The sequence below is a fragment of the Somniosus microcephalus genome, chromosome 9, assembly GCF_052327205.1.
Source record: "Somniosus microcephalus isolate GS21.2 chromosome 9, FLI_Smic_1.0, whole genome shotgun sequence".
Taxonomy (NCBI): Eukaryota; Metazoa; Chordata; class Chondrichthyes; order Squaliformes; family Somniosidae; genus Somniosus; species Somniosus microcephalus.
This window is the reverse complement of record NC_140995.1, coordinates 163,975,802-164,030,236: the sequence shown is the minus strand read 5'-3', so window position 1 is coordinate 164,030,236 and position 54,435 is coordinate 163,975,802. Positions and strand designations below refer to the sequence as shown.

The window sequence follows — 54,435 nt, the reverse complement described above, 5'->3', positions numbered from 1 at the left end:
TACTTTTTGCAGGACAAGTTTTTCCATGCAAATTTTATTTGATCACAATAATTAGCGCAGTATAATTTTTATTAAAGCAAATTTAGACTCTCTTCACGGCAAGTTCAGCTTTACTGCAAAACAATTTCCACTTACCAGCAAAACTAAGTTGTATTACAACTCTGAAAGAAGCAGTGTGAAACCACCTGGAAGACAAAGTCTTGCACCAGGGGTTTGTACTGTGTGGTGTACAACTTCAGTGCAATGTCAAATTTGGTTTTATAAGTGCTCAGAGGATCCTTTAGGCTTCTAGGCACTTAGCTACCTGGACGTGATTTAAATATTTAGACAGTGCACAGGCTGCTACCCACATTCTCATTTAAATTTTAAACATACATGCAGGAGAATATCGGATGGAGTCGAGCAGTATAAACAAGGCGCAAACTGATTGAAATTGGTATCCTGCAAGATAAATGCACTAAAAGAGGATGTTGAATGTTACTGAAATACATTTTAGTATGGTAATTTAACAATGTGAAAGTGAGACATAGGGAAGAAAAAGTATACATTTCTGGAATTTACTCATTGAAATACAATTAAATCATTTCAAATGCAGATAGGAACATCAGTATCTTTGGCCGCTGTATTAGTACACTGGAGGGAGGAGTGTTTCACAAATTGTTGAAACTGAACGAAGCATCAGTTTCAGCAAGATGTAAGGGTGAAAGATGAATTACCCATTGTCACCAGTTTCAGGCCACTCTTAATTTAACTACTTTATCTTGTCATGGAAGAAAACTACACCTCTGGAACTTTACCAATTAATTTTTCTAAAACTTTACTAATTTTGCCCTGCACATCTGCTTACCGCCTCAACTTTGCCATTATCTCCTGACGACAAGGCCATCTCTAATCACTTCCTCTTCTCCAATACTCAAACCTCCCTGCCTGACACCAGCCATCCCCCTCTTCTGCCCGAGGGAAAAAAAACTACCCTCTTGCTCTGCCGGGGGGGAGGGCGGGAAGAGAAATTACCCTCTTGCCCTTGGGGGTTAAAAGAAAATTCCCTCTTGCCCCTCTCTCCTCCCTCCCCCCCAGCACCTTTCCTAACTCAATTTCCTGTGTTACTCCACTCAACATCACAATCTCCTGCTCAACAGCTTCCTTGCTTCTGTTTCCAATATCCTCATCTCCACCAAATCTCTCATGGAGACCTCGGACCTGCCATTTTCCTGGTACAACACCCACCTCCACATCCTCAAATCCAAGGGCCTTTGACTTGGTGCACAACTGCCCTGATCATCATCTGACAATATTGCCTCTGCCAAAACAAAACAGTTAGGAATTGCAGATTGGTCAGTATCTGAAAGTGAAAGCTAGCTTAATGTTTCAGGTGGGACTGTTCCATCAGAACATTTTAAACATGGCACTTGCTGCAAATTGTGAATATAAATCTAACTCTGCACCTGGTACAATAATGAGAAATGATTGCTCCTTTAAAAGTAGACACTTCTCATCACCATGAAAACCCTGTCCATCAAAACTGTTTTCAAAAATACAAATTGAAAATCATTTACTTAAGATATATATCTTTTTTGGTGAATTATCCAGCCTGTTTACAAGGGGCATTGCAGGTAGGTGCTTCTAAGTTTATGTTTTTGAGAAAAAAGTTAAATTTTTCATACATTTATAGGGATAGTATCCAGATTTGTCTGAAAAGGGTAACATCTATCATCCCTGAAATTGTAAGCTTCAATCACATCTCATTTTCAAAACACTTCAAAATGCCATATTCCAAAATAGTGTATTCCACTATAAAGAGGGACGATCTCCCGTGACATTCCTCACGGTGAGTCGAAGGATAAACTGCTTTTTAATAATGTGTTATAAAGTTTTTAAAAAAAAAAGCAAAATAAGATTTGTTAATACAACCTTCCTGATGCTCATCAACTCAAATCTAAAACAGGTGTACTCTGACAAATGCTTTGAAATTAAATAGAAATTTGAAATTAAAATAGAAAATTGGAATTTAAATTGAGAATAACAGAACCGCTAGAGATCTGAATAAACATTTACTTTGTGCATAACATTTGTGTATATGCTAATTTAACCGGTCATACAGTATTACAAAGGCTATTGGTTTGCATTTTTGATGCATAAAAAGGACAGAATTGTAAATGCAATCCACAAAACGTGGAATTCGATACAATAAAAAATAATTTGATTTATTCAGTCATGGACGTGTAAGAATTAACCATTTAAAAGCGATAAGCATTTTCTGACAAATACATGCTGGAGGATCTGCAATTGATAAAAGGGTTTTATGAGTTTGTATTCTTTTCAGCAGATTACATAGAGATTCAACAGATGGCTAGGAGTGTTGCGAAGGTCTCATAGCATTGTAAACCATGAATATCGGTTGATGAGCATCATCCAAATTTACAAATTCTGATTTTGCTTTCATTACAGTTCACATTTTCCATTTTAATTTTTCCATGAATTTCCCCCTTAATTTGGTATTTTAGCTTCTGACTTTTTCCATCACACAAATGGGAGCTGTTTTTGCAAGGCTGCGATTAAAATACAATCAGTTAATGGGTTTTATTTTTGGACAAAAATACTCATGTATGTATTGGTTTATCTTGTATCTTTTATATATTGCAGCTTAAACTGTACAAAATCTTATTTAGTAGTAGAGGGGATAGAAAACTTGAATCTCCTGACTAGTTTACGTAGTATGAAATATACAGATGTGCTGCATGATTGCTTAATGCAAGAACACACTGAATAAAAGAAAGCCTCTCTTTAAAGAGAGTGTGTATAATGTCACTGCAGTCGATTACCAGAAGGCTTGTAAATGCTAATCAGGATCTCTCCCTCAAGCTTATCCTTTGCTTGAAGCCATGATGACCCTATGGGGGAGTGGCATGGTGCAGAGATGAGAACCTGACTCGCATGGAAGAAATCCAAGTTTCATCATATTACTTAATGCTGCTACTCTACCGTACCACCCTTGTGTGAAATCTATCTATAGTAACAATCTAGTCAAGTTCCAATAATAATTCAGACTTAACCTGCATTAAGTAACCACTTGAAGTTAATTTCAAAGGCAATCAAAGATAATTATAAATAGGTTTTCCTGCATTCAGTTAAATAAGTTCATCTGTCCCAACTGTAGTATGAAAATAAGAATCAGTTGCAATGATCTAGGAATTGCAAAAGTAATTATCCAATATCCAATCATTTTACATGCAAGGTTGTATATGTAGCATTAACAGTCCTGTATACGGTTATGGAAATGATGCACTATAACTAACCAAAATGGTGAAACTTCATGCGAAATTGACTGTTAGTAGACTTTATACACAAGACTAGTTTGATTAATCCATCTTACTTGCACCATATATGTGTATGTGCTGCACCCATTAAACGTATACACACTCTTGGGTGATTGCTTAAGTTTTCATCATGTGAGAAGTTGTCATTATTGCCTGCTAACAGCACTCATGATCCGAAACTAAAAATAATCAACTTTTTTGTACTTGCTTCAAGGGTTTAAATACAAACATTGTAGGTTTCAGACCATAACTGGTGAACTGTTTTTCTATGGATTACAAAGTAAAGGTAGTTTGGGCATATAAAGGCTTTCAATTGGGAACTGGGAAATGCAGTGGTCTTTATCTGGGTTTGAATCCAACTCCCCAAACTGATAATGAAAATTGTCTCTTGGTTAAAAGGCATGGACACTTTGGGAATAACGTGTCTGTAACTCTGAAATAGGTGTAACTAAAAAGAATGGCAAAGAGCAGTACTTACCTTGTAAAATGTTTGTGTTTTCAAATTAGTGCAAGATCTGGCTTTTTTTCTCTCAATTGGATTAATGCATTGAAATGTCAGAATTGCTGAGGCAAACTCGAGAGCTTAACTGTATACAGGAAACTTTGTGCTATCTGGCACTGACGGGAACGAGCTGTTGCCGTCCCATCAAAACAGCCGGACAAACCAGCGCTAATGTTGAAACATACGGAGATTTTGAGCTCCGTATCTGGCAACAAACCCTGTTGCTTAGCAACAGCTTCTAAACAGTCGGCCGCACCTTGCAAGCGTCTCTGTAGCTTAGCAACAGCTTCAGCGAGACCTTGCAGAACCTGACTGGTGGAAAAAAAAAGCAACGAAAAGAAAAAAAACCTAACAAAACAGCTCCTGATTTTTGCCGGTGGCTCGAGCATTCCGGACAGTTAACCTCCGGATAAACCAAAGTTTCCTGTATCTGGTTATAACGGGGAAAGGGCGGGGGAGTGGGACTAGCTGAAGTGCTCTTGCGGAGAGCCGGCACGGGCTCGACTGGTCGAATGCCCTCTTTCTGTGCTGTAACTATTCTATGATTCTATGAACATAACTGAGCTGGGAGTGTTTGACGGAGTGATTAAATTAGACTGTTCCCTGCACCTACATCTTGCCTCCCCTTGAGCTTCAAGAGTCATCAAAAACAACCACCATTCAGTTGCTTCTGTAGCTTTCATGTCAATTGATTACCATTCCAGCTCCCAATTGTAGTTATTATTTATATACTACACACAAAATGGAAAAGATCCAGAAGAATTGCCTGGAATGGAATTGAAACCATGCTCTAATAGATTTATCATAGCTATGAGAAAAGAATGGACAATGTCATATTACTCGACAGTAAAAGACTGGTCAAATAAAAACTGAAGCTCCAATTGATTATACTCCCAATTTGTTTTATCTTCTATTCCTAAAGATCAGTCCATGGGAGAGAATCACTGTGCACCTGAAGTGATTTTCATCTTTCTCCCATACTGCCACCTTGGTTTATTGTTTTGCTTGCAGTGAACACAAGATCATAAAGTTCAGAGATGAAGCTTTTTAGACCATTAAATCCACTTCAGACTTTGTGATGATTCTGTCCTGTACTTCCTGCCTGCCACACCACCACCTGTTGGTGTCTACTTTAAAGAACACTAATTTCCTATCTCCTAACTTGTGGAAATAAAAAAATAAAAAATGCTATTAATAGCTCTATATTCCTCAATTTTTTATCAACAAATTTCAATCCAGTTTCTTTCTAAAGGTACCAATTGAACCTACATCAACTGCCTTCCCTTTGAATTTGATTTATATATACAATTGTAGGGAAATTATAATCTCTCACTTTCCTGTAGACTTTTCAATTGTGGAAATTTTGCACCAGTCATAATTATAAAGTTTTTGCTGTTCTGAGATTTTTCCATGTTTTTCTAGATTGGAATCAGCTAGTTGCAATTTAAGCATTTGTACCATCCTTAACTGAAGAGGTGTTGGGGTGTCATGATATAGTCATGTATATTTTACGATTATGTCCAAAGGACTGGAAGAAAATGTGTGATCTACAAAGACCGCTATCTAAGCATTGTGCACCACATAAGAACTAGGAGCAGAGGTAGGCCATATGGTCCCTCAAGCCTGCTCTGCCATTCAATAAGATCATGGCTGACCTTCGACCTCGACTCCACTTTTCTGCTCGATCCCCATATCCCTTGATTCCAAAAATATCTCAGCCTTGAATATGCAACAATTCAGCAGCCACAGCCCTTTGCGGAAGCAAACTCCAAAGATTCACAACCCTCTCCGTGAAGAACTTCTTCCTCATCTCAGTCTTAATTAGCTGACCTCTTATCCTGAGACTATGCCCCTTAGTTCTAGACTGCAGCTAGGGGAAACAACCCCTCAGAATCTTGTATGTTTCAATGAGATCACCTCTCATCTCCAGAGACTATAGGCTCAATCTCACTTCAGGACAGCTCTCACATCCCAGGAATCAATCTAGTGAACCTTTGTTGCACTGCCTGTAAGACAAGTATATCCTTCCTCAGATAAGGAGATCAGAACTATGCACAGTACTCCAGGTATGGTCTCACCAAAGCCCTGTATAATTGTAGTAAGACTTCCTTACTCTTGTACTCCAAACTCCTTGCAATAAAGGCCAACATGCCATTTGCCTTCCTAATTGTTTGCTGAACACCAACATTTAATAGTTTCTCTCACCATTTAAAAAATATTCTGTTCTATTCTTCCAACCAAAGTGAATAACCTCACATTTTACGCACACTCCATCTGCCACCTTATTGCCCACTCAGTTAACCTGTCTATATCCCTTTGCAGGCTCTTTGTGTACCGTCAGCAAACTTGGATACTTTACCCTCAGTCCCTTCATCTAAGCCATTAATATAAATTGTAAATAGCGGAGGCCCAAGCACTGATCCTTGCGGCACCCCACTAGTTACAGCCTGCCAAGCTGTAAATGACCTATTTATCTCTATTTTCTGTCCATTAACCAGTCCTCTATCCATGCTAATATATTATCCCCAACCCCATGAGCCCTTATCTTGCATAACAACCTTTTACATGGCACCTTATGGAATGCCCTTTGGAAATCCAAATATACTACATCCACTGATTCCTTTATCTACCCTGCTAGTTACATCCTCAAAAAACACTTAATAAATTTGTTAAAACACAATTTCCCTTTCATAAAACCATGTTGACTGCCTAATCATATGATTTTCTAAGTGCTCGATTACCACTTCCTTAATAATGGATTCCAGCATTTTCCTGACCACGAATGTCAGGTTAACTGGCCTGTAGTTCCCTGTTCTCTCCTTTCTTGAATAACGGGGTTACATTTGCTACCTTACAATCCGCTGGGACCTTTCTAGAATCTAGGGAATTTTGGAAGATCACAACCAATGCATCCACTATCTGTAGCTACCTCTTTTAGAACCCTAGGATGTAGGGCATCGGGTCATGGGGATTTTTCAGCTTTTAGTCCCATTAATTTCTCACGTACTTTTTCTCTACTGATCTTAATTACTTTAAGTTCCCCACTCTCATTAGTCCCCTTGGTTCCCCACTATTTTTGGTATGCTTTTCGTGTCTTCTACTGTGAAGACGGAGACAAAATATTTGTTTAAAGTCTCTGCCATTTCCTTATTCCCCATTATAATTTCTCCTTTCTCAGCCTTGGAGGGACCAACGCTTACTTTTGCTCCTTTTTACATACTTGTAGAAGCTCTTACAATCTGTTTTTATATTTCTTGCTAATTTACTCTTGCATTCTATTTTCTCCCTTTTTATCAGTTTTTTGGTCATCCTTTGCTGGTTTCTAAAGCGCTCCCAATCTTCAGGCTTACTACTATTCTTCGCAACATTATAAGCCTCTTTTAATCTAATACTATCCCTAACTTCTTTAGTTAGCCATAATATATCAACTCCTTCCTCCAGTCATAGAAACTCCTAAGAAGCAGAGGTTTTTTTTAACAAAAACTGGTAAATTCCTGGTAGCTGAGAGCCCTAAGATTGGGTATCATTTTGGCCACAATCCTCAATATCTCCTGCCATATATGGGGACCAAAACTGGAAAAATACTCCATATGTGGCCTTGTACAGCCTTTAGTATCCTTAGTGTTATATTGTACTGATCTAGCAATACAGCCTGAAACCCTATTTGCCGTTCCAGTGGCCTTGTCATACTGGTAGTGAACATTGTCATTTATTAATTATGATCCCCAGGTCTCTGTCTGGCTCTATACCTTTAATAGGCATTCTTGTATTGTTTGCACGTGCCTGGAGTTTTGCAGATCCAAATGCATCATACTATTTTTTTTCTAAATTGAAGGATATCCATCACACAAGGAGCCATTCGCTAAACGTATCTAAATTGGCCTGTATCATGCTTATTTGATCTAAATTCCTAAGTATCATGTACATTTTTGTGTCACCTGCAGATTTGTGAATGGTTCCATTAATGGCCTCATCCAAATTGTTTATGAAGATGGTGAACAGCAATGATCCTAACATGGAACCTTAGGGGACTTCAGTTATAACCTTATCATGTCCACAGATCATGTCAGTTATAACCTGATCCCATGCAGATATACTCCCATTGAAGATTTCTTGCCTACAAAATTGCAAACAATTTCCTATCCAGCATAACATCCCATATAATGAAATCTTACCCAATAGTTTTTTTTTGCAGTACTTCATCAAAAGTTTTCTAGAAATAAGGATATACAATATCTATGAGGCTGCCATCATCCACTAATTTAATTACTTCATTAAAGAAACCAGTTTAGTAAAGCAGAACTCTGTTTTCTTATACATGTTGTGATTCAATCACATCCCTTATAATCCCTTGCAACATCCTCCCCAAAACCAATGTCAAATTAACAGGGTCCCATTTCTTCCCCTTAAATACTGGGGTCACATGAACTTCCCTTCAGTCCATTAGATCTAGCCTAGATCTCAAAGAGCTATTAAATCTGTGAGTTAACTGAGGTGTTTCATTCAAAATAAGAGTGCTATGGCCAAAATTCCTGTACCAAGAGTAGGTTGAAGAAATATCAATCACTCCTAATGGGCAGTCAACTCCAAAGGTAGCAAGCAATCGAAGTCCGCTAAGCACAACCATTTTTATTTACATATTGCTGAGTGGGTGTAAATAACCCAGAACAGTAAGCCAGCAAAGTAGCATGAAGAAATTTGTCCTCTGATGTAGTGCCACTGTAATGATTATTATGTATTGCTTTTCTCCATTTCTGATCTACACATCAATGAAATGACATTCCAACACCATCTGAAGTTGTGGACCTTCCGATTGTATAGTTGAGACATAATTGAGAATGATCAAAAGCCTCCTTAGTTCAGAAGAGTTGTTTCTCATCTTCCAGGTAGCTCCTGTTTTGAAGGTAAATAAATAATAATTGCATTTAAATTGTGCCTTATCGTGTTAAAACCACAAAGCACTTAATACCATTGCAGTGACTTGCTGTAAACATATACGTGGCAGATGTGTTGTGCCAGGAACTCTCACAAGTAGGAACGAGATGACTGAGCAGATCTTTTTGTGGTGTTTGTTGAGGGAGGAAAGTTGGCCAGGACATCAGAAGAACTCTCTTCCATTTTCAAATAGTGCCATGGGATTTTTAAGGTCAGCCCTGGTTGGCACTTTGGACAATGCAGCAATCCGCCGGTGCTACACTAGAGTCTTCGATGGAGCACACGGTGTCCGCCGGCACGCTCGAAGCCTGCGACCGGTGGGCGCCGCGGGCACTGGAGTGCATCATCACCCCGGCCAACGCAATTTTAATTAAATTTGTTAAGGTTCTTTTAAAGTTTTATTAATTTACAAACAATTTGTTTAATCCCAACAAAAGAGTACACTAGAGTCTTTGATGGAGCATGCGGTGTCCGCTGGCACGCTCGAGGCCTTCCGCTACCGGTGGGCACTGTGGGGACTGGAGTGCATCATCACCACTGGCAATGAAATTTTAATTTATTAAGTTTCCTTTAATGTTTTAAGTTACAGTTCATTTGTTTAGTGCTTCAACAAAAGAGTACACTAGAGTCATGGCCTAGATTATGAGCTAAAGCCCAGGCTGAGGGGAAGGAGCAAGGAAGAGGGCAATTGTGAGTTGCATGTATGATGGGATGGGGAGAAGAGAAGCGGAACATTTGGGGAAGGGGAGATGAATAGCGAAACTGAGGCAGGTAAGGTGAAGGGGGAGAAGAGCATTTACAGAATAAAATAATTTGTCATGTTCCTTTATATATTTAAAAACTCGTTGGGAATCAAAATGTTATTAATCGCCTACTTAATAGTCGCTGCATCTGAAGTAATTAATTGCAAGAAGAGTTTTGACAGTTTTAAAGTGATAAAGTGCTAGGCCAGCTATTCATGTGCAACAAGCGCGCACGTCTGTAAAAGAAACGGGATCGAGTTGTCAGTATGCATGTATTTCCGCCGGACGATAATCACGGAGGGACGAATGCTGCCCTGGGAGTGAGCAGCAGCAGCAATAGCAATGTCACGGGTGCTGCTGCAGGTCGCCTTGAGGAGGAGGTTGTCTGGCTCCAGGTGCGGGCCTGGGGTTCCGGAGCGCGGGCTCCGGGCTGCGTTCTGTGCCTGGAACCCGGTGCCGGTACTGCCCCGATTGCGAACGCCACCAGGGGCGGCCCCGAGCGACAGCGGCTGCAGCAGCGCGCACACACCGCAAAGCTGCAGGGGCGCCAGCCGGTGAGAAGTGGCGACGGAAAAATTTGTGATTTCGTTTTCTCGTGAAGGGCCTTCGCGATGCACTGCAGTTTCACAAGAGACATTTCTTAAATGTTGCTAAGTTTCGAAAGTGAACTTCAGTGGGAATGATAATTTATTCCTGGCCTCGCGCATTAAAGGATTCAGCAACTACTTGCATTTTATATAGTGCCCTTAAGATAATAAATAGTCCCAAAGCACTTGAAATAGGCAAAAACTACTAGTGGAGATATGGCGCAGGTGACTGAAGGCAATGTCAGAGGTGCAAGTTTTGAAGGAGTGGAAAAAGTTGGAAGGAAGAAGGGAGTTTAGAGAGTGTTCCAGAGTAAAGGGACTTTGTCACATAGGTAATCCATCAACCATAAAACAAAATAAAATAATTTAAAAGAAACTTAAAATAAAACTTTAATTTATATAGTGCATTTCACATCCACAGGACATTTCACATCGAATGAATTACTTTGGAAGTGCAGTTACTGTTTTATTAGGAAAGGTGGCAACCAGTTTCTGCAGAGCAAACTTCCATAAACAACAGAAAATGCTGGAAAAACTCAGCAGGCCAGGCAACATCCGTGGAGAGAGAAATAGAGTCAACGTTTCAGGTCGAAACCCTTCGTCAGGACTGAAAAAACACAGGAAATAAAACATTAAAAGGCCAGTTTGGGGGCTGGGAAATGGGGACGAAAGAACAAAAGAGAAGTGAAGAGACATTAAGAGGTATTCAAAACGAGACGAGATGGTGATAGGACTAGTGGAGACAAAAGACAGCTCAGATTAGGTGTGAAATGCGCTGGCAGAATGAGAGCTGCCATGTGGGAGAGACAAAAAGGGGGAAGGGCACAAAACAAAGGTGTAGATAAATTAAAAAAATATATATATAAATGTAATCGGGGCCGAGGTTATGATCTGAAATTGTTGAACTCGATATTGAGTCCGGAAGGCTGTAAAGTGCCTAATCGGAAGAGGAGGTGCTGTTCCTCGAGTTTACGGTGGGTTTCCGTTGAACAATGCAAGTGCTCGAGTACAGCGAGGTCTGAGTGGGAATGGGGCGGTGAATTAAAATGACAGGCGACCGGAAGCTCTGGGTCACCCTTATGGACTGAACGGAGGTGTTCCGCAAAGCGGTCACCCAATCTTCGACCTGAAACGTTGACTCTATTTCTTTCTCCACGGATGTTGCCTGGTCTGCTGAGTTTTTCCAGCATTTTCTGTTGTTATTTTGGATTTCCAGCATCTGCAGTATTTTGCTATCGTACTAAGCTTCCATAAACAATCTGTTTTGATGTTTTTTGGGTGAAGGATGAATTGACCAGGACAGCTGGTGAACTCTTGGCTCTTCTTTGAAAACATACCATGGGATCTTTTACGTCCACCTGAACAAGTGAAGGGGGCCTCTTTTTAGCGTTCCATCCAAAAGGCAGCACCTGCAATGCAGCACTCCCTCAGAACTGCACTGGAGTATCAGCCTATATTTTGTGTTGGAGTGGGACTTGAATCCACAACCTTCTGACTTGGAATGAGAATGCTACCTACCACTAAGAAAAATGGACACTTTTTTATGTTAATATGTCCGGGATGAGAAACTGACATTAGGCCTGTATGTGCTCACCCCAACCTTTGGCTGATTGGATTCCAAGGAACCAACCCACCATCTCTTTCCCTACCATCTCTTCCTCACTGCCCTCTGCTATCTTCTAGGGGGAAAATAAAGGGCCATAGCTTCTGGTTGAGTGCTCTCAAAAATTTCTCTTTGCTCACTCGGGTGATCAGGCAAGCACCTTGCTTTTTCAAAAGAAAATGCATGCATACTATATTAAATTAACAGCAATGTAATGGTTTGCATTATTTATGTACATATAATATTCTCCATGTGAAATATCACATACTCTAACTTAATCTTAACCTGGACAAAACTTAAAAGAGCTGCCTGCCAATAAGATATAACACTGACTGGAAAAGCTCTACAAGATTTTCCTACAAAAATGTATTTACCATGTCTAACTTTAAATGCCATCTGGTTAGAAAACCTTTCAATTTTTGAAGAGGCTGTGAGATGCATCATTTACTGTGATTTGTTTCTTAGTTTCATTAGGATGTACAGCACATCAAAGACAACTGTGGAACCTGGTGAAATGAAGAAGTTTCAGGCCTTGTCACAAAAATGGTGGGATAGAAATGGAGAATTTGCAGTACTACATGCTTTGAACGACCTCCGTGTTCCTTTTATCCGGTACGGTAACACTTCAGTTCACCATGTGGTGAAACCATATTGGTTGATTTTAGAATTTGTGACATTTAAGGAGACTGTGGAAAACTATCTAGCAAATGCTTTATTATTTGATGTTGGAGAAGAGGGATTGGTTAATTTGTCACACGACTGCACAGTGATGATGTGCTTCAGTGAGATTTAGATCATCACATTTTGTGTTTGGAAAACCTTTTGTTACTTGTTTACAAATATGTTTTTTGTGAGAATTGTGAAATAATGTTTTTGAAGTAATGATAAGAAGAGAATGGGGTGGTAACTTCTCTTGGATGAGACTTGTGTCTCTGTCTCACCTAGGCAGTGAGCTTTATAAATTATTTAAATGGGTACCACCTTAACTAGCATTTATCTGGTGTTGGGCGAAGGAAAGGTGAGAAAAGGAAGGAATTTAATGAACATACAAGTAGCTGGCAATGTCAATTTTTTTTTAACTGACTTCAGCTGCCATTCTGATCTGAGACCCATCTGATTAACTATACAAATAACATTGCCCTACATATATATTATAGCTTCTATTTACACAGAGTGATCAACACTTGGAACAAGGGCCAGGAAGGGTGGATGAGACCAGGATACTGAACTCATTTAAGAAACAGCTAGATGCTATAATTTAGAAGTTTGAGATCAAATAGGCTGAAGGACCTTCTTCATCTGAGCCTGTCTTGTAATCTCGTGGGACTAAATGCCGTGAATATGCAGCTAACACTTTAATACCACAGTGAGCTGATCCCATTGATCTTTAATAAAGATGACTCCAACCTTCCAATTAATTAATGAGGTTGTCTGACGGCAAAGGCATTGAATGAAAATCCACCAAAATAATAATATTCTGATTTGTTTTGCCATTTAGAATTGGTGCACGGTTTATCACTTGGCCTGTAATGCTGATAGATTTTAAACTACATTTATATATTTCACAGAATCACAGAATCACAGAATCTACAGTGCAGATAGAGGCCATTTCGGCCCATCGAGCCTGCACCGACACATATCCCACCCTATCCCCATAACCCCACGTATTTAATCCCCTAACACTAAGGGTCAATTTATCATAGCCAAATCAACCTAACCTGCACATCTTTGGACTGTGGGAGGAAACCGGAGCACCCGGAGGAAACCCACGCAGACACAGGGAGAATGTGCAAACTCCACACAGACAGTCGCCCGAGGCCAGATTTGAACCCGGGTCCCTGGCGCTGTGAGGCAACAGTGCTAACCACTATGCCACCGTGATACAAAATCTCTTAATAGTTTTGAAAGTGCACTATGAAGCTCTATTGATTCCAATACACTGGTTTCTAAAACTATAATCTATGGTTTATGTTTTATACGCTAGTGTTGTATAAACAAAAACATCCCCAGAGCACTGCATACTTGTGAGCATTTGTGTATTTATTGGGTTCAGTGCAAGTCTGCACTAACCTATCTTTTCTATCTTCAATGCAGATGGGCCTGCTTCCAGCATGTTCTGTTTTTATTCAGTTCTGTAATAAGCTTTGAATTTTCAAGCTATAAGACATGGAGACCAGACATCATAGTTTTACCAAAATTGTCCCAGTTTTATTAACTCTCCTATAATGTTCCAGGACCATTCATTGGGGCAGCTTAATGCCCTGGTGTTAACGTGCAAAACATTTTTAAAAATCTGAATAGTGGTTTTGAATTCAAATAAAAGAAGTGACAGCTATTGCATAATCAATTTTTGATTTAAATACATTTTATTTAGAATCATAGAATGGTTACCGCACAGAAGGAGGTCACTCAGCCTGTCAAGCCTGTGTCGGCTCTCTGCAAGAGCACTTCAGCTAGTCCCACTCCCCCACCCTTTCCCCGTAGCCCTGCAAATCTTTTTCCTTCAGGTACTTATCCAATTCTCTTTTGAAAGCCATGATTGATCTGCCTCCACCACCCTTTCAGGCAGTGCAATCCAGATCCTAACCACTCGTTGCGTAAAAAAGTTTTTCCTCATGTCGCCTTTGGTTCTTCTGCCAATCACCTTAAATCTGTGTCCTCTGGTTCTTGACCCTTCTGCCAATGGGAACAGTTTCTCTCTATCTAATCTGTCTAGATCCCTCATGATTTTGAATACTTCTATCAAATCTCCTCTCAACCTTCTCTGCTCTAAGGAGAACAACCCCAGCTTCTCCAGTCTATCCACGTAATTGAAGTCCCTCACCCCTGGAATCATTCTCGTAAATCTTTTCTGCACCCTCTCGAAGGCCTTCACATGTTATGCCTAAAACTAGTCAATTATTATCTATATTATTGGCAAGTCCTGATTTTATAACCTGTAAGTCAGTGCACTAAGGGATGAACATACTGTCAGAATTGAACACCGCATACTTAAAGCTTGCTTTCTTTCTCCCATCGTAGCACTTTAAGGGTGCCCTCTAGGGAAATGATCTATATGGGTAATAATTTTTTTCTTATTCTGATCTTTTCTAGAGATACGTTGTTGACATATAGTGAAAAACAGCAATTAGGATGTCCTCTTCATGGTTTCCGAATTTTAGATGTTGGCTGTGGAGGAGGACTACTAAGTGAGGTACAATAAAGACCTGTGATAATGACAAACCAATTCACTGTTTACAGATTAGAGAACATTTTACTAACCATAACCTGCATCTATATAGCACCTTTACCACAGCAAAATGCCCTAAAGCACTTCACAGTTACATAGGAACATGGGAAAGTGCATGATGGGAAAAGGCACTGCAGTCCATTGGGTTAGATTTTAAAAAATACCCTCAGTTATTCACTCCCTCAAATATCTATCCAATTCTCCTGTAAAAATTTCCACAGTACCTGCCTCCTTAGACAGCCTGTTCCACACATTCACTGCCATATGTGCAAAATATTTCAATCTAAACTGGCTGTGCCCCTTTCCTTTTCTGAGCTTGACCCTCTATTCCCTGTGACAGATTCATTGGATTCAACCCTTAAGAAAAAAGCATTTAGCTAAAAATGAATCAATAATTTTGCTTCAATTTTTTTTCATACTTAGTTATAAAATGGTGATTGTATTTTCTCAAACTATTCACAGACATTTGGTGATTTTACTTTTTACTCATTTAGCCACTTGGTAGACTTGGAGCAATGGTTGCTGGAATTGATCCTTTGGAAGATAATATCAGAACAGCGGAGGTACACCAATCATTTGATCCAGGCCTGCGAGAGCAAGTACAGTACACTGCCTGCTCTCTGGAGGAAATGGCAACGGAAGCAGCTGGAACATTTGATGCTGTTGTAGCCTCTGAAGTTGTGGAGCATGTTAGTGATGTGGAAACATTTATCCAATATGCTGCACAAGTGTTAAAGGTAAGGTTACGGAAAAAAAACAATTTTATTTATTCATTCACAGGATGTGGGTGTCACTGGCAAGGCCAGCATTTATTGCTCATCCCATATTGCCCATGAGCAAGTGATGGTGAGCTGCCTTCTTGAACCGCTGCATTCTGTGACAAAGGTACTGTAAGTTACCCTAGTCGTGCATATATATGTAGGGTTAGGATTTGGTTTAATCTCATATGATTAAGATTTTTGCTTTCTTTTTGCTTATAAATGGCTTGTAGATTTGTACCGTAGCTAGAAATAAAGAAATGGTGAAAGTGGTTCATTCACAGGCTGCTTCAGGGCTTAATGTGTCAGGGAACAATTTTGCTGACTGTGCTGTTTATGTTCTGCTGAAAGTGCTGGATGTGTGATTCGTGCCTGTGACTTTTGCCGCCACATTGTGAAATGAGATAGCCAAGATTGTCCCATTTCCTTATCTCAAGACTATCAGCTCACGATAATTAGTTACATCCTAGATGGTAAACAGGTTGGCATGTAGAAGTTTGTAGGAACTATCTCATTTCTGGCGGTCTTGTTCACATTAACACTTGTCATGTTATAATGAATCAAGGACAGCATGCATGACTAGAGGCCTATAAAGATTTTGAGCTTTCCTTAATAATTTGTAGAGAGAATCAGGATTGAAAGGATCGACGATTACGTCTCTACCCTGAGGAAATATGGGGTAATTGCGTTTATTTTTCTGTATGTCTACTGCTTGGAGACATTGCGTGTGTTAAAGACTTGGTCAAACACAATAAAAAAAAGACTTGCATTTATATAGCACCTTTCATGACCACCGGGCGTCTCAAAGCGCTTTACAGCCAATAAAGTACTTTTTGAAGTGGAGTCACTGTTGTAATGTGGGAAACGCGGCAGCCAATTTGCACACAGCAAGCTCCCACAAACAGCAATGTGATAATGACCAGATAATCTGCTTTAGTGATGTTGGTTGAGGGATAAATATTGTCCAGGACACCGGGGATAACTCCCCTGTTCTTCTTCGAAATAGTGCCATGGGATCTTTTACATCCACCTGAGAGAACAGACGGGGCCTCGGTTTAACGTCTCATCCGAAAGACGGCACCTCCGACAGTGCAGCGCTCCCTCGGCACTGCACTGGAGTGTCAGCCTAGCTTTATGTGCTCAAGTCCCTGGAGTGGGACTTGAACCCACAAACTTAACCTATGTTCCCTGGAATATTTTTTGGCCCTGCGGGGCAGTACCGGCCATTCAAAATACCGCACATGCATGATTTTTACATTGAAATGCTGGCAAGCCGGCTGCACAGATTCCTTGGAGCAGTTCGCGGGGCTGTGCATCTTACAGGCAACACTGATTACAACCATATTTGGTGTCGAATTCAAATTGTCTTACAGTACTCCCACAATGCTGTTGGATAGTTAGCTCCAGGATTTTCACCCAGTGATGTTGAAGGAGTCCAAGTCAGGATGGTGTGTGACTTGGGGGGAACTTGGAGATGATGGTGTTCCCATGCACCTGCTGCCCTTGTCCTTCTAGGTGGTAGAGATCGCGGGTTTGGGAGATGCTGCTGAAGAAGTCTTGGCGAGTTGCTACCGTGCATCTTTTAGATGATGCACACTGCAGCCATGTGGCGCTGGTGGTGGAGGGAGTGAATGTTTAAGGTGGTGGATGGGGTGCCGATCAAGTGGGCTGCTTTGTCTTGGATGGTGTTGAGCTTCTTGAGTGTTGTTGGAGCGGCACTCATCCAGGCAAGTGGAGAGTATTCCATCAACATCCCTGACCTGTGCCTTGTAGATGGTGGAAAGGCTTTGGGGAGTCAGGAGGTGAGACACTTGCCGCAGAATACCCAGCCTCTGACCTGCTCTTGTTGCCACAGTATTTATGTGGCTGGTCCAGTTAAGTTTCTGGTTAATGGTGACCCCCAGGATGTGGTGGTGGGATTCGATGATGGTAATTGACTGCCATGGGGAGGTGGTTAGACTCTCTCTTGTTGGAGATGGTCATTGCCTGGCACTTGCGTGGCATTAAATTATATCAAATAACTCCAAGAAACTGGGATGCTATAATGAACAAAGTTACTCATGAATGTCCTGAATCAATATACGGCATAATGTTTCTGTCGTTTTGCGATACAGTATAAATTTTACGCTATACTTTTCTGAATGGCTGTGAGTTTATCGAGTGAGTAGATTGATGAGTTATGTAAGCCAGGAAGATCCCTGATTCGTTTCCTCAGTTTTTGCTGCGTTACCCGAGCTCAGCTGCTTTCAGTGGTAGGAGTGCTACAAGCTAGTTTCAGTGGTAGTAGGGGTGCTACAAACTGGTTTCAGTGGTAGGGGTGCTACAAGCTAGTTTCAGTGGTAGGAGTGCTACAAGCTAGTTTCAGTGGTAGGAGTGCTACAAGCTAGTTTCAGTGGTAGGAGTGCTACAAGCTAGTTTCAGTGGTAGGAGTGCTACAAGCTGGTTTCAGTGGTAGGAGTGCTACAAGCTAGTTTCAGTGGTAGGAGTGCTACAAGCTAGTTTCAGTGGTAGGAGTGCTACAAGCTGGTTTCAGTGGTAGGAGTGCTACAAGCTAGTTTCAGTGGTAGGAGTGCTACAAGCTAGTTTCAGTCGTAGGAGTGCTACAAGCTGGTTTCAGTGGTAGGAGTGCTACAAGCTGGTTTCAGTGGTAGGAGTGCTACAAGCTAGTTTCAGTGGTAGGAGTGCTACAAGCTAGTTTCAGTGGTAGGAGTGCTACAAGCTGGTTTCAGTGGTAGGAGTGCTACAAGCTAGTTTCAGTGGTAGGAGTGCTACAAGCTGGTTTCAGTGGTAGGAGTGCAACAAGCTAGTTTCAGTGGTAGGAGTGCTACAAGCTGGTTTCAGTGGTAGGAGTGCTACAAGCTAGTTTCAGTGGTAGGAGTGCTACAAGCTGGTTTCAGTGGTAGGAGTGCAACAAGCTAGTTTCAGTGGTAGGGGTGCTACAAGCTGGTTTCAGTGGTAGGGGTGCTACAAGCTAGTTTCAGTGGTAGGAGTGCTACAAGCTAGTTTCAGTGGTAGGAGTGCTGCAAGCTGGTTTCAGTGGTAGGAGTGCTACAAGCTGGTTTCAGTGGTAGGGGTGCTACAAGCTGGTTTCAGTGGTAGGAGTGCTACAAGCTGGTTTCAGTGGTCGGGGTGCTACAAGCTGGTTTCAGTGGTAGGGGTGCTACAAGCTGGTTTCAGTGGTAGGGGTGCTACAAGCTAGTTTCAGTGGTAGGGGTGCTACAAGCTAGTTTCAGTGGTAGGGGTGCTACAAGCTAGTTTCAGTGGTAGGAGTGCTACAAGCTAGTTTCAGTGGTAGGGGTGCTACAAGCTAGTTTCAGTGGTAGGAGTGCTACAAGCTACTTTCAGTGGTAGGGGTGCTACAAGCTAGTTTCAGTGGTAGGAGTGCTACAAGCTGGTTTCAGTGGTAGGGGTGCTACAAGCTAGTTTCAGCGGTAGGAGTGCTACAAGCTGGTTTCAGTGGTAGGAGTGCTACAAGCTGGTTTCAGTGGTAGGGGTGCTACAAGCTAGTTTCAGTGGTAGGGGTGCTACAAGCTAGTTTCAGTGGTAGGGGTGCTACAAGCTAGTTTCAGTGGTAGGGGTGCTACAAGCTAGTTTCAGTGGTAGGAGTGCTACAAGCTAGTTTCAGTGGTAGGGGTGCTACAAGCTGGTTTCAGTGGTAGGAGTGCAACAAGCTGGTTTCAGTGGTAGGAGTGCTACAAGCTGGTTTCAGTGGTAGGGGTGCTACAAGCTAGTTTCAGTGGTAGGAGTGCTACAAGCTGGTTTCAGTGGTAGGAGTGCAACAAGCTAGTTTCAGTGGTAGGGGTGCTACAAGCTGGTTTCAGTGGTAGGGGTGCGACAAGCTAGTTTCAGTGGTAGGAGTGCTACAAGCTAGTTTCAGTGGTAGGGGTGCTACAAGCTAGTTTCAGTGGTAGGAGTGCTACAAGCTAGTTTCAGTGGTAGGGGTGCTACAAGCTAGTTTCAGTGGTAGGAGTGCTACAAGCTAGTTTCAGTGGTAGGGGTGCTACAAGCTAGTTTCAGTGGTAGGGGTGCGACAAGCTGGTTTCAGTGGTAGGAGTGCTACAAGCTGGTTTCCGTGGTAGGAGTGCTACAAGCTGGTTTCAGTGGTAGGGGTGCTACAAGCTAGTTTCAGTGGTAGGGGTGCTACAAGCTGGTTTCAGTGGTAGGGGTGCTACAAGCTGGTTTCAGTGGTAGGAGTGCAACAAGCTGGTTTCAGTGGGAGGAGTGCTACAAGCTGGTTTCAGTGGTAGGAGTGCTACAAGCTAGTTTCAGTGGTAGCAGTGCAACAAGCTAGTTTCAGTGGTAGGAGTGCTACAAGCTAGTTTCAGTGGTAGGGGTGCGACAAGCTGGTTTCAGTGGTCGGGGTGCTACAAGCCAGTTTCAGTGGTACGAGTGCTACAAGCTGGTTTCAATGGTAGGGGTGCTACAAGCTGGTTTCAATGGTAGGAGTGCAACAAGCTAGTTTCAGTGGTAGGGGTGCTACAAGCTGGTTTCAGTGGTAGGAGTGCTACAAGCTGGTTTCAATGGTAGGAGTGCAACAAGCTAGTTTCAGTGGTAGGGGTGCTACAAGCTAGTTTCAGTGGTAGGGGTGCAACAAGCTGGTTTCAGTGGTAGGAGTGCTACAAGCTGGTTTCAGTGGTAGGAGTGCTACAAGCTGGTTTCAATGGTAGGAGTGCAACAAGCTAGTTTCAGTGGTAGGGGTGCTACAAGCTGGTTTCAGTGGTAGGAGTGCTACAAGCTGGTTTCAATGGTAGGAGTGCAACAAGCTAGTTTCAGTGGTAGGGGTGCAACAAGCTGGTTTCAGTGGTAGGGGTGCAACAAGCTGGTTTCAGTGGTAGGAGTGCTACAAGCTGGTTTCAGTGGTAGGAGTGCTCCAAGCAAGTTTCAGTGGTAGGAGTGCTACAAGCTAGTTTCAGTGGTAGGAGTGCTCCAAGCAAGTTTCAGTGGTAGGAGTGCTACAAGCTGGTTTCAATGGTAGGAGTGCTACAAGCTGGTTTCAGTGGTAGGAGTGCTACAAGCTAGTTTCAGTGGTAGGGGTGCTACAAGCTAGTTTCAGTGGTAGGGGTGCTACAAGCTAGTTTCAGTGGTAGGAGTGCTACAAGCTGGTTTCAGTGGTAGGAGTGCTCCAAGCAAGTTTCAGTGGTAGGGGTGCTACAAGCTGGTTTCAGTGGTAGGAGTGCTCCAAGCTAGTTTCAGTGGTAGGGGTGCTACAAGCTGGTTTCAGTGGTAGGGGTGCTACAAGCTGGTTTCAGTGGTAGGAGTGCTACAAGCTGGGTTCAGTGGTAGGGGTGCTGCAAGCTAGTTTCAGTGGTAGGAGTGCTACAAGCTAGTTTCAGTGGTAGGAGTGCTCCAAGCTAGTTTCAGTGGAAGGAGTGCTACAAGCTAGTTTCAGTGGTAGGGGTGCTGCAAGCTAGTTTCAGTGGTAGGAGTGCTACAAGCTAGTTTCAGTGGTAGGAGTGCTCCAAGCTAGTTTCAGTGGAAGGAGTGCTACAAGCTAGTTTCAGTGGTAGGGGTGCTGCAAGCTAGTTTCAGTGGTAGGAGTGCTACAAGCTAGTTTCAGTGGTAGGAGTGCTCCAAGCTAGTTTCAGTGGTAGGAGTGCTCCAAGCTAGTTTCAGTGGTAGGGGTGCTACAAGCTGGTTTCAGTGGTAGGGGTGCTACAAGCTGGTTTCAGTGGTAGGAGTGCTACAAGCTAGTTTCAGTGGTAGGAGTGCTCCAATCTAGTTTCAGTGGAAGGAGTGCTACAAGCTAGTTTCAGTGGTAGGGGTGCTGCAAGCTAGTTTCAGTGGTAGGAGTGCTACAAGCAAGTTTCAGTGGTAGGGGTGCTCCAATCTAGTTTCAGTGGAAGGAGTGCTACAAGCTGGTTTCAGTGGTAGGAGTGCTCCAAGCTAGTTTCAGTGGTAGGGGTGCTACAAGCTGGTTTCAGTGGTAGGGGTGCTACAAGCTAGTTTCAGTGGTAGGAGTGCTACAAGCTGGTTTCAGTGGAAGGAGTGCTACAAGCTAGTTTCAGTGGTAGGAGTGCTACAAGCTGGGTTCAGTGGTAGGGGTGCTACAAGCTGGTTTCAGTGGTAGGAGTGCTACAAGCTGGTTTCAGTGGTAGGAGTGCTACAAGCTAGTTTCAGTGGTAGGGGTGCTACAAGCTAGTTTCAGTGGTAGGAGTGCTACAAGCTAGTTTCAGTGGTAGGAGTGCTACAAGCTAGTTTCAGTGGTAGGAGTGCTACAAGCTAGTTTCAGTGGTAGGGGTGCTACAAGCTAGTTTCAGTGGTAGGAGTGCTACAAGCTGGTTTCAGTGGTAGGGGTGCTACAAGCTGGTTTCAGTGGTAGGGGTGCGACAAGCTAGTTTCAGTGGTAGGAGTGCTACAAGCTAGTTTCAGTGGTAGGGGTGCTACAAGCTAGTTTCAGTGGTAGGGGTGCGACAAGCTAGTTTCAGTGGTAGGAGTGCTACAAGCTAGTTTCAGTGGTAGGGGTGCTACAAGCTAGTTTCAGTGGTAGGAGTGCTACAAGCTAGTTTCAGTGGTGGGGTGCTACAAGCTAGTTTCAGTGGTAGGAGTGCTACAAGCTAGTTTCAGTGGTAGGGGTGCTACAAGCTAGTTTCAGTGGTAGGGGTGCTACAAGCTAGTTTCAGTGGTAGGAGTGCTACAAGCTGGTTTCAGTGGTAGGAGTGCTACAAGCTAGTTTCAGTGGTAGGAGTGCTACAAGCTGGTTTCCGTGGTAGGAGTGCTACAAGCTGGTTTCAGTGGTAGGAGTGCTACAAGCTGGTTTCAGTGGTAGGAGTGCTACAAGCTGGTTTCCGTGGTAGGAGTGCTACAAGCTGGTTTCAGTGGTACGAGTGCTACAAGCTGGTTTCAATGGTAGGGGTGCTACAAGCTGGTTTCAGTGGTAGGAGTGCTACAAGCTGGTTTCAATGGTAGGAGTGCAACAAGCTAGTTTCAGTGGTAGGGGTGCTACAAGCTGGTTTCAGTGGTAGGAGTGCTACAAGCTGGTTTCAATGGTAGGAGTGCAACAAGCTAGTTTCAGTGGTAGGGGTGCTACAAGCTAGTTTCAGTGGTAGGAGTGCTACAAGCTGGTTTCAGTGGTAGGAGTGCTACAAGCTGGTTTCAATGGTAGGAGTGCAACAAGCTAGTTTCAGTGGTAGGGGTGCAACAAGCTGGTTTCAGTGGTAGGGGTGCAACAAGCTGGTTTCAGTGGTAGGGGTGCTACAAGCTGGTTTCAGTGGTAGGAGTGCTACAAGCTGGTTTCAATGGTAGGAGTGCGACAAGCTGGTTTCAGTGGTAGGAGTGCTACAAGCAAGTTTCAGTGGTAGGGGTGCTCCAATCTAGTTTCAGTGGAAGGAGTGCTACAAGCTAGTTTCAGTGGTAGGGGTGCTACAAGCTAGTTTCAGTGGTAGGAGTGCTGCAAGCTAGTTTCAGTGGTAGGAGTGCTACAAGCTGGTTTCAGTGGTAGGAGTGCTACAAGCTAGTTTCAGTGGTAGGGGTGCTACAAGCTGGTTTCAGTGGTAGGAGTGCTACAAGCTGGTTTCAGTGGTAGGGGTGCTGCAAGGTAGTTTCAGTGGTAGGGGTGCTACAAGCTGGTTTCAGTGGTAGGACTGCTGCAAGCTAGTTTCAGTGGTAGGGGTGCTACAAGCTGGTTTCAGTGGTAGGAGTGCTGCAAGCTAGTTTCAGTGGTAGGAGTGCTACAAGCTAGTTTCAGTGGTAGGAATGCTACAAGCTAGTTTCAGTGGTAGGGGTGCTACAAGCTAGTTTCAGTGGTAGGAGTGCTACAAGCTGGTTTCAGTGGTAGGGGTGCTACAAGCTAGTTTCAGTGGTAGGAGTGCTACAAGCTAGTTTCAGTGGTAGGGGTGCTACAAGCTAGTTTCAGTGGTAGGAGTGCTACAAGCTAGTTTCAGTGGTAGGGGTGCTACAAGCTGGTTTCAGTGGTAGGAGTGTTACAAGCTGGTTTCACTGGTAGGGGTGCTACAAGCTAGTTTCAGTGGTAGGAGTGCTACAAGCTGGTTTCACTGGTAGGGGTGCTACAAGCCAGTTTCAGTGGTAGGGGTGCTACAAGCTAGTTTCAGTGGTAGGAGTGCTACAAGCTGGTTTCAGTGGTAGGAGTGCTACAAGCTGGTTTCAGTGGTAGGAGTGCTACAAGCTGGTTTCACTGGTAGGGGTGCTACAAGATAGTTTCAGTGGTAGGAGTGCTACAAGCTGGTTTCAGTGGTAGGAGTGCTACAAGCCAGTTTCAGTGGTAGGGGTGCTACAAGCTAGTTTCAGTGGTAGGAGTGCTACAAGCTGGTTTCAGTGGTAGGAGTGCTACAAGCTGGTTTCAGTGGTAGGAGTGCAACAAGCTGGTTTAAGTGGTAGGAGTGCTACAAGCTGGTTTCAGTGGTAGGAGTGCTACAAGCTAGTTTCAGTGGTAGGGGTGCTACAAGCTGGTTTCAGTGGTAGGGGTGCTACAAGCTGGTTTCAGTGGTAGGAGTGCGACAAGCTGGTTTCAGTGGTAGGAGTGCTACAAGCTGGTTTCAGTGGTAGGAGTGCGACAAGCTGGTTTCAGTGGTAGGAGTGCTACAAGCTGGTTTCAGTGGTAGGAGTGCTACAAGCTGGTTTCAGTGGTAGGAGTGCTACAAGCTAGTTTCAGTGGTAGGGGTGCTACAAGCTGGTTTCAGTGGTAGGAGTGCGACAAGCTAGTTTCAGTGGTAGGAGTGTTACAAGCTAGTTTCAGTGGTAAGAGTGCTACAAGCTGGTTTCACTGGTAGGGGTGCTACAAGCTAGTTTCAGTGGTAGGGGTGCTACAAGCTAGTTTCAGTGGTAGGGGTGCTACAAGCTAGTTTCAGTGGTAGGAGTGTTACAAGCTTGTTTCAGTGGTAGGGGTGCTACAAGCTGGTTTCAGTGGTAGGGCTGCTACAAGCTAGTTTCAGTGGTAGGAGTGTTACAAGCTAGTTTCAGTGGTAGGGGTGCTACAAGCTGGTTTCAGTGGTAGGAGTGCGACAAGCTGGTTTCAGTGGTAGGAGTGCTACAAGCTGGTTTCAGTGGTCGGGGTGCGACAAGCTGGTTTCAGTGGTAGGAGTGCTACAAGCTGGTTGCAATGGTAGGGGTGCTACAAGCTGGTTTCAGTGGTAGGAGTGCTACAAGCTGGTTGCAATGGTCGGGGTGCTACAAGCTGGTTGCAATGGTAGGGGTGCTACAAGCTGGTTTCAGTGGTAGGAGTGCTACAAGCTAGTTTCAGTGGTAGGAGTGCTACAAGCTGGTTTCAGTGGTAGGGGTGCTACAAGCTAGTTTCAGTGGTAGGGGTGCTACAAGCTAGTTTCAGTGGTAGGAGTGCTACAAGCTAGTTTCAGTGGTAGGGGTGCTACAAGCTGGTTTCAGTGGTAGGAGTGCTACAAGCTAGTTTCAGTGGTAGGGGTGCTACAAGCTAGTTTCAGTGGTAGGGGTGCTACAAGCTAGTTTCAGTGGTAGGAGTGCTACAAGCTGGTTTCAGTGGTAGGGGTGCTACAAGCTGGTTTCAGTGGTAGGAGTGCTACAAGCTGGTTTCAGTGGTAGGGGTGCTACAAGCTAGTTTCAGTGGTCGGGGTGCTACAAGCTAGTTTCAGTGGTGGGGGTGCTACAAGCTGGTTTCAGTGGTAGGGGTGCTACAAGCTAGTTTCAGTGGTAGGAGTGCTACAAGCTAGTTTCAGTGGGAGGGGTGCTACAAGCTGGTTTCAGTGGTAGGAGTGCTACAAGCTGGTTTCAGTGGTAGGAGTGCTACAAGCTGGTTTCAGTGGTAGGAGTGCTACAAGCTGGTTTCAGTGGTAGGGGTGCTACAAGCTAGTTTCAGTGGTAGGAGTGCTACAAGCTGGTTTCAGTGGTAGGAGTGCTACAAGCTGGTTTCAGTGGTAGGAGTGGTACAAGCTAGTTTCAGTGGTAGGGGTGCTACAAGCTAGTTTCAGTGGTAGGAGTGCTACAAGCTAGTTTCAGTGGTAGGGGTGCTACAAGCTAGTTTCAGTGGTAGGAGTGCTACAAGCTAGTTTCAGTGGTAGGAGTGCTACAAGCTAGTTTCAGTGGTAGGGGTGCTACAAGCTAGTTTCAGTGGTAGGGGTGCTACAAGCTAGTTTCAGTGGTAGGGGTGCTTCAAGCTGGTTTCAGTGGTAGGAGTGCGACAAGCTAGTTTCAGTGGTAGGGGTGCTACAAGCTGGTTTCAGTGGTAGGAGTGCTACAAGCTGGTTTCAGTGGTAGGAGTGCTACAAGCTAGTTTCAGTGGTAGGGGTGCTACAAGCTGGTTTCAGTGGTAGGGGTGCGACAAGCTGGTTTCAGTGGTAGGAGTGCAACTAGCTGGTTTCAGTGGTAGGGGTGCTACAAGCTAGTTTCAGTGGTAGGAGTGCTACAAGCTGGTTTTAGGAGTGCTACAAGCTGGTTTCAGTGCTAGGGGTGCAACAAGCTAGTTTCAGTGGTAGGAGTGCTACAAGCTAGTTTCAGTGGTGGGAGTGTTACAAGCTGGTTTCAGTGGTAGGAGTGCTACAAGCTAGTTTCAGTGGTAGGGGTGCGACAAGCTGGTTTCAGTGTTTGGGGTGCTACAAGCTAGTTTCAGTGGTAGGGGTGCTACAAGCTGGTTTCAGTGGTAGGGGTGCGACAAGCTGGTTTCAGTGTTTGGGGTGCTACAAGCTAGTTTCAGTGGTAGGGGTGCTACAAGCTGGTTTCAGTGGTAGGAGTGCTACAAGCTAGTTTCAGTGGTAGGGGTGCTACAAGCTAGTTTCAGTGGTAGGGGTGCTACAAGCTAGTTTCAGTGGTAGGGGTGCTACAAGCTGGTTTCAGTGGTAGGAGTGCTACAAGCTGGTTTCAGTGGTAGGGGTGCTACAAGCTAGTTTCAGTGGTAGGGGTGCTACAAGCTAGTTTCAGTGGTAGGGGTGCTACAAGCTGGTTTCAGTGGTAGGAGTGCTACAAGCTAGTTTCAGTGGTAGGAGTGCTACAAGCTGGTTTCAGTGGTAGGAGTGCTACAAGCTAGTTTCAGTGGTAGGGGTGCTACAAGCTGGTTTCCGTGGTAGGAGTGCTACAAGCTGGTTTCAGTGGTAGGAGTGCTACAAGCTGGTTTCAGTGGTAGGAGTGCTACAAGCTGGTTTCAGTGGTAGGAGTGCTACAAGCTGGTTTCAGTGGTAGGAGTGCGACAAGCTGGTTTCAATGGTAGGAGTGCTACAAGCTAGTTTCAGTGGTAGGAGTGCTACAAGCTAGTTTCAGTGGTAGGAGTGCTACAAGCTAGTTTCAGTGGTAGGGGTGCAACAAGCTAGTTTCAGTGGTAGGGGTGCTACAAGCTGGTTTCAGTGGTAGGAGTGCTACAAGCTGGTTTCAGTGGTAGGAGTGCTCCAAGCTGGTTTCAGTGGTAGGGGTGCTACAAGCTAGTTTCAGTGGAAGGAGTGCTACAAGCTAGTTTCAGTGGTAGGAGTGCGACAAGCTGGTTTCAGTGGCAGGAGTGCTCCAAGCAAGTTTCAGTGGTAGGGGTGCTCCAATCTAGTTTCAGTGGAAGGAGTGCTACAAGCTAGTTTCAGTGGTAGGAGTGCGACAAGCTGGTTTCAGTGGCAGGAGTGCTCCAAGCAAGTTTCAGTGGTAGGGGTGCTTCAATCTAGTTTCAGTGGAAGGAGTGCTGCAAGCTAGTTTCAGTGGTAGGAGTGCGACAAGCTGGTTTCAGTGGCAGGAGTGCTCTAAGCAAGTTTCAGTGGTAGGGGTGCTCCAATCTAGTTTCAGTGGAAGGAGTGCTGCAAGCTAGTTTCAGTGGTAGGAGTGCTACAAGCTAGTTTCAGTGGTAGGAGTGCTCCAAGCAAGTTTCAGTGGTAGGGGTGCTCCAATCTAGTTTCAGTGGAAGGAGTGCTACAAGCTAGTTTCAGTGGTCGGGGTGCTCCAATCTAGTTTCAGTGGAAGGAGTGCTACAAGCTAGTTTCAGTGGTAGGAGTGCTACAAGCTAGTTTCAGTGGTAGGAGTGCTGCAAGCTGGTTTCAGTGGTAGGGGTGCTACAAGCTAGTTTCAGTGGTAGGGGTGCTACAAGCTGGTTTCAGTGGTAGGGGTGCTACAAGCTAGTTTCAGTGGTAGGGGTGCTACAAGTTAGTTTCAGTGGTAGGGGTGCTACAAGCTGGTTTCAGTGGTAGGAGTGCTACAAGCTGGTTTCAGTGGTAGGAGTGTTACAAGCTAGTTTCAGTGGTAGGGGTGCTACAAGCTAGTTTCAGTGGTAGGGGTGCTACAAGCTGGTTTCAGTGGTAGGGGTGCTACAAGCTGGTTTCAGTGGTAGGAGTGCTACAAGCTAGTTTCAGTGGTAGGGGTGCTACAAGCTAGTTTCAGTGGTGGGAGTGTTACAAGCTGGTTTCAGTGGTAGGGGTGCTACAAGCTAGTTTCAGTGGTAGGGGTGCTACAAGCAAGTTTCAGTGGTAGGGGTGCTCCAATCTAGTTTCAGTGGAAGGAGTGCTACAAGCTGGTTTCAGTGGTAGGAGTGCTCCAAGCAAGTTTCAGTGGTAGGGGTGCTCCAATCTAGTTTCAGTGGTAGGAGTGCTACAAGCTAGTTTCAGTGGTAGGAGTGCTACAAGCTAGTTTCAGTGGTAGGAGTGCTCCAATCTAGTTTCAGTGGAAGGAGTGCTACAAGCTGGTTTCAGTGGTAGGAGTGCTACAAGCTAGTTTCAGTGGAAGGAGTGCTACAAGCTAGTTTCAGTGGTAGGAGTGCTACAAGCTAGTTTCAGTGGTAGGGGTGCTACAAGCTAGTTTCAGTGGTAGGGGTGCTACAAGCTGGTTTCAGTGGTAGGAGTGCTGCAAGCTGGTTTCAGTGGTAGGAGTGCTGCAAGCTGGTTTCAGTGGTAGGAGTGCTACAAGCTGGTTTCAGTGGTAGGGGTGCGACAAGCTGGTTTCAGTGGTAGGAGTGCTACAAGCTGGTTTCAGTGGTAGGGGTGCTACAAGCTGGTTTCAGTGGTAGGAGTGCTACAAGCTAGTTTCAGTGGTAGGAGTGCTACAGCTAGTTTCAGTGGTAGGAGTGCTACAAGCTGGTTTCAGTGGTAGGGGTGCTACAAGCTGGTTTCAGTGGTAGGAGTGCTGCAAGCTGGTTTCAGTGGTAGGAGTGCTACAAGCTGGTTTCAGTGGTAGGAGTGCTGCAAGCTAGTTTCAGTGGTAGGGGTGCTACAAGCTGGTTTCAGTGGTAGGAGTGCTACAAGCTGGTTTCAGTGGTAGGGGTGCTACAAGCTAGTTTCAGTGGTAGGAGTGCTACAAGCTAGTTTCAGTGGTAGGGGTGCTACAAGCTGGTTTCAGTGGTAGGGGTGCTACAAGCTGGTTTCAGTGGTAGGAGTGCTACAAGCTGGTTTCAGTGGTAGGAGTGCTACAAGCTGGTTTCAGTGGTAGGGGTGCTACAAGCTGGTTTCAGTGGTAGGGGTGCTACAAGCTGGTTTCAGTGGTCGGAGTGCTACAAGCTGGTTTCAGTGGTAGGAGTGCTGCAAGCTAGTTTCAGTGGTAGGAGTGCTACAAGCTGGTTTCAGTGGTAGGAGTGCTCCAAGCTGGTTTCAGTGGTAGGAGTGCAACAAGCTAGTTTCAGTGGTAGGAGTGCTACAAGCTGGTTTCAGTGGTAGGAGTGCTACAAGCTGGTTTCAGTGGTAGGAGTGCTACAAGCTGGTTTCACTGGTAGGGGTGCTACAAGCTGGTTTCAGTGGTAGGAGTGCTACAAGCTAGTTTCAGTGGTAGGAGTGCTACAAGCTAGTTTCAGTGGTAGTGGTGCTACAAGCTAGTTTCAGTGGTAGGGGTGCTACAAGCTGGTTTCAGTGGTAGGAGTGCTACAAGCTAGTTTCAGTGGTAGGGGTGCGACAAGCTGGTTTCAGTGGTAGGAGTGTTACAAGCTAGTTTCAGTGGTAGGAGTGCTCCAAGCTGGTTTCAGTGGTAGGAGTGCAACAAGCTAGTTTCAGTGGTAGGAGTGCTACAAGCTGGTTTCAGTGGTAGGAGTGCTACAAGCTGGTTTCAGTGGTAGGAGTGCTACAAGCTGGTTTCAGTGGCAGGAGTGGTACAAGCTGGTTTCAGTGGTAGGGGTGCTACAAGCTGGTTTCAGTGGTAGGAGTGCTACAAGCTAGTTTCAGTGGTAGGAGTGCTACAAGCTAGTTTCAGTGGTAGGAGTGCAACAAGCTAGTTTCAGTGGTAGGAGTGCTACAAGCTGGTTTCAGTGGTAGGAGTGCTACAAGCTGGTTTCAGTGGTAGGAGTGCTACAAGCTGGTTTCAGTGGCAGGAGTGCTACAAGCTGGTTTCAGTGGTAGGGGTGCTACAAGCTAGTTTCAGTGGTAGGAGTGCTCCAAGCTGGTTTCAGTGGTAGGAGTGCTACAAGCTAGTTTCAGTGGTAGGAGTGCTACAAGCTAGTTTCAGTGGTAGGGGTGCTACAAGCTGGTTTCAGTGGTAGGGGTGCGACAAGCTGGTTTCAGTGGTAGGAGTGCTACAAGCTGGTTTCAGTGGTAGGGGTGCTACAAGCTAGTTTCAGTGGTAGGAGTGCTACAAGCTAGTTTCAGTGGTAGGGGTGCTACAAGCTGGTTTCAGTGGTAGGGGTGCTACAAGCTAGTTTCAGTGGTAGGAGTGCTACAAGCTAGTTTCAGTGGTAGGAGTGCTACAAGCTAGTTTCAGTGGTAGGGGTGCTACAAGCTGGTTTCAGTGGTAGGAGTGCTGCAAGCTGGTTTCAGTGGTAGGAGTGCTACAAGCTGGTTTCAGTGGTAGGAGTGCAACAAGCTAGTTTCAGTGGTATGAGTGCTACAAGCTAGTTTCAGTGGTAGGAGTGCTACAAGCTAGTTTCAGTGGTAGGAGTGCTACAAGCTGGTTTCAGTGGTAGGAGTGCGACAAGCTAGTTTCAGTGGTAGGGGTGCTACAAGCTGGTTTCAGTGGTAGGGGTGCTACAAGCTGGTTTCAGTGGTAGGGGTGCTACAAGCTAGTTTCAGTGGTAGGGGTGCTACAAGCTGGTTTCAGTGGTAGGGGTGCTACAAGCTAGTTTCACTGGTAGGGGTGCTACAAGCTAGTTTCAGTGGTAGGAGTGCTACAAGCTGGTTTCAGTGGTAGGGGTGCTACAAGCTGGTTTCAGTGGTAGGGGTGCTACAAGCTGGTTTCAGTGGTAGGGGTGCTACAAGCTGGTTTCAGTGGTAGGGGTGCTACAAGCTGGTTTCAGTGGTAGGGGTGCTACAAGCTGGTTTCAGTGGTAGGAGTGCTACAAGCTGGTTTCAGTGGTAGGAGTGCTACAAGCTGGTTTCAGTGGTAGGGGTGCTGCAAGCTAGTTTCAGTGGTAGTGGTGCTACAAGCTGGTTTCAGTGGTAGGAGTGCTACAAGCTAGTTTCAGTGGTAGGAGTGCTACAAGCTGGTTTCAGTGGTAGGAGTGCTACAAGCTGGTTTCAGTGGTAGGAGTGCTACAAGCTAGTTTCAGTGGTAGGGGTGCTACAAGCTGGTTTCAGTGGTAGGGGTGCTACAAGCTAGTTTCAGTGGTAGTGGTGCTACAAGCTAGTTTCAGTGGTAGGGGTGCTACAAGCTAGTTTCAGTGGTAGGGGTGCTACAAGCTGGTTTCACTGGTAGGGGTGCTACAAGCTAGTTTCAGTGGTAGTGGTGCTACAAGCTAGTTTCAGTGGTAGGGGTGCTGCAAGCTAGTTTCAGTGGTAGGGGTGCTGCAAGCTAGTTTCAGTGGTAGGGGTGCTACAAGCTAGTTTCAGTGGTAGGGGTGCGACAAGCTGGTTTCAGTGGTAGGAGTGCTACAAGCTGGTTTCAGTGGTAGGAGTGCTACAAGCTAGTTTCAGTGGTAGGGGTGCTACAAGCTGGTTTCAGTGGTAGGGGTGCGACAAGCTGGTTTCAGTGGTAGGAGTGCGACAAGCTAGTTTCAGTGGTAGGGGTGCTACAAGCTGGTTTCCGTGGTTGGAGTGCTACAAGCTGGTTTCAGTGGTAGGAGTGCTACAAGCTAGTTTCAGTGGTAGGGGTGCTACAAGCTGGTTTCAGTTGTAGGGGTGCTACAAGCTAGTTTCAGTGGTAGGGGTGCTACAAGCTGGTTTCAGTTGTAGGGGTGCTACAAGCTAGTTTCAGTGGTAGGGGTGCTACAAGCTGGTTTCAGTGGTAGGAGTGCTACAAGCTAGTTTCAGTGGTAGGAGTGCTACAAGCTGGTTTCAGTTGTAGGGGTGCTACAAGCTGGTTTCAGTTGTAGGGGTGCTACAAGCTAGTTTCAGTGGTTGGAGTGCTACAAGCTGGTTTCAGTTGTAGGGGTGCTACAAGCTAGTTTCAGTGGTTGGAGTGCTACAAGCTGGTTTCAGTGGTAGGAGTGCTACAAGCTAGTTTCAGTGGTAGGGGTGCTACAAGCTGGTTTCAGTGGTAGGAGTGCTACAAGCTAGTTTCAGTGGTAGGGGTGCTACAAGCTGGTTTCAGTTGTAGGGGTGCTACAAGCTAGTTTCAGTGGTAGGGGTGCTACAAGCTGGTTTCAGTTGTAGGGGTGCTACAAGCTAGTTTCAGTGGTAGGGGTGCTACAAGCTGGTTTCAGTGGTAGGAGTGCTACAAGCTAGTTTCAGTGGTAGGGGTGCTACAAGCTGGTTTCAGTTGTAGGGGTGCTACAAGCTAGTTTCAGTGGTAGGAGTGCTGCAAGCTAGTTTCAGTGGTAGGAGTGCTACAAGCTGGTTTCAGTGGTAGGAGTGCTGCAAGCTAGTTTCAGTGGTAGGAGTGCTACAAGCTGGTTTCAGTGGTAGGAGTGCTGCAAGCTAGTTTCAGTGGTAGGATTGCTACAAGCTGGTTTCAGTGGAAGGAGTGCTACAAGCTGGTTTCAGTTGTAGGAGTGCTACAAGCTAGTTTCAGTGGTAGGGGTGCTACAAGCTAGTTTCAGTGGTAGGAGTGCTACAAGCTGGTTTAAGTGGTAGGAGTGCTACAAGGTAGTTTCAGTGGTCGGGGTGCTACAAGCTGGTTTCAGTGGTAGGGGTGCTACAAGCTGGTTTCAGTTGTAGGGGTGCTACAAGCTAGTTTCAGTGGTAGGGGTGCTACAAGCTGGTTTCAGTGGTAGGAGTGCTGCAAGCTAGTTTCAGTGGTAGGAGTGCTACAAGCTGGTTTCAGTGGTAGGAGTGCTGCAAGCTAGTTCCAGTGGTAGGATTGCTCCAAGCTGGTTTCAGTGGTAGGAGTGCTACAAGCTAGTTTCAGTGGTCGGGGTGCTACAAGCTAGTTTCAGTGGTAGGAGTGCTACAAGCTGGTTTCAGTGGTAGGGGTGCAACAAGCTGGTTTCAGTGGTAGGGCTGCTACAAGCTGGTTTCAGTGGTCGGGGTGCTACAAGCTAGTTTCAGTGGTAGGAGTGCTACAAGCTGGTTTCAGTGGTAGGGGTGCAACAAGCTGGTTTCAGTGCAACAAGCTAGTTTCAGTGGTAGGGCTGCTACAAGCTAGTTTCAGTGGTAGGGGTGCTACAAGCTAGTTTCAGTGGTCGGGGTGCTACAAGCTAGTTTCAGTGGTAGGGGTGCTACAAGCTAGTTTCAGTGGTCGGGGTGCTACAAGCTAGTTTCAGTGGTCGGGGTGCTACAAGCTAGTTTCAGTGGTAGGAGTGCTACAAGCTAGTTTCAGTGGTAGGGGTGCAACAAGCTGGTTTCAGTGCAACAAGCTAGTTTCAGTGGTAGGAGTGCTGCAAGCTAGTTTCAGTGGTAGGAGTGCTACAAGCTAGTTTCAGTGGTAGGAGTGCTACAAGTTAGTTTCAGTGGTCGGGGTGCTGCAAGCTAGTTTCAGTGGTAGGGGTGCTACAAGCTGGTTTCAGTGGTAGGAGTGCTACAAGCTAGTTTCAGTGGTAGGAGTGCTACAAGCTGGTTTCAGTGGTAGGAGTGCTACAAGGTAGTTTCAGTGGTAGGAGTGCTGCAAGCTAGTTTCAGTGGTAGGAGTGCTACAAGCTGGTTTCAGTGGTAGGAGTGCTGCAAGCTAGTTTCAGTGGTAGGAGTGCTACAAGCTAGTTTCAGTGGTAGGGGTGCTACAAGCTAGTTTCAGTGGTCGGGGTGCTACAAGCTAGTTTCAGTGGTAGGAGTGCTACAAGCTAGTTTCAGTTGTAGGAGTGCTGCAAGCTAGTTTCAGTGGTAGGAGTGCTACAAGCTAGTTTCAGTGGTAGGGGTGCTACAAGCTGGTTTCAGTGGTAGGGGTGCTACAAGCTAGTTTCAGTGGTAGGAGTGCTGCAAGCTAGTTTCAGTGGTAGGAGTGCTACAAGCTAGTTTCAGTGGTGGGAGTGCTACAAGCTGGTTTCAGTGGTAGGAGTGCTACAAGCTGGTTTCAGTGGTAGGAGTGCTGCAAGCTAGTTTCAGTGGTAGGAGTGCTACAAGCTAGTTTCAGTGGTAGGAGTGCTACAAGCTGGTTTCAGTGGTAGGGGTGCTACAAGCTAGTTTCAGTGGTAGGAGTGCTACAAGCTGGTTTCAGTGGTAGGGGTGCTACAAGCTAGTTTCAGTGGTAGGAGTGCTGCAAGCTAGTTTCAGTGGTAGGAGTGCTACAAGCTAGTTTCAGTGGTAGGGGTGCTACAAGCTAGTTTCAGTGGTAGGGGTGCTACAAGCTAGTTTCAGTGGTAGGAGTGCTACAAGCTAGTTTCAGTGGTAGGAGTGCTACAAGCTGGTTTCAGTGGGAGGAGTGCTACAAGCTGGTTTCAGTGGTAGGAGTGCTACAAGCTAGTTTCAGTGGTAGGGGTGCTACAAGCTAGTTTCAGTGGTAGGAGTGCTACAAGCTGGTTTCAGTGGTAGGGGTGCTACAAGCTGGTTTCAGTGGTAGGAGTGCTACAAGCTAGTTTCAGTGGTAGGAGTGCTACAAGCTAGTTTCAGTGGTAGGAGTGCTACAAGCTAGTTTCAGTGGTAGGAGTGCTACAAGCTGGTTTCAGTGGTAGGAGTGCTACAAGCTGGTTTCAGTGGTAGGGGTGCTACAAGCTGGTTTCAGTGGTAGGAGTGCTACAAGCTGGTTTCAGTGGTAGAAGTGCGACAAGCTGGTTTCAGTGGTAGAAGTGCGACAAGCTGGTTTCAGTGGTAGGAGTGCTACAAGCTGGTTTCAGTGGTAGAAGTGCGACAAGCTGGTTTCAGTGGTAGAAGTGCGACAAGCTGGTTTCAGTGGTAGGAGTGCTGCAAGCTGGTTTCAGTGGTAGGAGTGCTACAAGCTAGTTTCAGTGGTAGGAGTGCTACAAGCTGGTTTCAGTGGTAGAAGTGCGACAAGCTGGTTTCAGTGGTAGGGGTGCTACAAGCTGGTTTCAGTGGTAGGAGTGCTACAAGCTGATTTCAGTGGTAGGGGTGCTACAAGCTAGTTTCAGTGGTAGGGGTGCTACAAGCTGGTTTCAGTGGTAGGGGTGCTACAAGCTGATTTCAGTGGTAGGGGTGCTACAAGCTAGTTTCAGTGGTAGGGGTGCTACAAGCTGGTTTCAGTGGTAGGGGTGCTACAAGCTGGTTTCAGTGGTAGGAGTGCTACAAGCTGATTTCAGTGGTAGGGGTGCTACAAGCTAGTTTCAGTGGTAGGGGTGCTACAAGCTGGTTTCAGTGGTAGGAGTGCTACAAGCTGATTTCAGTGGTAGGGGTGCTACAAGCTGGTTTCAGTGGGAGGAGTGCTACAAGCTGGTTTCAGTGGTAGGAGTGCTACAAGCTGATTTCAGTGGTAGGGGTGCTACAAGCTAGTTTCAGTGGTAGGAGTGCTACAAGCTGGTTTCAGTGGTATGAGTGCTACAAGCTGGTTTCAGTGGTAGGGGTGCTACAAGCTGATTTCAGTGGTAGGGGTGCTACAAGCTGGTTTCAGTGGTAGGGGTGCTACAAGCTGATTTCAGTGGTAGGGGTGCTACAAGCTAGTTTCAGTGGTAGGGGTGCTACAAGCTGGTTTCAGTGGTAGGGGTGCTACAAGCTGGTTTCAGTGGTAGGAGTGCTACAAGCTAGTTTCAGTGGTAGGAGTGCTACAAGCTGGTTTCAGTGGTAGGAGTGCTACAAGCTGGTTTCAGTGGTAGGAGTGCTACAAGCTAGTTTCAGTGGTAGGAGTGCTACAAGCTAGTTTCAGTGGTAGGAGTGCTACAAGCTGGTTTCAGTGGTAGGGGTGCTACAAGCTAGTTTCAGTGGTAGGAGTGCTACAAGCTAGTTTCAGTGGTAGGAGTGCTACAAGCTAGTTTCAGTGGTAGGAGTGCTACAAGCTGGTTTCAGTGGTAGGATTGCTACAAGCTAGTTTCAGTGGTAGGAGTGCTACAAGCTAGTTTCAGTGGTAGGAGTGCTACAAGCTAGTTTCAGTGGTAGGGGTGCTACAAGCTAGTTTCAGTGGTAGGGGTGCTACAAGCTAGTTTCAGTGGTAGGAGTGCTACAAGCTGATTTCAGTGGTAGGGGTGCTACAAGCTAGTTTCAGTGGTAGGGGTGCTACAAGCTAGTTTCAGTGGTAGGAGTGCTACAAGCTAGTTTCAGTGGTAGGAGTGCTACAAGCTAGTTTCAGTGGTAGGAGTGCTACAAGCTAGTTTCAGTGGTAAGGGTGCTCCAAGCTAGTTTCAGTGGCAGGGGTGCTACAAGCTAGTTTCAGTGGTAGGAGTGCTACAAGCTGGTTTCAGTGGTAAGGGTGCTCCAAGCTAGTTTCAGTGGTAGTGGTGCTACAAGCTGGTTTCAGTGGGAGGGGTGCTACAAGCTGGTTTCAGTGGTAGGAGTGCTACAAGCTAGTTTCAGTGGTAGGAGTGCTACAAGCTGGTTTCAGTGGTAGGAGTGCTACAAGCTAGTTTCAGTGGTAAGGGTGCTCCAAGCTAGTTTCAGTGGCAGGGGTGCTACAAGCTAGTTTCAGTGGTAGGAGTGCTACAAGCTGGTTTCAGTGGTAAGGGTGCTCCAAGCTAGTTTCAGTGGTAGTGGTGCTACAAGCTGGTTTCAGTGGGAGGGGTGCTACAAGCTGGTTTCAGTGGTAGGAGTGCTACAAGCTAGTTTCAGTGGTAGTGGTGCTACAAGCTGGTTTCAGTGGTAGGGGTGCTACAAGCTAGTTTCAGTGGTAGGGGTGCTACAAGCTAGTTTCAGTGGTAGGGGTGCTACAAGCTGGTTTCAGTGGTAGGAGTGCTACAAGCTAGTTTCAGTGGTAGGAGTGCGACAAGCTAGTTTCAGTGGTAGGAGTGCTGCAAGCTAGTTTCAGTGGTAGGAGTGCTACAAGCTAGTTTCAGTGGTAGGAGTGCTACAAGCTAGTTTCATTGGTAGGAGTGCTACAAGCTGGTTTCAGTGGTAGGGGTGCTACAAGCTGGTTTCAGTGGTAGGAGTGCTACAAGCTGGTTTCAGTGGTAGGGGTGCTACAAGCTGGTTTCAGTGGTAGGGGTGCTACAAGCTGGTTTCAGTGGTAGGAGTGCTACAAGCTAGTTTCAGTGGTAGGAGTGCTACAAGCTAGTTTCAGTGGTAGGGGTGCTACAAGCTGGTTTCAGTGGTAGGGGTGCTACAAGCTGGTTTCAGTGGTAGGAGTGCTACAAGCTGGTTTCAGTGGTAGGAGTGCTACAAGCTGGTTTCAGTGGTAGGGGTGCTACAAGCTGGTTTCAGTGGTAGGGGTGCTACAAGCTGGTTTCAGTGGTAGGAGTGCTACAAGCTAGTTTCAGTGGTAGGAGTGCTACAGGCTGGTTTCAGTGGTAGGGGTGCTACAAGCTGGTTTCAGTGGTAGGAGTGCTACAAGCTGGTTTCAGTGGTAGGAGTGCTACAAGCTGGTTTCAGTGGTAGGAGTGCTACAAGCTGGTTTCAGTGGTAGGGGTGCTACAAGCTAGTTTCAGTGGTAGGGGTGCTACAAGCTAGTTTCAGTGGTAGGGGTGCTACAAGCTAGTTTCAGTGGTAGGGGTGCTACAAGCTGGTTTCAGTGGTAGGGGTGCTACAAGCTGGTTTCAGTGGTAGTGGTGCGACAAGCTAGTTTCAGTGGTAGGAGTGCTACAAGCTCGTTTCAGTGGTAGGGGTGCTACAAGCTAGTTTCAGTGGTAGGGGTGCTACAGCTAGTTTCAGTGGTAGGGGTGCTACAAGCTAGTTTCAGTGGTAGGGGTGCTACAAGCTAGTTTCAGTGGTAGGGGTGCTACAAGCTGGTTTCAGTGGTAGGGGTGCGACAAGCTGGTTTCAGTGGTAGGAGTGCTACAAGCTGGTTTCAGTGGTAGGAGTGCAACAAGCTAGTTTCAGTGGTAGGAGTGCTACAAGCTGGTTTCAGTGGTAGGAGTGCTACAAGCTAGTTTCAGTGGTAGGGGTGCGACAAGCTGGTTTCAGTGGTAGGGGTGCTACAAGCTAGTTTCAGTGGTAGGAGTGCTACAAGCTGGTTTCAGTGGTAGGGGTGCTACAAGCTAGTTTCAGTGGTAGGAGTGCTACAAGCTAGTTTCAGTGGTAGGGGTGCGACAAGCTGGTTTCAGTGGTAGGGGTGCTACAAGCTAGTTTCAGTGGTAGGAGTGCTACAAGCTGGTTTCAGTGGTAGGGGTGCTACAATCTAGTTTCAGTGGTAGGAGTGCTACAAGCTAGTTTCAGTGGTAGGAGTGCTACAAGCTAGTTTCAGTGGTAGGGGTGCTACAAGCTAGTTTCAGTGGTAGGAGTGCTACAAGCTAGTTTCAGTGGTAGGAGTGCTACAAGCTAGTTTCAGTGGTCGGGGTGCTACAAGCTGGTTTCAGTGGTAGGGGTGCTACAAGCTAGTTTCAGTGGTCGTGGTGCTACAAGCTGGTTTCAGTGGTAGTGGTGCTACAAGCTGGTTTCAGTGGTAGTGGTGCTACAAGCTGGTTTCAGTGGTAGTGGTGCTACAAGCTGGTTTCAGTGGTAGTGGTGCTACAAGCTGGTTTCAGTGGTAGTGGTGCTACAAGCTAGTTTCAGTGGTAGGGGTGCTACAAGCTAGTTTCAGTGGTAGGGGTGCGACAGCTAGTTTCAGTGGTAGGGGTGCTACAAGCTAGTTTCAGTGGTAGGGGTGCTACAAGCTGGTTTCAGTGGCAGGAGTGCTACAAGCTGGTTTCAGTGGTAGGAGTGCTACAAGCTAGTTTCAGTGGTAGGAGTGCTACAAGCTAGTTTCAGTGGTAGGGGTGCTACAAGCTGGTTTCAGTGGTAGGAGTGCTACAAGCTGGTTTCAGTGGTAGGAGTGCTACAAGCTGGTTTCAGTGGTAGGAGTGCTACAAGCTAGTTTCAGTGGTAGGGGTGCTACAAGCTGGTTTCAGTGGTAGGGGTGCTGCAAGCTGGTTTCAGTGGTAGGAGTGCGACAAGCTGGTTTCAGTGGTAGGAGTGCAACAAGCTGTTTTCAGTGGTAGGGGTGCTACAAGCTAGTTTCAGTGGTAGGGGTGCAACAAGCTGGTTTCAGTGGTAGGGGTGCTACAAGCTGGTTTCAGTGGTAGGAGTGCTACAAGCTAGTTTCAGTGGTAGGAGTGCTACAAGCTGGTTTCAGTGGTAGGGGTGCTACAAGCTGGTTTCCGTGGTAGGAGTGCTACAAGCTAGTTTCCGTGGTAGGAGTGCTGCAAGCTAGTTTCAGTGGTAGGAGTGCTACAAGCTAGTTTCAGTGGTCGGAGTGCTACAAGCTAGTTTCAGTGGTAGGAGTGCTACAAGCTAGTTTCAGTGGTCGGAGTGCTACAGGCTAGTTTCAGTGGTAGGAGTGCTGCAAGCTAGTTTCAGTGGTCGGGGTGCTACAAGCTGGTTTCAGTGGTAGGAGTGCTACAAGCTAGTTTCAGTGGTAGGAGTGCTACAAGCTGGTTTCAGTGGTAGGAGTGCTACAAGCTGGTTTCAGTGGTAGGGGTGCTACAAGCTGGTTTCAGTGGTAGGAGTGCTACAAGCTAGTTTCAGTGGTAGGAGTGCTACAAGCTAGTTTCAGTGGTAGGAGTGCTACAAGCTAGTTTCAGTGGTAGGAGTGCTACAAGCTGGTTTCAGTGGTAGGAGTGCTACAAGCTGGTTTCAGTGGTAGGAGTGCTACAAGCTGGTTTCAGTGGTAGGAGTGCTTCAAGCTGGTTTCAGTGGTAGGAGTGCTACAAGCTGGTTTCAGTGGTCGGGGTGCTACAAGCTGGTTTCAGTGGTAGGGGTGCTACAAGCTGGTTTCAGTGGTAGGAGTGCTACAAGCTGGTTTCAGTGGTAGGAGTGCTTCAAGCTGGTTTCAGTGGTAGGAGTGCTACAAGCTGGTTTCAGTGGTCGGGGTGCTACAAGCTGGTTTCAGTGGTAGGGGTGCTACAAGCTAGTTTCAGTGGTAGGGGTGCTACAAGCTAGTTTCAGTGGTAGGGGTGCTACAAGCTGGTTTCAGTGGTAGGGGTGCTACAAGCTGGTTTCAGTGGTAGGAGTGCTACAAGCTGGTTTCAGTGGTAGGAGTGCTACAAGCTAGTTTCAGTGGTAGGGGTGCTACAAGCTAGTTTCAGTGGTAGGGGTGCTACAAGCTGGTTTCAGTGGTAGGAGTGCTACAAGCTAGTTTCAGTGGTCGGGGTGCTACAAGCTGGTTTCAGTGGTAGGAGTGCTACAAGCTAGTTTCAGTGGTAGGAGTGCTACAAGCTGGTTTCAGTGGTAGGGGTGCTACAAGCTAGTTTCAGTGGTCGGGGTGCTACAAGCTGGTTTCAGTGGTAGGAGTGCTACAAGCTAGTTTCAGTGGTAGGAGTGCTACAAGCTAGTTTCAGTGGTAGGAGTGCTACAAGCTAGTTTCAGTGGCAGGGGTGCTACAAGCTAGTTTCAGTGGTAGGAGTGCTACAAGCTAGTTTCAGTGGTAGGAGTGCTACAAGCTGGTTTCAGTGGTAGGGGTGCTACAAGCTAGTTTCAGTGGTAGGAGTGCTACAAGCTAGTTTCAGTGGTCGGGTGCTACAAGCTGGTTTCAGTGGTAGGAGTGCTACAAGCTGGTTTCAGTTGTAGGGGTGCTACAAGCTGGTTTCAGTTGTAGGGGTGCTACAAGCTAGTTTCAGTGGTCGGGTGCTACAAGCTGGTTTCAGTGGTAGGAGTGCTACAAGCTGGTTTCAGTTGTAGGGGTGCTACAAGCTAGTTTCAGTGGTCGGGTGCTACAAGCTGGTTTCAGTGGTAGGAGTGCTACAAGCTGGTTTCAGTTGTAGGGGTGCTACAAGCTAGTTTCAGTGGTAGGAGTGCTACAAGCTAGTTTCAGTGGTCGGGGTGCTACAAGCTGGTTTCAGTGGTAGGAGTGCTACAAGCTGGTTTCAGTTGTAGGGGTGCTACAAGCTAGTTTCAGTGGTAGGGGTGCTACAAGCTAGTTTCAGTGGTAGGAGTGCTACAAGCTGGTTTCAGTGGTAGGAGTGCTACAAGCTGGTTTCAGTTGTAGGGGTGCTACAAGCTAGTTTCAGTGGTAGGGGTGCTACAAGCTGGTTTCAGTGGTAGGAGTGCTACAAGCTGGTTTCAGTGGTAGGGGTGCTACAAGCTAGTTTCAGTGGTAGGAGTGCTACAAGCTAGTTTCAGTGGTCGGGGTGCTACAAGCTGGTTTCAGTGGTAGGAGTGCTACAAGCTGGTTTCAGTTGTAGGGGTGCTACAAGCTAGTTTCAGTGGTAGGGGTGCTACAAGCTAGTTTCAGTGGTAGGAGTGCTACAAGCTGGTTTCAGTGGTAGGGGTGCTACAAGCTGGTTTCAGTGGTAGGAGTGCTACAAGCTGGTTTCAGTGGTAGGGGTGCTACAAGCTAGTTTCAGTGGTAGGAGTGTTACAAGCTAGTTTCAGTGGTAGGGGTGCTACAAGCTAGTTTCAGTGGTAGGAGTGCTACAAGCTAGTTTCAGTGGTAGGAGTGCTACAAGCTAGTTTCAGTGGTAGGAGTGCTACAAGCTAGTTTCAGTGGTAGGGGTGCTACAAGCTAGTTTCAGTGGTAGGAGTGCTACAAGCTAGTTTCAGTGGTAGGAGTGCTACAAGCTAGTTTCAGTGGTAGGGGTGCTACAAGCTAGTTTCAGTGGTAGGAGTGCAACAAGCTGGTTTCAGTGGTAGGAGTGCTACAAGCTGGTTTCAGTGGTAGGAGTGGTACAAGCTAGTTTCAGTGGTAGGGGTGCTGCAAGCTCGTTTCAGTGGTAGGAGTGCTACAAGCTGGTTTCAGTGGTAGGAGTGCTACAAGCCGGTTTCAGTGGTAGGAGTGCTACAAGCTAGTTTCAGTGGTAGGGGTGCTACAAGCTAGTTTCAGTGGTAGGGGTGCTACAAGCTAGTTTCAGTGGTAGGGGTGCTACAAGCCAGTTTCAGTGGTAGGGGTGCTACAAGCTAGTTTCAGTGGTAGGAGTGCTACAGGCTGGTTTCAGTGGTAGGGGTGCTACAAGCTAGTTTCAGTGGTAGGAGTGCTACAAGCTGGTTTCAGTGGTAGGAGTGCTACAAGCTGGTTTCAGTGGTAGGGGTGCTACAAGCTAGTTTCAGTGGTAGGGGTGCTACAAGCTGGTTTCAGTGGTAGGGGTGCTACAAGCTAGTTTCAGTGGTAGGAGTGCTACAAGCTAGTTTCAGTGGTAGGGGTGCTACAAGCTAGTTTCAGTGGTAGTGGTGCTACAAGCTAGTTTCAGTGGTAGGAGTGCTACAAGCTGGTTTCAGTGGTAGGAGTGCTACAAGCTAGTTTCAGTGGTAGGGGTGCTACATGCTAGTTTCAGTGGTAGGGGTGCTACAAGCTAGTTTCAATGGTAGGAGTGCTACAAGCTAGTTTCAGTGGTAGGAGTGCTACAAGCTGGTTTCAGTGGTAGGAGTGCTACAAGCTAGTTTCAGTGGTAGGGGTGCTACATGCTAGTTTCAGTGGTAGGGGTGCTACAAGCTAGTTTCAATGGTAGGGGTGCTACAAGCTGGTTTCAGTGGCCCGGCGTTCGTCAGAGGACAATTGGCCAAGATTCCCATTCCTGATCATTCTCCAGCAGTCGCTGCTGGAACTGAGCCTGTGTGAATGTTGACTGAGGACAGGATCGATCTTAGCTGTGATGTTGAATTCACCACAGGGGTTCAAGAATGTAAACCTTCATTTTATTACTCTGGCAGAAGAGTTATTGGTTTAATTGATTTAACTTTGAGAAGTGGGTGTGTATATTAAAATATTTCTTGTGAGCATAAATCCACTTGGTTATTATGTATTAGTGTGGGTTATTCAGGTATTCTTTAACAGTCAAATTTACAAGAGCCCCAACATATTGAAATATCAATCGGTGTTGCAGATTTTAGGTCTGCACTAAGTATTCCCTCAGTGCACCGTCACCAGTCTCCCGTAAATTGATCCTGCATCTCCTATGATTAGGAGTTTACCTTTACTGCCCAATATCAAGTCATAACCGTGAAACCCTTGTGTGTACTGCATACTGTAATCTCACACATGCCCCATGTGCATTTCTCCCATCCTTCAGAAAACAGACCAATGAACACTCTAGTAATATCAGGCCAATTGTAAAACAAGAAATATACAATATAAACAAACATCATAAAGTTTACAGTGAATTTCAATCTTGTTTCATAAAGCCCCTCGCCACATAGAACACAACAGCATGCCACACCAAATTCACTTAGCTGACAAATCTGTGAAACTAGTCAACTGTACCTTAGGTGGGGGGTTCTCTCTCACTGGCTGCCATTCTAGTTTTCTCAGTCCATGCTGTGCTCCAACTAGACAGGCAGGCAAAGACTTGACCCTCCCCCAGCGCTCCATGCCTAGGGATTAGCCTGTTAACCTGCTATTTAAGTCTGCTAACTCGAACTTGAACTGCCACACGTGGCATATACAGGAACTCACATTGTGCTCTGTGAGGAGAGGTCATTATAATACTACTCCCAACCTCCTTTCCGGAATGTGTTCACACCTCATTGTCTCTTGACTCATGTGTCTCTGACTCATGTGGTATGCAAGAAGTACCATTTTCCTAGCCACTTTGCCTGGAACTAATCAATGTTCCCAGAAGCAGACTGTGTTGTATAGATTTAATCTCTTGTAAACTGAATTTACCTTAATTACATCATAATATAAATCTGAAATCCCTCCTAGGCGAAATGGTCAAAATGATCAAACGTAGCAGTCAGCCAACCAGTGGCTGGAGTCATACCTGGCACAAAGGAAGATGGTTGTTGGAGGCCAATCATCGCAGTTCCAGGGCATCGCTGCAGGAGTTCCTTAAGTCAGCGTCCTCGGTCCAATAATCTTCAACATCAATGACCTTCCGTCCTAAGGTCAAGAGTGGGGCTGATCTCAGTGTTCAGCTTCATTCATAACTCCTCTGATAAAACAGCCTGTAACAGGAACTGGACAACATTCAGACTTGGGCTGACAAATGGCAGGTAACATTCGCACTACGCAAGTGCCAGGCAATGACCATCTCCCTCAGGAAAAGTTCCAACCATTTTCCCCCTGACCTTCAATGATGCCACCATTACCGAGTTCCCTACAGTCAACATCCTGGTGGTCACCATTGACAGGAAACTTAACTGGACCAGCCATATAAACAAAACTGGGCAGAGCCTGTGTACTCTAGGATGAGTGGCTCACCCTGACCCCTCAAAGACTCTCCACCATCTGTGAGGCGCAATTTAGGGTGCATTGCAACAACACTCTAAGTTTAATACCATATAGGACAGAGCAGTCTGCTTGATTAGTGCCCCGCCACTGTACTAAGTATCTACTCTCTCTACCACTGGTGCACTGTGGCTGCAGTATATACTATCTGCAGGATACACTACAGCAACTCACCAAGCTTACTTTGTTGGCACCTCCCAGCTCTGCAACATCTACCACCAAGAAAGACAAGAGCAGCAAGATCTTGGGAACATGATTGTCTCCAAGTTCCTCTCCAAATGACACGCCATCGTGGACATTTATTATTGTTCCTTCATCACTCGGTAAAAATTCTGGAATTTCCTAATTAATATCATTGTAGGAGCATGATTAGCGCCAGCATTTCAACAGTTTAAAGAGAAGCCCCACCAGCATCATCTTGAGGGAAGCAGGGATGGGCAACATTACCATCACCCACATCCAGAGAACAATGTCTTTTAAATGTCAGAAGTTATACTGATCTGTATTAATGTGAGGGCTGTACTCCTTGTTAGTGAACATCAGTTGTGATCTCTGTTTAAGAACATTCTGGAGTCTCTTCTATTTGAAAACCAATGTGAATTGCATTTAAATTTCACTAACATGGTGAGTAAAATATGATCTCTGCATGATAAAATTATTTTGCAGTATTTTTATGCACGGGTCATTGCAGGTTTCTGAAGTGTTCTCAGCAGGGCTGAGTAGGCTGGTTTCAGTTGTGTTGTAGATGAAGTTTTTTGATCAGGCTACAAAACCTGATGGTTCAAGAAACTACGCATTGAAGAAATACAAGTGGTATTTTACCACCCCTTCCTGAGAGGATAAGAATGGTTTTGATCTCGGCTTTTACAATGAAGCCCTTCACAGCTTGCATGACTTTCCCAGTACTATCCATTTAGTGTCACAGGCAACAGTTGATTTCCTCATATTAAACATCACCATGTGAAAAACTAGTACACCACCGCCGCCCCCCCCCCCCCCCACACACACACACTTTTTGTATATAGTATTTTGAAAATATTATCACTGTGGCATGCAGTTGAATGAGGATGGTGGTTGAATGGTGGCAATACATTTGCACATTTTATGGTGAGCTGTGCTGCTCGTGAGCTTCAGGTACCTAACGGGGTGGGGGATGTAGGCCGCGTCTCTGGGGGTTGAAGTTTGGAACCGAGTCAGCCATCCGAGACAGATTTAATAATATTCCTATGACCTTCTTTCCTGAGGTCTGTACATGAGACAGACAGATCCACAGGAAAATGTTGATGATCAGCCTGGCTCACTGCCTGTCAGTGAGGAAGCGATTCTTCCTGTTTAGCTCCAGGTAATCCTGCAGACTAAAGCTCTAGTTGGTAAGATATTTACCAGTGATCTGCTCTGGTAAGTTGCATGGCTTTAGCTGATTTAGCTGCGCATACATGACATCTTAGACTGGGTATTATGTAATGAGAAAGGATTAATTAGCAATCTTGTTGTGTGAGGCCCCTTGGGGAGGAGCGATCATAATATGATAGAATTCTTCATTAAGATGGAGAGTGAAGTATTTGACTCAGAGACTAGAGTCCTGAATTTAAATAAAGGAAACTACGATGGTATGAGGCGCGAGTTGGCTAGGATGGATTGGGGAACGTTACTTAAAGGGTTGACGGTGGATAGGCAATGGCAAACATTTAAAGATCGCATGGATGAACTACAGAATTTGTTCATCCCTGTTTGGCATAAAAATAAAACAAAGAAGGTGACTCAACCGTGGCTAACAAGGGAAATTAGGGATAGCATAAGATCCAAGGAGAGGACATATAAATTGGCCAGAAAAAGCAGCAAACCTGAGGACCGGGAGCAGTTTAGGATTCAGCAAAGGAGGACAAAGGGATTAATTAAGAGGGGGAAAATAGAGCTTGAGAGTAAGCTTGCAGGGAACATAAAAACTGACTGTAAAAGCTTCTATAGATATGTGAAGAGAAAAAGATTGGTGAAGTCAAGCATAGGTCCCTTGCAGTCAGAATCAAGGGAATTTATAATGGGGGACAAAGAAATGGCAGACCAATTAAATACATACTTTGGTTCTGTCTTCACAAAGGAGGACACAAATAACCTCCCAGAGATGTCGGGGAACATAGGGTCTAATGAGAGGGAGGAACTGAATGAAATCAGTATTTGTAGGGAAATGGTGTTAGGGAAATTGATGGGATTGAGGGCCGACAAATCCCCAGGGCCTGATAATCTACATCCCAGGGTACTTAAGGAAGTGGCCCTAGAAATAGTAGCTGCATTGCTGGTCATCTTCCAAAATTCAATAGACTCTGGAACAGTTCCTATGGATTGGAGGGTAGCTAATGTAACCCCACTATTCAAAAAAGGTGGCAGAGAGAAAACGGGGAATTATAGACTGGTAAGCCTGACATCGGTAGTGGGGAAAATGCTAGTATCCATTATAAAAGATGTAATAGCAGAGCACTTGGAAAACAGTGACAAGATCGGATAAAGTCAACTTGGATTTACAAAAGGTAAATCGTGCTTGACTAATCTACTGGAATTTTTTGAGGGTGTAACTGGTAGAATAGATAAGGGAGAACCAGTGGATGTGGTGTATTTGGACTTTCAGAAGGCTTTCGATAAGGTCCCGCATAAGAGATTAGCGTGTAAAGTTAAAGCACATGGGATTGGGGGTAAGGTACTGACTTGGATAGAGAACTGGTTGGCAGACAGGAAGCAGAGAGTTGGAATAAACGGGTCTTTTTCCGAGTGGCAGACAGTGACTAGTGGGGTACCGCAGGGATCGGTGCTAGGACCCCAGCTATTCACAATATATATTAATGATATAGACGAGGGAACTAGATGTAATATCTCCAAGTTTGCAGACGACACAAAGCTGGGTGGACGTGTATGCTGTGAGGAGGATGCCAAGAAACTCCAGTATGATTTGGACAGGTTGGGTGATATGGCAGATGCAGTATAATGTGGATAAATGCGAGGTTATCCACTTCTGTGGCAAAAATGGGAAGGCAGATTATTATCTGAACGGCAATAGATTGGGAGAAGGGGAAGTGCAACGAGACCTGGGTGTCCTTGTGCACCAGTCGCTGAAGGTAAGCATGCAGGTGCAGCAGGCGGTTAAGAAGGCAAATGGTATGTTGGCCTTCATAGCGAGAGGATTCGAGTACAGGAGCAAGGATGTCTTGCTGCAGTTGTACAGGGCCTTGGTGAGACCACACCTTGAGTATTGTGTGCAGTTTTGGTCGCCTTATCTGAGGAAGGATGTTCTTGCCATGGAGGGAGTGCAGCGAAGATTCACCAGACTGATACCTGGGATGGCAGGAATGACGTATGAGGAGAGATTAGGTCGATTGGGCTTATATTCGCTGGAGTTTAGAAGAATGAGAGGGGATCTCATTGAAACTTATAAAATTCTAACAGGACTAGACAGACTAGATGCAGGAAGGATGTTCCCAATGGCAGGGGAGTCCAGAACTAGGGGTCACAGTCTAAAGATAAGGGGTAAGCCATTTAGGACAGAGATGAAGAGGAATTTCTTCACCCAGAGAGTGGTGAACCTGTGGAATTCTCTACCACAAAAGGCAGTTGAGGCCAATTCATTAAATATATTCAAGAAGGAGTTAGATATATTTCTTAAGGCTAAAGGGATCAAGGGATATGGGGAGAAAGCAGGGACAGGGTACTGAATTTGGATGATCAGCCATGATCTCATTGAATGGCGGAGCAGGCTCGAGGGGCCGAATGGCCTACTCCTGCTCCTATCTTCTATGTTTCTATCCTTGAGCTTTATTTCTACCAGCCTGCACCCGAGCTCTCGGCAGGTAAGTGGGATGTGTTGCTACAGAATGAGTGTGCACCCAATATTGGGCAAACAGAAAGGTGGATGTAGATTTCTCAGTAGTTTGAACTAGAAGGAAAAGGGTTTCTACGTGTCGGACACCGAGCTGACCAGAACAAATATAATTAAGCTGATTTATATTAGCGTGGTGTCCAGTTCGCAGGGTATCTGAAATTAGTTATTCTCTCTTAAACAGCCTGGAGGATCACTGTTTATAACGACAATTAACAAAACATCCATGTCCTACGTACTGGCAATCATAGCAGCTGAACAGATATTAAGAATTGTACCAAAAGGGACACATGAATGGGAAAAGTTCATCAGCCCTGAAGAGCTGGAAACACTTCTAGTGTCCAGTGAGTAATATGAATTTTTATCTTTTAGTTATATTTGTTATATAGGAAAAAGGGCAAGCAGTATTTTACCTTGAATTTGTTCAGAGGTAAATGTATTTTACTTTGGGAATGTAATTTTAAAAGTTAAGTATGTCAAGTTGCTCATTTATTATCATTCAACTAGTTACACAACACAGTCCAGCATGAACGGTTTAGCTGAACTATTTTGGGAAATGAAAGTTTTTTTTTTGAGTAACGATTAAAGATTGTAAACATTCCAGGTGAGCTACAGTGAATGGTATAAAGAAACCGTTGTGTAGCGCATGGATGGCAGAGGCTATGCTTTGGTAATCCACCTCATTGTAGCACAAGAGCAAGAGAGCCATGCTGCTATATACTGCAAATGTAAAATGTCAATAACAAAATAAACCTTGTTACCTCAACTACAGGAAACTTTGGTTTATCCGGAGGTTGTATGTCCGGAAACCTCGATCTAACGGCAGAAATCAGCAGCCGTTTTGGTTAGGTTTTTTTTCTTCTCCTAGCATTTTTGTAACAGTCAGGCTCTGGAAAGCGTCTCTGTAGCTTAGCAACAGCTTCAGAGACGCTTCCAAGGTACGGGCCGAGTGTTTACAAGCTGTTGCTAAGCAACAGTGTTTGTTGTCAGATACGGAGATGAAAACCTCCGTATCCTTCAACATTAGCGCTGGTCTATCCGGAAGCTCGGTCCCGTCGGTGCCGGATATCGCGAAGTTTCCTGTATTTTTATCTTTCTCTTTCAAAAAAGCTCCCTTTGCTTTCACTTCCACAGGTCAGGCAGATGAAAAACTTGATCCCAGGCCCCTGGCACTGACATTTTTAAGGCAACCATTAGGCGATGTTCTTTGCTCCCTTCTTCTTCCTCTCACCTCCCCCCTTGCCTTGTTGTCTTTCTCATTGTGTCATGGACGCACTTACAATAATTAATTACAAAAAAAGCAGAAAGACAACATGATGTGCTTGTTTGTCTGAAATTATCCACAGATGAACAAATAATAAGCTTGTGCTCTTTCCTCATTTATACTATGTACCTGAATACTTGTGATTTGGGAAGGGGTTTGATTTAGCCGAGAGTAAAGAGTGCTTGGCAAATACTTGGAACTTGTGAGAAATGAAGTGAAAAGTAGCTGAAAACTAATGATAGTAATTTTGACATACCGAAACATTAAAAACGAGCAGTTTTTTTTTTCAACCGTGAGGTGATAATTTTTTTAAAATTTCCTTTTGTATAAAACCACTTCTCACTAAAATGGGGGAAGCCTGCCTTTGCTGTGCTTGGTTTGTCGTTCAATTCTATGCATCAGGTAACATGGGGCCAGAAATTCCAGGCCAGAAGCGTGAGTACGGTCGGCTTACTCACGCTTCTGGCCGTTGGAAATGCCGGCGTTCAGCATGAACAGCGCATGCGGGGAACGCCGGCATTTCCAGACCTCGAGCGCGTGCGACTGCACAGGCAGCGCTTGCGCAGTGAACTTCGTGGATTTCATTCATGAAATCCGTGAGGTTAAGTCCTTAGAAGTTACACTTGAAAAAAGCAAGTGTAAAGTTGTTCATTGGCTGCGGAGGAAGATATATTTTATCGTGGAGCTTTTGAAATGCAATATTTTTGTTTGGGAAAGGGAGGGAAGTTATTTTAAGTAAGTTTAAAAGTTTAATTTTTTTTTTTAAAAGGGTTTTCAGAACGGTAGGTAGAAGGAGCAATTGTGGCTGTGTGAATGGAATGTGAGAATGAGTTATGTATGTATGTCCACATATATTCCTTTACGTATATGTATGTATGTTTTATATTCCTTTACTAATGTGTATGAATGTATGTTTTTAATTATGATTTTCCAATAAGTTACTTTCTCTGAAAGTCATAATTAAATAATACATTCATACACATAACACGCAAAGGAATATATACAGACATACATACTTTCAGAAGCTCCACGATAATAAATATCTTCCTCCGCAGCCTCTGGAGCAACTGTACCCATGCTTTTTTCATGTGTAAGTTGTAATGACTTGACCTCACTGAAAGCATTAATGAAAGCGGCGAATTATACTGCGCACGCGCTGCCTGTGCAGTCGCACGCGTTCTGCCTCTGAACCCCTTCGTTCAGAGGACAGGAAATGCCGGTTTTCCCCACATGCACTGTGCATGCTGAAAACCGGCATTTCATCCAGCCAGATGCGTAAGTACCCCGACCATACTAGCGCATTTGGAAGGGAATTATTGGGCCAACATTTTACATGTCAATAAAATAAAAAATTTAACAATTGCACGACTTGCCCCCTCGCATCTGCGACTGAGGGTCCAAGGAGGTGCATTGCGCAAGAGGTCATCATCGGACGTATCCTCACACTGTTCCCTTTGGTGAACTGTATGAAGTGGTGGAAGGATTTATGGCCGTGATTAACGCTCATTCCGTGACCGTAACCATCTTTGAACCAGCCATTAGGGTGGTTAGTCCTATGGCGGGAGGGTTTTACGGGCTCCCACAACCCATCTGAGGGGGGGGGCCACCAACACCCACGGACGCAAGTATCCCGCTGGATGTCCACCCAGAATTTAAAGTTGGAGCTCCGACTCCACTTGCCGGGACTGTCTGGAGTGGGGTTCAAAACCCTACTCCTTCTGGCCCAGCGGCGGGGATGCTTACTGCTACGCAAAAGGCCCACTCTGCACAAAAGGTGACACCCATACGTTTCCTGCGCCTTTTCCCTCCCCGTGACTGGAGCCCTATGCTGCCATTTCACGTTGCTAATCGGATTGGGCCTTTGTCATAGCGGTAGGATCCCCGCCACTGGGCCAGATCAGGGTAGGGTTTCGAACCCCGCTCCAGACAGTCCCGGCAAGTGGAGTCGGAGCTCTGGCTCTAAATTCTGGGTTGACATCCAGTGGGATATTTGCGTCCGTGGGTGTGGGTGGCCCCCCTTCTTGTATAGCTTGTGGGAGCCCGTAAAACCCTCCCGCCATAGGACTAACCGCCCTAATGGCTGGCTCAAAGATGGTTACGGTCACGGAATGAGCGTTAATCACGGCCATAAATCCTTCCACCACTTCATACAGCTCCCCAAAGGGAACAGTGTGAAGACACGTATGACGACGACATTGCTAAATAAATAAATGGAATTAAAAAAAATCTTTTAGGGCTTTTAAAAGTCTTTAAATTGCTTTAATTCTCTTTAAAACTACTTCAGATTACTCAAAATAATGTAAACATTTTAAAAAGTTTATAAAAGTTACCAAAATCTTCAAAAAACTTCCAAAAACCTATTTAAACTGCTGCTTTGCATGTAAAAAAGCAAAGCAGCTTGACAGAAACATTGGGGGCGTGTCCAGTGAAACTGAGACCTCAAGGGGCGTGTCTCACTTACACTGCACGCTCCTGGCTTCGCGCTGGCTGCACTCCTGGGCGGCGTGACGTCATACGCTGCCCGGGATTCTTCTTTCAGTTTCTGCAAGTGCAGGCGTCCCTGGAGCTGATCGGCAGGAGCGCGGGGTAAGTGCAAATACGGGGCTTGCACGCGCTGCAAGCCCCGTTCTGGAATTTCTGGCCCATGATCTCCCACAGCCGTTCAACAACATAAACAATACACTGGTAATTTTATGGAAAACGTCAACTGCATCTTATGTTCATTACTGAAAGAAAAAATAATTGACCAATATTTTTGTATTTTGTGAAAGTGAAGATGTAGCAGGGCTTTATTTTAAAGTAATGAGTGAATAAAATGGATGCTTGTTTGTAAATGCTTTACTTGTTTTTCCTTTTATGCTTTTCAGGTGGATTCACAGTAGAGACTATCAATGGAATGCTGTATAATCCCCTATTTGGCTCCTGGAGTTGGATTACTAATGCTAGTGTAAATTATGCACTGCATGCAGTAAAAAGTAGAGTTGAAGAGCAATCGGATTTCATGTCAGAAAGAGGTGATGGGAAAGACAATGGCGCCTATCAATCAGAATCCAGTGGTGGCTCCACAGTCAAATTATAGGAAAGGGAACCAGTTAATCCAGTTCTCCTACAAAATTGCTGCTGTACTAATTTAAACAGACTGATCAGACTGATATGTTTAGTGGATATCTGCTACATCAGGGATGGGCAACCTTTTGAAGCTGGAAAAAGAAATTGCAAACGGACAAAGAACCACCATTTTTAAATATAGTGCATTGGTGTGCCGACTGATACTCTCACTATAACTAAAGTATACCATGCAGTGTGACTTTTGACATGCATTGTTTCAAACTATTTACAGTACTTGAAATCTGGATGGTACCCTCTCATACCTACTCTATCTTAGTCTGTCTCCTCCTCAGTCATTCTGGTCTTTCTCCAAGTTCCTCTCCCATTACAATGATTATTCTAAGATCTGTTTTGATTTTAGGAAATTTAAAATTTATGTTTGTATATCAAGTTTGAAGATGTCAATGCCAGCGTTACAGAATTTTGTTCAACAGTGATTGTTTTAACAATAAATAGTCGATCTCAATCTCCGTATACTTTTGGGTGTTGATGTGTTCTAAAATTTATTATTGTGGGGCTCTTTGGATACTTGAGTTACCAACAGTAAGCTTGCTCATTTTCACCACTGCTGTTAACTACAGCACACGATTACATTATCCTGCAAATTTCCATGTTTATTGTATGTAGTGCAACTTGATGACTGCAGTTTTGCACACAAAGTCCTGAAGGCAGCAAAATGCCAGTTTGAGTGGAGCCAAAAAGGGTGCTTAGGAGCAGCGTAGTGAGTGGAGAGACTGAGTGAGGCATCCACATACAGTGTCTTGAGGGAGAGAAGAAGGCGGCACCCCGCCTGTTGTGATTTTTGGCTTTTTCTTTTCTGCAGCATATCATTTACCCTATTGCTGACTTATGTCAGGATGTTGTGCATTTTCATTCTGCTTTCTCAATGTGACTTGTAGCATGTCTTTGCTGGTCTCTATGAACTCAAATTATAATGTAAATATTTTCTTGCATACATTTTTCTGGTTAATTTTTGAATGAAGGAACCTGCATTTAGATAGTGCCTTTCAAGATGTCCCGAAGCGCTTCACAGCCAATGAAGTACTTTTGAAGTGTTGCAAACTTGTTGGAACCTTCCTAATAGCTACTTAAAGCTGTATGTCATCTTCATATCAGTGGCTGTACAGCTGTAGTTGTTGGAGAGCTCATTAGCATTTGGCTATGGGTGTACCTCTCAGAAGGTGGAGGAAGATCAGAGAAAAGATGCCAGATTGTACCTTAGATCCTCCATCTGGACAAACCTTACGCTGCCATTTGTGTAAAGGGGGCCAGTCTTTATCACAACCAGTCTGCAGAAACCTGCTGACTTGGAGTCTGGAAGTAAGCCATCACCAAACTCCGCACACCCCAGCAGCCAGGCTTGGAGACAGTTTTAGCAGCACAAATGGCTCTGTTGCAGCTTTTGAACTTTTGTCTGGTGGGTTCCTTCTAAGTAAGTGCAGGAGATCTCTGTTACTTCTCCCATCCTTCAGTCCACAATTCTGTCCAGCAGGTGACTTGAATATTGTTTTCCAGGGCCAGGGATTTCTTTGGCAAGCACCTGGCAGCAAGAAAGAATGGCAGTAGTCCCATGAGTGCATCTAAGGCTGTACATGATCCTAGTCCAAATAGAAAGGACTGTCAATGTACAATTGATCAGTGACTATAGGAATAGAATCATGCATATGAATGTGCCTTTCCATCGCAGCTCCCATGATTTGTTCATCTGTTGGTAGTCAATGATATCAGCCTTATATGAAAGGCTCCAGGGGTGGCTTTTAGGAGACCAAGGATGTGTCCTGCAGGCAAAAGCTCAGCAGAGGTACAATGTGGCCCATGCATCCAGCTCAAGACTGAGTTTGATAGATTTTTGTTAGGTAAAGGTATCAAGAGATAGGGAGCAAAGGAGGCTAAATAGAGTTGAAGTACAGATCAACCATGATCTAATTTAGTGACAGAGCAGGCTCGTTGAATGGCCTACCCTGTTGCCATGTAAGCAGACACAAAAGGGACGTATGTAAGAAATAAAAACAAACAGCGGATGCTGGAAATCTGGAATAAAAACAGAAAATGCTGGAAACATTCAGGGCAGGCAGCATCTGTGGCGAGAGAAACAAAATCAATATTTCAGGTTGATGACCTTTCATCAGAACTATAAGAAATAGATGAGTTCTACTAAAGTGTCCCAGACAACAGCCACTATGTGAGTGTGGGGCCATGTAGCTGTAAGGAACATTGTACTGACATAGTATTTGGTGCTTTATAGT

At 45.3% G+C, this 54,435-nt stretch overlaps 1 protein-coding gene across 3 annotated transcripts; it reads left to right on the top strand.

Annotated features, from left to right (window-relative positions):
* The first annotated feature begins 8,809 nt into the window (after positions 1-8,809).
* Positions 8,810-52,665, top strand: coq3 (coenzyme Q3 methyltransferase). 3 transcript variants are annotated; one of them, XM_085997439.1, is made up of 6 exons: positions 8,810-8,850; positions 12,153-12,299; positions 14,781-14,880; positions 15,411-15,653; positions 48,002-48,161; positions 51,949-52,665. In XM_085997439.1, exons 1-6 carry the CDS (start codon positions 8,825-8,827, stop codon positions 52,158-52,160), a joined length of 888 nt encoding a protein of 295 aa, XP_085853565.1. In that variant the 5' UTR covers positions 8,810-8,824; the 3' UTR covers positions 52,161-52,665. The 3 variants fall into 3 exon arrangements, with proteins under 3 accessions (XP_085853565.1, XP_085853564.1, XP_085853562.1); XM_085997438.1 differs by lacking the exon at positions 8,810-8,850 and adding an exon at positions 8,857-8,965; XM_085997436.1 differs by lacking the exon at positions 8,810-8,850 and adding an exon at positions 9,750-10,051.
* Positions 52,666-54,435: the final 1,770 nt, after the last annotated feature.

Excerpts from the sequence above, each read along its gene's own strand:
- coq3 (XM_085997436.1), top strand. The coding sequence starts at position 9,840 with ATGTCACGGGTGCTGCTGCAGGTCGCCTTGAGGAGGAGGTTGTCTGGC. Across the intron at positions 10,052-12,152 it reads AGCTGCAGGGGCGCCAGCCG|TTTCATTAGGATGTACAGCA; the intron begins GTGAGAAGTGGC and ends TTTGTTTCTTAG. Across the intron at positions 15,654-48,001 it reads ATGCTGCACAAGTGTTAAAG|CCTGGAGGATCACTGTTTAT; the intron begins GTAAGGTTACGG and ends TCTCTTAAACAG.